Below are 72,089 nucleotides of genomic sequence, written 5' to 3' on the forward strand. Positions count from 1 at the left end.
CGGCGAAGGCTTCTTTAGGAGTCTGTTTTGACCACTGGAAAATCGCTGAGGCAATAGCAGCACGCTTGTGCGGCCACGGAGAGTGTCTTTCATTGTTGGAAAAAGCCAAAAGTCACTAGGAGCCAGGTCAGGTGAGTAGGGAGCATGAGGAATCACTTCAAAGTTGTTATCACGAAGAAACTGTTGCGTAACGTTAGCTCGATGTGCGGGTGCGTTGTCTTGGTGAAACAGCACACGCGCAGCCCTTCCCAGACGTTTTTGTTCCAGTGCAGGAAGGAATTTGTTCTTCAAAACATTTTCGTAGTATGCACCTGTTACTGTAGTGCCCTTTGGAACGCAATGGGTAAGGATTACGCCCTCGCTGTCCCAGAACATGGACACCATCATTTTTTCAGCACTGGCGGTTACCCGAAATTTTTTTGGTGGCGGTGAATCTGTGTGCTTCCATTGAGCTGACTGGCGCTTTGTTTCTGGATTGAAAAATGGCATCCACGTCTCATCCATTGTCACAATCGACGAAAAGAAAGTCCCATTCATGCTGTCGTTGAGCGTCAACATTGCTCGGCTACATACCACACGGGCAGCCATTTGGTCGTCCGTCAGCATTCGTGGCACTCACCTGGATGACACTTTTCGCATTTTCAGGTCGTGATGCAGGATTGTGTGCACAGAACCCACAGAAATGCCAACTCTGGAGGCAATCTGTTCAACAGTCATTCGGCGATCCCCCAAAACAATTCTCTCCACTTTCTCGATCATGTCGTCAGACCGGCTTGAGCGAGCCCGAGATTGTTTCGGTTTGTTGTCACACGATGTTCTGCCTTCATTAAACTGTCGCACCCACGAATGCACTTTTGACACATCCATAACTCCATCACCACATGTCTCCTTCAACTGTCGATGAATTTCAATTGGTTTCACACCACGCAAATTCAGAAAACGATTGATTGCACGCTGTTCAAGTAAGGAAAACGTCGCCATTTTAAGTATTTAAAACAGTTCTCATTCTCGCCGCTGGCGGTAAAATTCCATCTGCCGTATGGTGCTGCCATCTCTGGGACGTATTGACAATGAACGCGGCCTCATTTTAAAACAATGCGCATGTTTCTATCTCTTTCCAGTCCGGAGAAAAAGAAATCGGAGGCCTTAGAACTTGAATGCACCTCGTACGTGTGGGACGGACTGCTGGGCTTCTGCAGCCCATTGTGGGCGGGCTGTCCACTCGCTGGGCCACTGGCCCGCCTCAATCCCGCTGAACCCGCACCGGCCAGAGGTGTACAAATTCTCTTTGCAGCCTGCCTGCCCCTAGTCCCGCTGCAACCATTGAAGCAGTTCAACCTGCGGCAACACAGACAGAAGGGTGCATGTGTACTGAAGCACAGTGGTTAAAGCAGCCATCTTCGGCCTCCGAAAGCCTGGCAAGCTTCACGGGGTTCGTTATGCCTGCTGCACTCGACAACAGGTTGCGGTATCAGCCTCTCTAGGAATATGTCTGCGTAGGTAGTTAAAAAAAAAAAGTGTGTGAAATCTTATGGGACTTAACCGCTAAGGTCATCAGTTCCTAAGCTTACACACTACCTAACCTAAATTATCCTAAGGACAAACACACACACACCCATGCCCGAGGGAGGACTCGAACCTCCGGCGGGACCAGCCGCACAGCTGGCGACTGCAGCGCCTCTGACCTCTCGGTTAATCCCGCGCGGCGTAGCTAGTTTCACAGCAGCTTATTTATCATAACGATGAGAGCATCAAAATTAACCGACCAAACTTAAAGAAGACTGAGGAGAAATTAAGATTCGGGGACTATATACCAGTCCCGAAACGAAGCCCAAGCCCAGCAGGAGAAAAGTTTTAGTGTGTTTATGAGGCAGCTTCAAATAAATCGGAAGGTGTCTCGCAATAAAAACAGTGTAAAAATTTATTAATCAACCATTCGGAAATCTGGAGTATGTTACAACCTGTTTGTAGGTTTTACCAGCAGTTTCCTCATTCCATAAATACTTTGAAAGAGGGAAAAGTATGTGCACATGTGTACTAAGAGCTTGAGGCCATTTAGCAGTACATATATTTTCCAAATTTAGGGCAAATATTGACGGAAATAGGAAAGAAACATGGATTAGTTGGTATTAAAAACAGCGTCCTGGTGGTACACAACGTAGTGCGAAGAAAGCTCAGTATGAAACTAAAGCTTCTTCTTTCAGACAAATACTTTCTAGAATAATTAATACGAAAAATGAACTTTATGTTCGTTAAAACGCTTTCGGGTGATGAATAATGAACTATGTTGCCCACTTAGAACGAATTCAGCGAACCCGCAATACACGTCCTGGAAAAAGTAGTTGAAATTGGTATAAGTGGTGTTATATTTGGCTGAAACACGCTAAGGTCACAGAAACTAGACTTCCAAACCCTTATTTCGATTGGCTTTGCAGTGTAATAGACTTCTTCAGGTACTTAGGCGTAAGTACGAAGGGTCTCGACTTTCATATATGTTTCTACTTACCATAGAAGACATACATCAGAGGTAACTTGATGATGGTTCGGATTCAAATGGCCAGTTCTAGGCGAAAGAGGATGAAGTTGCAGAGACACCGTTCATTTCATCCATCCATATACATATTTTTTGAGCCTAGTTTTGTGATACTCAGGTAAAAAAAATACTTGCCATCAACTTCAGAAACCTAGTCAAAACACTAAAACGAAAGTGTACAGAATAAACTGCTACGTAGCGCATCACAGCCGGAAGACGCTTCCTTTAGCCTGCTCGAGTAGGACGTAGCGTGGCTTGGATGGGAATAAAGCAGCCTGCCCATTGTGCGGATAGCACGCGGCAGCTTGCCCGCCTGACCAGCAGGCAAGCACGGGCAGGTTAAAAGCGGGACGTGTGCACCTCCGGTGCCGGCACCCTGGCTGTGGCTGGCTCGTTCGCCCCGGCCAGCACGCCCACCTTCTGCTCGCCAGCCGCGGCCTCGCCCGAGCCGCAACACACACTCCGCACGCTGTCTGCAGCGCTCACCTCATCCACGTGTTCAAGAGCTATTCTGCCAAAGCACAAACCGTCACAAGTACTTTTACATTCCCATACAAGGGATTTAATGAAATATACTTAAAAATATATCGACTCCACATTTAATCACCACAACGCATGGTACCTGCATAATATTCTCAAGAAGCAAGAAGTAGGAATCAGGAAGCTCAGTGTTTATGGTTCGGTACCTCAGTCGGTAAAATCGGAACGATTATACACTGAAGCGCCAAAGAAAGTGGTACAGGCATGCGTATTCAAGTACAGAGGAACGTAAACAGGCAGAATACTGCGCCGCGGTCGGCAACGCCTAGACAGGCTGGTCCATTCATCGTGACCGGGCCAAATATCTCACGAAATAAGCGTCAAACGAAAAAACTATAAAGAACGAAACTTGTCTAGCTTGAAGGGGGAAACCACATGGCGCTATGGTTCGCCCGCTAGATGGCGCTGCCATAGGTCAAACGGATATCAACTGCGTTTTCTCAAATGGGAACCCCCATTTTTATTACATATTCGTGTAGCACGTAAAGAAATATGAATGTTTTAGTTGGACCACTTTTTTCGCTTTGTGATAGATGGCGCTGTAATAGTCACACACATATGACTCACAATTTTAGACGAACAGCTGGTAACCGGTAGGTTTTTTTAAATTAAAATACAGAACGTAGGTACGTTTGAATATTTTATTTCGGCTGTTCCAATGTGATATATGTACCTTTGTGAACTTATCATTTCTGAGAACGCATGCTGTTACAGCGTGATTACCGGTAAATACCACATTAATCCAATAAATGCTCAAAATGATGTCCGTCAACCTCAATGCATTTGGCAATACGTGTAACGACAGTCCTCTCAACAGCGGGTAGTTCGCCTTCCGTGATGTTCGCACATGCATTGACAATGCGCTGACGCACGTTGTCAGGCGTTGTCGGTGGATCGCGATAGCAAATATCCTTCAACTTTCCCCACAAAAAGAAATCCGGAGACGTCAGATCCGGTGAACGTGCGGGCCATGGTATCATGCTTCGACGACCAATCCACCTGTCATGAAATATGTTATTCGATACCGCTTAAAACGCACGCGAGCTATGTGCCGGACATCCATCGTGTTGGAAGTACATCGCCGTTCTGTCATGCAGTGAAGCATTTTGTAGTAACATCGGTAGAACATTACGTAAGAAATCAGCATACATTGCACCATTTAGATTGCTATCGATAAAATGAGGGCCAATTGTCCTTCCTCCGATAATGCCACACCATACATTAACCCGCCAAGGTCGCTGATGTTCCACTTGTCACAGCCATCGTGAATTTTCCGTTGCCCAATAGTGCATATTATGCCGGTTTACGTTACAGCTGTTGGTGAATGACGCTTCGTCGCTAAATAGAACTCGTGCAAAAAGTTTGTCAACGACCGTAATTTCTCTTGTGCCCAGTGGCAGAACTGTACACGACGTTCAAAATCTCCGCCATGCAATTCCTGGTGCATAGAAATATGTTACTGGCGCAGTCGATGTTGATGTAGCATTCTCAACACCGACGTTTTTGTGATTCCCGATTCTCGCGCAATTTGTCTGCTACTGATGTGCGGATTAGCCGCGACAGCAGCTAAAATACCTAGTTGGGCATCATCATTTGTTGCAGGTCGTGGTTGTCGTTTCACATGTGGTTGAACACTTCCTATTTCCTTAAATAACGTAACTATCTGGCGAACGGTCCGGACACTTGGATGATATCATCCAAGATACCGAGCAGCATACATAGCACACGCCCGTTGGGCATTTTGATCACAATAGCCATACATCAATACGTTATCGACCTTTTCCGCAATTGGTAAACGGTCCATTTCAACAGGGGTAATGTAGCACGAAGCAAATACCATCCGCAATGGCGGAATGTTACGTGATACCACGTACTTATACGTTTGATTATTACTGCGCCATCTATCACAAAGCGAAAAAAGTGGTCCAACTAAAACATTCATATTTCTTTACGTACTACACGAATACGTAATAAAAATGGGGGTTCCGATTTTAAAAACGCAGTTGATATCCGTTTGACCTATGGTAGCGCCATCTAGCGGGCGAACCATAGCGCCATCTGGTTTCCCCCGTCAAGCTAGACAAGTTTCGTTCTTTATAGTTTTTTCGTTTGACGCCTATTTCGTGAGATATTTGGCCCGGTCACGATGAATGGACCACCCTGTCTAGGCGTTGCCGACCGCAGCGCAGTATGCTGCCTGTTTACATACCTCTGTACTTGAATACGCATGCCTGTACCACTTTCTTTGGCGCTTCTGTGTATAATCGTTCCGATTTTACCGACTGAGGTACCGAACCATAAACACTGAACTTCCTGATTCCTACTTCTTGCTTCTTGAGAATATTATGCAGGTACCATGCGTTGTGGTGATTAAATGTGGAGTCGATATATTTTTAAGTATATTTCATTAAATCCCTTGTATGGGAATGTAAAAGTACTTGTGACGGTTTGTGCTTTGGCAGAATAGCTCTTGAACACGTGGATGAGGTGAGCGCTGCAGACAGCGTGCGGAGTGTGTGTTGCGGCACGGGCGAGGCCGCGGCTGGCGAGCAGAAGGTGGGCGTGCTGGCCGGGGCGAACGAGCCAGCCACAGCCAGGGTGCCGGCACCGGAGGTGCACACGTCCCGCTTTTAACCTGCCCGTGCTTGCCTGCTAGCCAGGCGGGCAAGCTGCCGCGTGCTATCCGCACAATGGGCAGGCTGCTTTATTCCCATCCAAGCCAAGCTACGTCCTACTCGAGTAGGCTGAAGGAAGCGTCTTCCGGCTGTGATGCGCTACGTAGCAGTTTATTCTGTAGACTTTCGTTTTAGTGTTTTGACTAGGTTTCTGAAGTTGATGGCAAGTCTTTTTTTTTACCTGAGTATCACAAAAGTAGGCTCAAAAAATTAGAATATGGATGGATGAAATGAACGGTGTCTCTGCAACTTCATCCTCTTTCACCTAGAACTGGCTATTTGAATCCGAACTATCATCAAGTTACCTCTGATGTATGTCTTCCATGGTAAGTAGAAACATATATGAAAATCGAGACCCTTCGTACTTACGCCTAAGTACCTGAAGAAGTCTATTACACTGCAAAGCCAACCGAAATAAAGGTTTGGAAGTCTAGTTTCTGTGACGTTAGCGTGTTTCAGTTAAATATAACACCACTTATACCAATTTCAACTAATTTTTCCAGGACGTGTATTGCGGGTTCGCTGAATTCGTTCTAAGTGGGCAACATAGTTCATTATTCATCACCCGAAAGCGTTTTAACGAACATAAAGTTCATTTTTCGTATTAATTATTCTAGAAAGTATTTGTCTGAAAGAAGAAGCTTTAGTTTCATACTGAGCTTTCTTCGCACTACGTTGTGTACCACCAGCACGTTGTTTTTAATACCAACTAATCCATGTTTCTTTCCCATTTCCGTGAATATTTGCCCTAAATTTGGAAAATATATGTACTGCTAAATGCTTATTTCGTGAGATATTTGGCCCAGTCACTATCAATGGACCACCCTGTATAAGTCAAGTGTCTGGCGCAGTTGTTGGATCGGTTACTGCTCCTACAGTGGCATTTTATCAATATTTAAGTGAGTCTGAACGTGGCGTTATAGTTGGCGCACGAGCGAGGGGACACGGCATCTCCGAGGTAGCGATGAAGTGGGGATTTTCCCCTTACCATCACTTCACAAGAGTACCGTAAATAACAAGAACCCGGTAAAACATCATATCTCTCATACCACTGCAGCGAGAAAAAGAGCCTGCAAGAATGGGACCCACGACGACTGAAGAAAATCGTTCACCGTGACAGAAATGCAGCCCTTTTGGAAATTGCTGCAGATTTCAGTGCGGTGCCATCAACAAGTTTTAGCTTGCTATCTGTTCAACGAAACATCATCGATATGGGCTTTCGGAGCCAAAGCCCCACTCCCGTAACCTTGATGACTGCACGACACAAAAGCTTTACGCCTCGCCTGGGCCCGTCAAGACCGACATTGAACTGTTAATGACTGGAAACATCTTACCTGGTCGGACGAACCACGTTTCAAACTGTATTGGACGTGTACAAGTATGGAGACAACCTCATGAATCCATCGACCCTGCACGTCAGCAGTGACTGTTCAAGGTGGTGGAGGCTCTGTAATGGTGTGAGGTGTGTGCAGTTAGAGCAATATGGGACCGCTGATACATCTAGATACGACTCTGACAGGTGACACGTACGTAAGCATCCTGTCTGATCACCTACATCCTTTCATATCCACTGTACATTTGGACAGACTTGGGCAATTTCTGCAGAACAGTGCAACACCCCACACTTCCAGAATTGCTATAGAGTGGCTCCAGGAGCACTCTTCTGAGTTTAAACACTTCCGCTGGCCATCAAACTCCCCAGACATAAAAACTATTGAGCGTCCCTGGGATGCCTCGCAACGTGCTGTTCAAATGAGATCTCCACCACCTTGTATTCTTACGAATTTATGGACAGCACTGTAGAATTCATGGTGTCAGTTCCGTCAGACATTAACTGAGTGCATGCTACGTCATGTTTCGGCACTTCCGAGTGCTCGCGGTGGCCCTACTCGATATTAGGTGTACCAGTTTCTTTGGCTCTTAAGTATATGATTACCTTCCTGTGCAACTGTCTGTCTGCTGTCCGACTGTTAAGAACTATTTTTCCCAGGAATGGATAGACATATCAAGTTGTAATTTACGTCAGTACTAAGATCTGTGGTCCCTGGGCGATGTAACAAATTGTAGCTTCTACCTCAGTGCTACCCAAAAACACTGCGACTTATGTCATATATTTTGTTATCTTGCCAAAATCGACATCAATAACAGGCAAAAATCCTCGAAATGCCCGATTCCCGGGATGTATGACTATCTATACAGGATGAGTCACCTAACGTTACCGCTGGATATATTTCGTAAACCACATCAAATACCGACGAACCGATTCCACAGATCTAACGTGAGGAGAGGGGCTAGTGTAATTGTTTAATACAAACCATACAAAAGTGCACGGAAGTATGTTTTTTAACACAAACCTACGTTTTTTTAAATGGAACCACGTTAGTTTTGTTAGCACATCTGAACATATAAAGAAATACGTAATCAGTGCCGTTTGTTGCATTGTAAAATGTTAATTACATCCGGAGATATTGTAACCTAAAGTTGACGCTTGAGTACCACTCCTCCGCTGATCGATCGTGTGTATCGGAGAGCACCGAATTACGTAGGGATCCAAAGGGAACGGTGATGGACCTTAGGTACAGAAGAGACTGGAACACGTACGACACGTCCACGGTGGTGTTGGGCAGAATTATAGTGAACTCTGGTGCCAATGTGACATCATTAACCCACTTTATGAACTTCTGAGCTCTTGCTTTTCTCTCTCGCATGTGTAGACAGACTCCTTACTCTTTGAAACATCGTCGAGCGCAAGGGTGATGTCAAAGGGACCGCGCTTTTGCACCATTACCGAGGAATGTTTTTGACACCTTTGAGCCAAATTTCAAGTTTATACATCGTAATGGGAGACAATTACGGAGTTTCGAACAAGCGATCCTTTAATTCTGTTGCGCAGTGTACTTCAGGCCGAACCACATCAAAAATAGTATTACCTTCGTCGTTTGTTGCTAACACTACCCCGTTTGCCTAACTGTCCAGATCTAGCGGTACCAACCCTGTGAAATCACATCCATTACGAACTTCCAGGGTAAATAAACAGTTGAAGTCTACATCTACAGATGCCTTCTTTGCCTCTGATTCCTGCTGCCACTATTTTCGTGCTGTCTACAGCCTCCTCACAATTCTTCGTTACCCTATACAGTCTCTATAGCAAATATACTCGTGCATTTTTTTTCCTCTATTGCAGTTACCACTACCCCTTCTTCTCATTTCATCTCTGTCCTATTTCTTGCATATTTCGTTCTGTTCCATTCTTGACCTCAGTTGGGAGAAAATTAGGTTCCATCTGTTGCCTCGGTTGACTACTATTTTGGTGCTCATTGCCGTTCTGTGTGCCATTCATCATGTTTCTATAACTCAGCTGATTCCCGCGATTGCTGGACTGTAAGTAATTATTGATACCTCGCTCGGAACGCTCTCTGTCTGAGTTTTGCACCTCCTGCCAGTTTCACTCTCACTGAGTATTTCTGTTACCCGTTTTATGCCTGGCGCTCTGGCCGAGTGGTTCTAGGCGCTTCAGTCCGGAACCGCGCTGCCGTTACGGTCGCAGGTTCGAATCCTGCCTCGAGCATGGATGTGTGTGTTGTCCTTAGGTTAGTTAGGTTTAAGTAGTCCTAAGTCTAGGGGACTGATGACCTCAGATGTTAAGTCCCATAGTGCTTAGAACCATTTGAACTCGTGTTATACACGTTTCCTTTGTTTCGCTTGCACGTAGCATTGTCCATGCGCTCCACAAAATCAAGAAGACCGTCTGTCGTCTCAGTGGGGCTATGGACTAGGTCCTGTTGGCAGGTAATCCATTAGGCGCCTCTTTTAGAGTGGGTACATCCGTCAGACTGACTAACGATTTACCCAGATGCACCACTTCCTGCAGTTCAAGTCGGCAGATTCCGCGCATTTTCCTATGATTATTACTGAGGCATGGCCCAGTCAAAAAACATTCTGCAACTGCAGCTGCTTTTCTACACACCAGTATTTGTACAACAAGAGCGCTTCAAACGTGACGTAATCACTTTTTTCTCTTTATTGTTATTTTCATACCTTTACAATAAATGTAGGCCGGCAGCGGCCTATCTACGCCGCTCTTCGGCCACAGTGAACACATACAGGAAACAGAAAGACAAAGAAACAAACAAACATGGTGGACAAAAATGGGAGACAGACATAGTAAAATAAATGAACCCGTTCTCGGGCTCACTGTTTGGATAAAACAACGTTCATCACTGTGCACAACGGAGAAGAACGAGTTTACACACGTGAACGGAGGAGCACAAACGGAGAAACACTGAAGCACTGACGCGAAGACACACACGAGCACTGGCGAAGATCTCTGGCGCACGAGGATGCATCGTTCACACACAAAGCTGGGAACCTGCCAAGGGGGGAGGTGTGGATAGGAGGGAGAGGGGGAGGGGGTTGATGCCAGTGGGAGAGGAGAAGGGAGGGGGAGGGTAAAGGGTAGAGGGGGTGTGTGGAAGCACAGGGAGAGGGGGGAGGGGAGAGAGGGAGGAAGAGAGGAGGGTGAGAAGGGAAAGAAAATGGTTCAAATGGCTCTGAGCACTATGGGACTTAACATCTGTGGTCATCAGTCCCCTAGAACTTAGAACTACTTAAACCTAACTAACCTAAGGACATCACACACATCCATGCCCGAGGCAGGATTCGAACCTGCGACCGTAGCAGTCGCGCGGTTCCGGACTGAGCGCCTAGAACCGCTAGACCACCGCGGCCGGCAGAAGGGAAAGACAGTGCCCTGGAGGAAGAACACAGGGGCAGGAAGGGGAGGATTAAAGTTGGTAGGAGGGGTAGATGGAGGGGATGAGGGCATCATCAGGGAGGGGGAGTTGGCGGAAGCCACCTCGGGTAAGGGTATGGAGTTTGGAGAGATGGAGAGTGGGTGGGATGCGGGAGTACAGGTGCGGCAGCAGACAGGGGTGGAAAGGATGGGGGAGGCAAGCGGGTGAGGGTGATCAAGTTTGCAGGAGGTGTAAAGGATCTGTATCCATTCGAGGAAAAGGAGGAAGTGTGGGAACGGAATTAAGTCATAGAGGGTCCGCGTGGGGGAGGGAAGGTGGATGCGATAGGCGAGGTGGAGCGCATGTCGTTCCAGGATTTGAGGGGATTTGTAGGAGGTAGGAGGGGCGGCGAACCATGCGGGATGGGCATAGCAGAGGATAGGGCGGATGAGGGATTTATAGGTGTGGAGGATGGTGGAGGGGTCCAGACCGCATGTGCGGCCAGAAAGGAGCTTGAGGAGACGGAGTCGGGAGCGTGCCTTGGCTTGCATCGTCTGGAGATGGGGGGTCCAGGAGAGGCGACGGTCAAGGGTGACGTCAAGGTACTTGAGGGTGGGGGTGAGGTTGATAGGACGGCCCTAGATAGTGAGATAGAAGTCGAGGTGACGGAAGGAAGGGGTGGTTTTGCCTACGAAGATCGCCTGGGTCTTGGAAGAATTGACGTAGAGCAGCCACTGGTTACACCAAGTGGTGAACTGGTCAAGATGGTATTGGAGAAGGTGGCGTAATCACTTAACGACACCGCGTTTTGGTTTGCTGAGGTTTGTGCACTACCATCAGGCTGGCGTTTGATAAACTTAATTTTTGAGTCGCCTGTTGTACTTTTGACGAAGCAGTCTTTGTACGACGCCAGTAAGTCCACCGCATGTAACCAGTTCTCGCCACTGAATATAATAAAGCAACACGCCTTTTTCCATGCTGGTCTCGGTTGAAAAAATGCAGAATTTGTTGTAGGACGTCGAGGAATATTCCTGCTTCAACCCCTAAATGTTTCATGAAGTTCCGATAGATGGTGGCGCTATACGTAGCATTCAAAATAGCGTCTGTAACGGAGGTGCGTTCGAAGCAGAGAGTTTCTTTTGACGGAAAACGAGAGCATCACAGATATTCACAGGCGTTTGCAGAATGTCTGCGGAGACCTGGCAGTGAACAAAAGCACGGCGGGTCGTTGGGCGAGGCGTCTGTCATCATCGCAAGAAGTTCGCGCAAACCTGTCCGATCTTCCGGGTGACGGCCGGCGGTATACAGCTGTGACTGCTGCAATGCGAGAAACTGAAGAAATGACGAGGCATGTTCGTCACCACAAAAATGCTAACAAACTTCTCCTGCTCCACGAGAACAGAAGGCCTCACACAAGATCTGCGCATCCACGAGGAGCTCATAAAACATCATTGGACTGTTCTTCCTCATCCTACCCTACAGGCCCGATCTCGCTCTTTTCCTGCTTCCATCTTTTGGCCCAATGAAGGATGCACTCAGAGGGAAGCAGTACGTGGATGATGGGGAAGTTATTAATGCAGCAAGACGTTGGCTCCGACGTCGCCGGCCGGAGTGGCCGAGCGGTTCTAGGCGCTACAGTCTGGAACCGCACGACCGCTGCGGTCGCAGGTTCGAATCCTGCCTCGGGCATGGATGTGTGTGATGTCCTTAGGTTTGTTAGGTTTAATTAGTTCTAAGTTCTAGGGGACTTATGACCACAGCAGTTGAGTCCCATAGTGCTCAGAGCCATTTGAACCATTTTGCTCCGACGTCGATCAGTAGTGTGGTACTATGACGGCATACAGGCCGTCCCAGCAAGATGGCGTAAGGCCGTCATATTGGTCGGGGATCATCTCGAAGAATAGGATTTTGTAGCGGAAAAAGTGGGCAATAATATCGTGTATTAGGATCCTGAATAAAACCGACGTGAGTGCAGAAAAAAATGTGTAGCCTTACTTATTGAATTCCCCACATATTTTAATTTTGGGCCCGCCATAAGTTTCATAGCTACTGCCTCCCTTTGTTTCATTAATACATTACTCCATGTGGTCTTTACGGATATAATCTATCTGATGGACCCGTAGCGTATATTAGGTCGAAGAACGACGTGTTATACACATTCTTTCAGGTTTTTGCTACAATTTACACCTTATTAACTCGCCATACTTACATCACGACAAGCTCCTTGCGGTGTAAAGAATTCATAAAGCGTCAATTACACGAAAAACTTGGAAGGATGTATCGATATAATTTGAATAAATAAATAAATGTAACAGTAGCTTTGAGAAGGTTTATTGATCTCCTGTTGGTTCACTGCTAGTTTCTTCACTATAAAGTCACGTTCTCAGGTGTCAAAAAACTACGAGGGTTGGAACTTAAATAGTGGCAACTATTTATTAACAACCGATACAAAAGAGTTACATGTTTGCGCCTGTTACTGTCCTTCAAAGTAGTCACCAGCGTTATGTAGAACCAGTTGCCAGCGATGTGGAAGGCGTAGTATACCGTTAGCAGAGCCTGTTCTATTGATGGTGCGAATGGAGCGGTCTAAAGTTATGGTGATTCTCGTGTACAACTGTGATGGTGTTGTCCTAACGCATTACGTTCCTCCACGGCAGACCGTCAATGCACAATATTACTTTTCGATTTTGGAGCATCACCTGCGACCAGCTTTTCGAAAGAAGCGGCAACACTTTCTGCGCAACCCACCCATCATTTTGCACGACAATGCGCCAGCGCATATAGCGCAAGCTGTGGCTGCTCTGTTCGGTCGATGGTACTGGGAAGTACTGTACCATCCACCATACTCCTCGGACTTAAGTCCTTGTGACTGATTTAATTCCGAAGATGAAGGAACCACTTCGTGGCATTCGCTTCAGAACTGTTCCAGAGATTCGACAGGCAGTAGACCGCTGCATTCGCGCCATCAACATAACAGGCTCTGCTAACGATATACTACGCCTTCCACATAGCTGGCAACGGGTTCTACATAACGCTGGTGACTACTTTGAAGGACAGTAACAGGTGCAAAGATGTAACTCTTTTGTATCGGTTGTGAATAAATAGTTGCCACTATTTAAGTTCCAACACTCGTACATGTTAAATCTCACATGTGGTCTATTGTCACATTTTTGATGTTTGCGTTTTTATGTTTTTACACTATGTTCAGCATGAGGGTAGGGGACATCTACGTTTTATTTAGAGGCGGCTTCCATGTCTAAAAAGGTCAGATGTTTGGCACCTGAGGATATGACTTTATAGTCACGAAACTAGTTGTAAAACAATGTTCTTACGGCAGCTGTTGCGATTATTTACTTATTCAAATGGATTTCTATACCTGAGGCTTCCCCACTCACCTAGTGATTTTTGTATAAGGATCTCAGCCTCGCACAGTACGGCAGTGTGCAGTCTGCCCGTTTCTGATTTTGCAGTGTCCATGTTTGCTGACACCTCTACGTCGCATTGTACTACATGACCTAACCTTTCGGACTCTGCTTTAACTGCAGATTCGGTTTCTATCGCTTTGTTCTCACACTCCGTCTTCATACCGTCTATCTTCTCCCATAAATCCTGCTTCACTGCACTTACGCGGTCTGCCAATTTCCATTCCACTTAATTAACTTGTGAGCAAATCCCCTCGAACACTAATTGGGGTTTCACAGTCTTATCATTGAATTGTCACCTAAGTTCCACGATTTGACTTCTCTAATCGCCCAGTTGTTTCTTTATCCCTTCATTACCTAGTGTGGAACACGGTGTTCCTCGATTTCAACTGGTGGCGGTACATCTACGTCTATATAGATACTCCGCAAGCTACCGTGTGGTGCGTGGCGGAGGGTGCCCTGTACCATTACTAGTCATACCCTTTCCTCTTCCACTAACAAACAGAGCGAGGCAAAAACGATTGTCTATATGCCTCCATATGAGCCCTGATTTCTCGTATCTTGTCTTCGTGGTCCTGACGCGCAATGTATATTGGCGGCAGTACAATCGTGTGGCAGTCAGCTTCAAATGCCGGTTCTCTGAATTTAATCAATAGTGTTTCTCGAAAATAACGTCACCTTCCCTGCAGAGATTCCCATTTAAGTTCCCGATGAATCTCCGTAACACTTAAGTGTTGTTAGAACCTGCCGGTAACAAATCGAGCGGTCCGCCTGGGAATTGCTGCGACGTCTTCCCTCACTCCAATCTGGTACGGATCCCAAACACTCGAACAGTACTCAAGAATAGGTCGCACCAGTGTCCTATATGCGGTCTCCTTTACAGGTGAACCATTCTCTTCTAAAATTCTCCCAATAAACCGAAGTCGATCTTTCGCCTTCCAAACCACAGTTCTCGCGTGCTCGTTGCACTTCATATCGCTTTGCAACGTTACGCTCAGATATTTAAACGACTTGACTGTAAGGACACCAGTAATACTATATCCGAACATTATAGGTTTCTTCTTCCTGCTCATCCGCATTAACTTACATTACCCCACATTTAGAGCTAGCTGACATTCATTTTGTCTAAATAGTCGTGTATCCTCCCACACTCGCTCCACTTCGACTCCTTACCGTACACCAGAGCATTATCAGCAAACGACTGCAGATTGCTGCCCAACCTGTTCGCCAAAACATTCACGAATAAAGAGAACAACAGCGGTCCTCTCACACTTCCCTCACGATACCCTTGCCTCTGATGAACAGTCGCCGTCGAGGACAACATCCTCGGTCGCACCGTCGTTAACAGCCTGCAGTGAGGCACCGTGTCAAACGCTTTCCGGAAATCTAGGAATATGGAATCTGCTTGTTGACCTTCGTCCATAGTTCCCAGTATATCACGTGAGAAATGGTCAAGCTGAGTTTCGCACGAGCGATGCTTTCTAAGACCATGCTAACTCGTGGACACAAGCTTCTCAGTCTCAAGAAAGTTTAATCTATTCGAACTGAGGATATTGTCAAGGATTCTACAGCAAACCAAAGTTAGGGGTGTTGGTCTGCAATTTTGCGGGTCCGTTCTTTTACCGTTCTTATACAATGGAGTCACCTGCACTTTCTTCCGGTCACTGGGGACTTTGCGCTGGACGAGAGATTCACGATAAATGCAGGCTAGGTAAGGGACCACTGTTGTAGGGTACTCTTTGTAAAACCAAACTGGGTTTCCATCCGGACCTGGTAATTTATTTGCTTTCAAATCTTTCAGTTGTTTCTCTACGCCACGGACGTCTTGCGCCAGTCTCACGACAATCGGAAACCGATATCATTTTGCTGTTTATGCGGTTTTTGGCTTCAGATCAATAAAAAACGGATGTATTTTGCTTTTCATGCGGTTTTTGTCCTCAGGGCAATTACATGCCAGTTTTTCCCATCCGATGGGGTACGACCTTGCCGTGCTGGATGGGCTTACCTAACTAACAGAGCCACAACTGTTGACTGCCAAACTTGCGCAGTCTCGCACATTGAACAGTAATGTGCAACTAAAACCGTAGCCGTCGTACTGTGATCCATCTGTCGTCTGTAGCAGACCCCATTTACATTAAAACGCTTGGAAAAGTTTTCGTACAACTTTTTTTTATCCCTTGAAGTTTCCACCTGCATCAATAATATTGAGCCGTGGCGAGCTGGCGCCAGTGTAATTTTGTTCATGTATTGTTGAGATCGATTGTGGCTGAGCTAAGCTATCTTTGCTTTTCGCGTGTCTCATCTTCTGGGTTGGTGGGCGAAGGGATTGGGTTGTTAGTCTTCGACGGGTAGCCCTCGCTGGGAGGCGAGTGTCAACGGCTCCCGTGGTGGCCGTTATACGTTGTGGTGTGAAATTGGTCGGGCGTTTTGGCGACATGGCCAGCTTGGAGATACAAGTTCTGTAACTTCGCTGGGAACAACTGAATAAGATTCTTTCGTAGAAAATTTAATGTAGTTTAATAGTGTGCTGAGATACTTTCGCTAGAGCCCGTAGTTTTCGAGTTATTCGAGAAAAAGATAAAAAAGTGGTCTTGAAACGCACCTCTACGCCCACACTCACCCTTCCCCCCCCCCTCTCCCCGCCCCCTCCGTTCAGGATTTTTAGTATGTTGTTAGTGGCACTCTTTCCTACCGCTGCACAAAAATTTGTGTCTACACGAGTTGTTTCCCCTATTTTTCCTTCGTTGACTGCAATAAAAGAGTGAGTTGCTGTAAACAGTTCAGCCATAGGATTACTCTCGTCAGAATCGAAAGCAAACCAACGACAAGAAAAATAGTTCAGATATACATACCGACACCACAAGCAGAAGATTAAGAGATAGAGAGACTATATAGGAGGACATTGAATAGGAAATTCAGAAAGGGGAGGGTGATGGTAATCTTACAACTGTGTTTTTCATTTATAATTAAAAATTTAATAATCACATATGATTAGAACACTGTAGTAGGGGAAAGAATAGACTATAGAGTTTGGGAGAATATGGGCTCAGTACAAATTTCAGCTGGTAACAGCACAGACACTGTTCAAGAATCGCAAGAGGAGGAAATATACTTGGAAACTGCCCAGAGAAATGGGAAGACAACATCTGGATTACGTCATGCTCAGAGATTTTGAAAACAGATGCTGTATTTTAATGCATACTCAGGAGCAGACATGGACTCAGATCACAATTCAGTAGAGTTGTAAAACTACCAGAAGCTACCGTAAACTATCACGAGTAAGCGTAGACTACTCTAGTTCTTCCTAGTAACTTGGTCAGTTAAGATAGTAACTGCGTTACCTGTATATGAGGTGTGTTGCACACCTGTCGATCGCTTTGTTTTCATATGCGATCAGTGTCGTCCTATATTCCCCCAGAAACCGCAAACAGTGAACCATCTAGAAACTGACTGAAAATATATAAAGTGCAGCACAACCCAAAGAACATTTTTGTTCTGCATAGTTATCCTCCTGTCTGTTACTTAAAAGTAAAGTATGTATAGAAAAATTGAAATTATCAGTATTTAGTTCAGGTCTCATTCGAAAACCGTTGATACTTAATGTGAAACTGAAGGATGTTGTAGTAAAAATACAAAAACAATGTAGATTTGTCATACAGCGCTAGAAAACGCAATTTCCTACATCGTTTCAATACTTTGTCGAGTTATAAAAATTAGTCATAAACAACTTATACACTCATCAATAATAATAGGAAACTCTTGCCTTTGATTATGATGATGAACGTTCTATTGAGTACAAAAAACAACAGTATTAATACAGATTTTTTTGTGTTTGGCATGTAAACTGTAATTGCATGAAAAGTAATCGCTTTGGTTACACAAAATCACAGACTTTACTCGATCAACTGATTTTATTACTTATAGAATGCAGTTTATATTTTGTAATGATACAGAATACACAATGGATTAGCACTGAACGATGTATGGTTTCGTTTATGTGCAAAACAAACAGAAAACAAGAAGTCGTCGCCTCCCATTATCTCTCTCACATATTCATTTACGTTTCTTTGCATACCAGTGAAACCAATACTACGTGTAATTCTACCATTTACTAAGTCATTTTTGTATTGTACCAAAACGACCGAACCGTAGTTTTGGTAGAGCGCAGCTCTATACTTTAGTAATCATGATGATTAGAGTGCAGTTTAACGGGATCGTCAGGAAAAATAAACGTGGAACGATGTGGAATACTCAATCACTGGGAGAGGAAAGGAAGGTTACTGTTTAACGTCCACTCCACATCATGGTCATTAGAGACGGAGCTGAAACTCAGATTAGGGAAGGATGAGGAAGGAAATTAGCCATGCCCTTTCAAAGGAATCATCCCGGCATTTGCTCGGAGTGATTTAGGGAAATCACGGAAACCTAAATTTGGATCATCGGACGTGGATTTGAACCGTCTCCCTCCTGAGTTTGAATCCAGTATGCCAACCAATGTGCCACCTCGCTTGTTGAATTACTGTACAATGAAGTTAAACATTAGAAATTCATGGAGGCTGAAGATATTGTGTGGGTAGTACAATAGGTAGTAAAACTGAATAAGAATGCACATTTTAGGAAGAGAAATTACAGGAGTTGGCAACAGAACAAATACTTCAACTGGCAGACGAAAGAGGGGTTTACACAAATGTCCAGGAAAATAAAGAAGTACAGCAACACACGTCGGTTAGGAATGAAATAAGTAAGGAATGTAGGAAGCTGAAGTGAAATGATTGCAGCAAAACGTGAAATAAATAGGAAAGGAAATGATCATTGGAAAGACAGAAGCAGAATTGAGAGCGGATAGGTGGAGAGAATGTGTTGATGACCTTTGCAAGAGTGAGGATCTATCTACTGACATGATAGAGGAAAGAATTTTTGGCAATTTGGAAGACATAGGGAACGCAAAACTACGGTCAAAGTTAGACAGAGCTTTGAAAAAATTACCATCAAACAAATCAGAAGGAATAGATAGCATTCCTTTGGAATTTCTAAAATCATTGGGGGCAGTAGCAACCAACGATTGTTCAAGTTCATGTATAGTATATATGAGACTAGAGATAATCCATCGGACTTTCGGAAGAATATCACCCACATAACCCTGAAGACAGCGAGGCCTGATAAATGTGAGAACTACCGCACAGTCAGTTTAACGGTTCACACAACCAAATTGCTCACAAGAATAGTATGTAGAGGAAAGAAAAAGGAAACTTCGTGCTTGTTAGGTGACGATCAATTTCGTTTTAGGCAAGGTAAGGCCACCAGAGAGGCAGTTGCGACGTTGCGTTTGATAACAAGCACGGCTTTTACATAGCTCAAAAAACTTTTATAGGATTTATAATCTTTCAACAACATATAACAGTGCGAGATGTTTTAAATTCTCTGAAAATAGGTATTAAGAATAGGGGAAGTCGAGTAATATGTATCAGGTGAGAGAACAAAGACAATGGATGACAAAGACTTTAGTGTATACACTCCTGGAAATGGAAAAAAGAACACATTGACACCGGTGTGTCAGACCCACCATACTTGCTCCGGACACTGCGAGAGGGCTGTACAAGCAATGATCACACGCACGGCACAGCGGACACACCAGGAACCGCGGTGTTGGCCGTCGAATGGCGCAAGCTGCGCAGCATTTGTGCACCGCCGCCGTCACTGTCAGCCAGTTTGCCGTGGCATACGGAGCTCCATCGCAGTCTTTAACACTGGTAGCATGCCGCGACAGCGTGGACGTGAACCGTATGTGCAGTTGACGGACTTTGAGCGAGGGCGTATAGTGGGCATGCGGGAGGCCGGGTGGACGTACCGCCGAATTGCTCAACACGTGGGGCGTGAGGTCTCCACAGTACATCGATGTTGTCGCCAGTGGTCGGCGGAAGGTGCACGTGCCCGTCGACCTGGGACCGGACCGCAGCGACGCACGGATGCACGCCAAGACCGTAGGATCCTACGCAGTGCCGTAGGGGACCGCACCGCCACTTCCCAGCAAATTAGGGACACTGTTGCTCCTGGGGTATCGGCGAGGACCATTCGCAACCGTCTCCATGAAGCTGGGCTACGGTCCCGCACACCGTTAGGCCGTCTTCCGCTCACGCCCCAACATCGTGCAGCCCGCCTCCAGTGGTGTCGCGACAGGCGTGAATGGAGGGACGAATGGAGACGTGACGTCTTCAGCGATGAGAGTCGCTTCTGCCTTGGTGCCAATGATGGTCGTATACGTGTTTGGCGCCGTGCAGGTGAGCGCCACAATCAGGACTGCATACGACCGAGGCACACAGGGCCAACACCCGGCATCATGGTGTGGGGAGCGATCTCCTACACTGGCCGTACACCACTGGTGATCGTCGAGGGGACACTGAATAGTGCACGGTACATCCAAACCGTCATCGAACCCATCGTTCTACCATTCCTAGACCGGCAAGGGAACTTGCTGTTCCAACAGGACAATGCACGTCCGCATGTATCCCGTGCCACCCAACGTGCTCTAGAAGGTGTAAGTCAACTACCCTGGCCAGCAAGATCTCCGGATCTGTCCCCCATTGAGCATGTTTGGGACTGGATGAAGCGTCGTCTCACGCGGTCTGCACGTCCAGCACGAACGCTGGTCCAACTGAGGCGCCAGGTGGAAATAGCATGGCAAGCCGTTCCACAGGACTACATCCAGCATCTCTACGACCGTCTCCATGGGAGAATAGCAGCCTGCATTGCTGCTAAAGGTGGATATACACTGTACTAGTGCCGACATTGTGCATGCTCTGTTGCCTGTGTCTATGTGCCTGTGGTTCTGTCAGTGTGATCATGTGATGTATCTGACCCCAGGAATGTGTCAATAAAGTTTCCCCTTCCTGGGACAATGAATTCACGGTGTTCTTATTTCAATTTCGAGGAGTGTATATTAAAAAAAAGGGGGTGTTGTGCGATAGGAATGGCGTTTATCTCCTCTATTCTCCAGTCTATACGTCGAAGAAGCACAATGTACGAATTAAAACAAAAGATCCAGAACTAGGTAAGGATGAACGGATAATAAAAACATGATGAGATTCGCCGATTGCGTTGCTACCTCCAATGAAAGTGAGGAAGAACTGCAGGGCCTAATGAATGGAATAAACAGTCTTCTGAGAACAGAATAAGAGTTGACAGTAAACGAAAGACGACGAAATTATTGAGGAGTAACAGAAACGAGACTACCGATGAACTTGACGTCAAATTTGGGGACCACACACTAGGCGAACTTAAGGAATTCTGCTACCTTCGTAGCAAAATAACCGATGACGGACGATGCAAGGCGGATACAAGAAGCATAGAAGCACAGGAAACATATCTACTAGTATCAAACGTAAGCCTTAATTTGAGGGAGAAATTTCCGAGAATGTGCAGAAGACTCACCGCGAAGGAATTAGCCCAATGGGGCGGAATTTGGTAGATGCGATATATACATACAGACAAATAAATAATTATAATTTCAAAAAAATTGGATGATTTAGTCAAGAGAAAGAGCCTGTAAACTGAGCAAGTTAGTAACGCGTCGGTCCACTTCTGGCCCTTGTCCAAGCAGTGATTCGACTTGGCACTGATTGACAGAGTTGTTAGATGTCCTCGTCGGTGATGTTGTGACAAATGTTGTTCGGTTGGCGCGTTAGATCGTCAGAATCCCGAGCTGGCTGTAGGGCCCCGTGCATAATGCGCCAAACGTTCGCAAATGAGGAGAGATCTGCCGACCTTGCTAACCAAGGTAGGGTTTGACACGAAAGAAGACTAGCAGTAGAAACTGTCGTCGTGTATAGGCGGACACTATCTTGCTGAAACCGAGGTTGGCTTACTATGAGGCGCAGCAAAACGGGACGTAGAATATCGTCGACGTACCGCTGTGCTGTAAGGGTTTAAAGAAGAGATGGGGCCCCTCCACGCCCGCACCAACGTGGTGACCAAACCAAAAGATCTACTTTCACCTCCGTAAACATGTTAGTTATCTAGTAAGTGGATCACAGGATGCTGGGCTGTGATGTTGTCCGTGCGTCTGGGTAAGGCTACACATTAACACGGTCCATCAGGTGATAGATAGTGGACGAAACGCGAGTGAGGGTAGCGATTTGAAGAGCAGAGGGAAAAAAGTGCCATGGCTCGTGCCGTGGGAAAAAAACCTCTGCAACAGTGGGATGGGTAGTAAGAGCAGTAGTGGCTTACTAGCTGCGATAGCTCATGCAAGGTTAGATTTGTTAGTATAGGTATCATGCATCATTACCGTTACAAGCAATGGCGATGTGTCCCAGTTGCTGCAGCTGCTACATTCCTGGAACAATCAAGATCGTTATACAGTAGATCATCTCACTGTGTGGGGGATGTGTGGAGCTTGTTTGCATCCAGTGTACGGTACGGCTTCCCTGTGTGGTGCCAGTTATTCGACAGTGTATTTCAGCTGGATATCCAGTAATGGCGTCTGATTAACAGGGGCTCGCCTGTGCCGTTATGTTTGCGTATGCTTGACCATAGATGTTATGTCCTTACAAGTATGTCTTTTGGTCTTTTATGTTTCCATATATGGTTGTGGTCGTAGTTCCCCAGATTCAGAATAAACGGGTTCTGCGAATGTCTGGAGTTTCTGTATAGTCTTGTGGTGAGTTTGTGGATTACCTCCGTGGGAGTCTCAAGTCGGTATTCCCGGTGAAGGTCCGCGATGCGTGTGTATCGTGGAGCATTGCTTATGATTTTGAGTACTTTGTTTTGTATGAGCTGGAGACGGCGATGGCGTGTAGGCGCAGCGTATCCCCAGACAGGAGCTGCGTACGTCATCAGGGGTCGGATAAGTGTCATGTACATGGACCTCGACACCCTTCTGTTCAGTGTGCTACGCCTGTTGAGCATAGGATAGAGCTGTTTGAGCCTCGCGCTAGCTCGGTTGGCCATGTGTTGTATGTGGTCCCCCCAGAGTAATTTCCGGTCCAGCCAGACACCGAGGTATTTGACTTTCTCGCGGAAACGTATTGGACGTGCATGTAGAGTTATTGGTCTGCAGTAGCGGAAAAGAAATGGAACCCCAGACCATCACTCTTGGTTGTCGCGCCGTATGGCGGCCGACAGTCAGGTTGGTATCTTACTACTGTCTGGGGCATTTCCAGATACATCTTCGGTCTGCAATCTCATTGACTGTAGTAGAATTGCCCTCAGTGACGCATCCGACTTCGAACTGAGCCCAAATGTGTCTGGAGGTGCCCCGGACAGAAGTGAGATACCAACCTAACTGCCGTCCACCATTCGGTGCGACAATAGGGAGTCGAGGGTTTTGATGCCATTTCATTTCTTAGCGGGACCCATTGGTTGTCATCCGCAGCACTCGCGTGGAACATTCTATTCCCCGTGTTGTTGCTTTTCATGGCAAGCCATCGTGAGCTTACGTTTCGGCAACTTAATGCTCGCCCTTATGCGGGGAGAGTTTCTACTGTTTGTCTTCGTGGTTGTCAAACCCTACCTTGGCAATCAAGGCCGCCGGATCTCTCCCCAGTTGAGAACGCCCCCCCCCCCTTTTTCCCGTCATCTGCCCAGTTTCTCCCCACCTGCTCTCGGGTGTGGTATGTCATATTTGTGCCAATTTTTTAGTGCAGTGTTTAAGTGAGTGTTCAGTGTTGTGCGTCTTTCCACAGTGTTGCGAACAGAAATCATGCTGTCGCTGGGTGTGCATTTTATATCTCTTGCGAACAGAAACCAGACTGTCGCCGTGTTTTTTAATTGTCTGTCTCTTATTTTTTCTGCTTCCTGTGTATTTTATTAGCATCATCCACCCTGTGTTTTTATGTTTTAAGCTCCAGTATTTTCTGCCATTTTACCTTTAAGTCACCGATTTTATCGCCAACTGTTATTATTTTTATTATCTTCCTCTTTTTAAAACAAATTCTGTAGGCTGAAGAGCGGCGTAATAAGCTGCTGCCAGCCCGCCCCCTGTAGGGGGAATCGAAACTCAATAAAGGAAAAAAAAAAAATTGAGAACGTCTGGAGCATTACGGGAAGAGCCCTGGAACCAGCTGGGGATTTTGACGATCTAACGCCCCAAGTGGACAGTATTTGGCACAATGTCACCCAAGAGGACATCTAACAACTCTGAGAATGGATACCAAGCTGAATAACTGCTTGCATAAGGGCCAGAGATGGACGAATGCGTTATTGGCTTGCTCAGTTTTCAAGCGCTTTCTTTAGAAAAAATCACCCAATTCTTCTTCTGAAATTGGGTCAAAGTGAAATGTGTGTGTTTGGATTCCTAAGGGACCAAACTACTGAGGTCATCGGTCCCTAGACTTAAACACTACTTAAGCTAACTTAAGCTAAGAACAACACAAACACCAATGCCTGAGGGAGGACTCGAACCTCCGGCGGAAGGGGCCGCGCAATCCGTGACATGGCGCCTCAAACTACAGCAGGGCACTAGACGGTGCAGTAGTAGACAAGATGACGAGGAAGAATATATCCAACAAATAAACAAGGACGTTGTGTACATAGCCTCATTGGTGTTGGTGGGCAGTTGATGTTTATGGTCCGATGCTGCAACATTGCCGGCCATTGTGGCCGGGCGGTTCTAAGCGCTTCAGTCTGGAACCGAGTGACCGCTACGATCGCAGGTTCGAATCCTGCCTCGGGCATGGATGTGTGTGATGTCCTTAGGTTAGTTAGGTTTAAGTAGTTGTAAGTTCTAGGTGACTGATGACCACAGATGTTAAGTCCCATAGTGCTCAGAGCCATTTGCTGCGACATTGTCGCGACAAGTAGTCTGCTGTTCTGGGGAAGCCGCCAAAAGCGCTACTTCCTCCGCGGCGATAGAAAATAATTTTAAAGTCTCTCCTACAAAGGTGATGTACAATATGGTTACACAGAATATTATAATGGTTACAGAACAGACAAATCACAAGTTTGGACCATCGCTGGCCGCTGTAGGTCCGATGCACCAGCTACGTAATCGCTTTGCGCCGTTTTTTCATTTCCTTTTCGACGCTGCCGTAGCTCTCGCAATCGCTCGGCGCTGGACTTCTTAAGCTTTTTGGGTTCCTTTCGACTCGAGCTGACTTGCGTTTTCTGCAACTACGAACATATACACGAGTCACATGAGACGGCATCTTTCATTATTTCGTGATTTTCAATTATCACTTTCATTCCGGAGAATATTTTTACTGTCGCACTTTGGGTCCTAGTAGTGGTCCTCAGTCTCTTCGCAGTGACGAAAATCAGTGTCCTACCTAAACGTGTTTCCACGTTACTCCATTTACAGTTTTACACAAAGCTAATTCGTAACAGTCACGCACATGCTCTGACAGTGATGCGATGCCGTGGAAACAGTTTTATGGTATTAAAAAAATATTACACTTGCTAAAACACGTATTTTTTTATGATTAGTAAAATACGTTACTTGGCGACCTTTCTTTGCAAAGTCTCATATGGCATTGCATTTTCAATGTGTAAGCTTCGGAAAACGGCATTTTTTCCAAATTTTGTCAATATTTAACTCGTAGCGAGTATGAAGTTAAAAGTCTCTGTCTTCTGCGAAAATCATGTAAATATTATGAAATTAACATACGGTATCTGTGTAGCGTCTCTAAGAATTAGAGGATTCCATTCTCTATTTTCATTAGGTTCGGAGCTCCTTTTATTCTTGAAATATGTGACATTCTTGCATCAGGGAAAGTTTCGTACTTGAGAAATGGCAGGCACAAAAATTTGCGCAGCGGAAGACACAACACAGCGGGAGCCGACAATGCCAGTTGTTCGCTTTTGCGCTCAATGTCAACTGGCATCTAATTTAAATGAGACTCTAACGAAGCCTACTAACGCAAGTGCCACTCTGACATTTCCCCATATCGTTCCATTTAAATTTCGAGATGCTTCCTTTGAAAAATTTCCGCGATTTTCCAAAATCGCTCCATCCAAATGCCGGAATAGTTTCTTTGAAAAGGGAACGACCGATTTCCTTCCCCATCCTTTCGTTATCCGAGCCTGCGCTCCGCCCGTAATGACCGTTCTTCGATGTGACGTTGGGCTCCTCATTTTTTTTTTTCTTGCATTGAGATTAAGTGGTTGGCACAGGAGACGAAGTTGTGGCAGGTGGCATCAAACCATTGAGACGCCCTGACGAGAAAAAAGCTACGTATCAATCTCGGCTACGAATTCCGCGAAGTCCCCAAGTCAGCAGGCGATATTGCGCCGAATTTATCTGTCGTATCGAAGAGCAAATCTCTGGTGTGTCAACATGGGCGGCCGTGTCAACGGAGCGCGCGATAACGCAGAGAGCTGCCTTGTTGGGTTTGGCACAGGTTCGCAGTACGTCAACCAGCGGCGGATTTGACGACAGGTGAAGGAGGATCTTAATCCTCGTTTGCTCTGGAGCTTAGTCTAATGTAAGCAGTTTGCTCCTCACTCCTTATGCGGCACATCTTCCGGTAAGCCGTGCAAACTCGTCCACAATAAAAGGCGGTAGCCTTTGTCACATCCCCTTTGTGAAGCTCGCACGGCCTATATAAGCTGTTCCCTCCAGCTGTCCTACACATCAGTCAGCGAGGCCATCTCCAGGATCAAGGTAAGCCTGCTCACCCTCTGCTTGTTCATTCTGAAGCTGTTCTCTTGTTTCTGTTGTCCATGGCACTCGGGTACGGTTGCCTTCGACTGCAAAGTGCAATTACCTCACCGAAAGTCACGAGCAACTCGTTGTCGTAAACATTACTTTTTATTTTTTGGATACATTATGCACATCATCTTAATCTTAATGATGCACCTTTCATCGTTGGTTACAATGTTCGTCAAAGGAAAAATGGTCACCTTTATTTCGAAATTTATGAGGAAGGTTTTAGGTGACGGTTCTTCTCTGAACTTTGTAGTCTTCAGAGACCAAGCGGAAACAAACTTTTGGTTAACCAAAGACTTCTTGCATTTCCTGCACTCCATTGTGTTCTACTTCAAGTTTTGTTGTATTTCTTCTCCAATGAATTCATCCGCTCTTTCCTTGTCACGTGCCGTAATATAGTCCGAGCGCATGTACCCACCTCTTAAGTGTTTCCCATCTTTCCTAATACTGCTCGCGCCCATTCACACATCTCTTAAGCTAGCTTGAGTTTGAGACAAATTTCAGCAGCAAGCTTTTCCTCTTTAACAGGACATTCAGTGACAGCATGCTGCCATACGACCTTAATATGTACACACATTAGTGAGTTGGCTGTTTCTTCTCTACGTCGAACAGTCTTCTTGTGAACACGTCACTAAATTTACTATCTGATGTTTTCTGCATGGCCGTAACTGCATCACTAAGTGGACTACCACTGTCAGTAAAGACTAAGCATTTTGCGTACGCACATCTGCACTTCAGCACTTGACCTGCTGCACAGGGGAAATAAGCTTGCTCTTTCCACATACAATTGGAGGTGCTATCCAACCTAAAAACATACGACTTGTAATAGCTATAATTATTAGTCTGTAAATGACGTAAATACTGATGTACGGTTGTTAGGTACACCGTCCTCAGTCACCAATAGAAATATCTGCGCTTATACCTGTTACACCCTATATAACACAGGGTCAAGTCGTGGAAGTAAATGACATCACAATGAAATAAGATATGTGGAGTCAATAGATTACAGCAACGGTCGTTTTTACCATTGTGTCGGAATGGCACAAAGGGTTGGCGACGGCTTTCAGTATTACCTTATTAGTTTGCATTGATTGGTTGGTTGATTTTCTTTCTTTTTTTAAAAAAAAAATCTTTATTCAAAGTTAAGTATAATGATACATGTCAACCCACTACCTAACTACGTTAGTGGGTCCTAAATTTACAATCATATTACAATTACTGCAGCTTAATTAGCTAATACTACAGGTGTGTTTAGACTTCTATTATTTCACCAATACAGGCATTTCTGATTAACGATTTACTATTTCTCTATGCTACGTCTATCTTGGTTGCTAGTTGATTGTGACTAGTTCTCTACGGCTGTTGTTTATATTATGTATATTCAACTTTATCTGTATCTAAACTGTTCTACACTGCCTGCAGCATGTACGATCGCCCTTGATAGAAATAGGAGTAATATCTGTTGGTATTCGAGGGCAGTAGGCTACTTGCTGACAACTCTCCACACATCCAGTATCCTATTCATTCGTAATAACGTAACCACAATGTCACTCTTCAAGAACACTTACAGCTGAATTCCATCAATAGTGTTCACACAACACACGCAGACTGATGCACGCGCTGTAAGCGTCCCTTTAGAACGGTATGGGACGTCCTTCAGAGCCTTTCACTTCATGGACTCATAGTTATACACACGTATTTATCAGGCCATTGTTCAGTGCGAAGCAGAAGGTACTTGGTTCCTAGTAATTTGTCACAGATAGACACGACTGAAACTACAGTTCTGTATAACTCGCGCCACACTAGCTAATGCTCACATTGATGTGCACCTAGTGTACACTATGATATACAAAAGACATGAAACAGTGTTTTGATTCTGTTTTTAGGAGAGCTATTGTAACGACTCCGCAGCTATCAGCAACCAAACGTCTTTCAGCCTCCCACGTAACAAGCGTCCGGATCTCAGGAAGCAAGCGTTTTCGCTCCTGTGACTAGTCGACTTGCTTTTCTTAAATATAAGGCAGCCTTTTTAACAGCCAGAATATATAGAGTGTAAAGTACGACAGTGATAGACTTACAAAGGTTTTAGAGAGTGTTTTGAGGAATAAATTGAGAATAGGAACTCATCTCCGCAAATGTCATCCAACGATGATACAGAGCTTCGAAGTTGTAGAGGTTAATGCCTGCCGTTACTCTGACAGACCGCAGGCGTAATTCCCCCCACTAGACCCTCCGGCATATGGCGTTGTACGCATCAGCCGCTGTCACAATATGATAGCATCAGTGTACGAACCTAGATTTTTTCCCGAAACTGCAAATCAACAAGTGTTGACACCATTGAATTTAACCTGCTGTAGCCTCGTTGAATGACGTTTCCGAACATGTGTTTCCGTCCTCAGTTTGTTCCTCAATAGAGTGCTCCCACTATAATTTCGTGTGTCAGTGTAGTGTTGCTATATTCTGTACACAGGACGTTTCGAAGTCTTCGCATGAATAAGTCTAGTGTTGGCAGATCGCGTAATAGGGAACAGTTTTTGTCACAGAGTGTTGGCTGTCGTTTCGCGGCGGCGCTTGGCGTCTTTCGTTATGATTTATGTCCCAGGGCATAGACACTTTGCAGCATACGTATGCAATGCGCGTTGCCATCATCCAGTCATCTGATCCACGAGAAAAGAGGTAGTCCGATTAATTTAAAGTTCCTGATTTGCTTCTAACATATCCTTCTCCGCTTACAGACAATCATCCTTAAGGTTTCCTTGTTGAAAATCACTCTATCGTTTTACTAGGAGAGGTCGTATGCGGATGCTGCACACCTGGTTTGTAGACCCTGCTAGTTCGGTCAAATCTCGTTGCCTCAGGGCCGGCAAACAAAGCGCTAGCACCGCCGGGAAGCGTCAGCGAACACTGTGCCTCTAGCAAAAGTTGTTCTCCGTTAGGTGACCTGTTACCCCTGGACGTTTGATACAAAGACTTCGAAATATTGTGTATAGGGGCAACCAAGTCGTTCGACCAGTGCTTCTGTGAACATGCGCCGGTGGATCTGAGGCAGCTCCGGTGAGAAAAGTTTCTGCATTGTGGAGTAAACGTCACAAAGTCGAAGATGCATCCGTAACTCAACGCAAATGAGGATAATTCGCCTGGAGAAGCGGTGAAATGAAACGTGCTCCCAGGAAGCTTCAAAATAGTGCACTCTCCGCTACAGACAAAGATATCTAGTCTGTAAAGTGGCGAACTACCTCTCCGTAGCTCCTCAGTACCACCATTTGTCCTGTGGCACGCAGGTGTGGGGCAGTGTGGGCTGTTGGCAGAAGCCACACACCACGTTTACATTTTTCTGAACTATTCCAGTACCGTGATAATTTTCCTCGTTTGTCTTGTGTCACGCAGGCAAGAATTACAAAGCATTTACAAGTGTATTTTGTAGTGTTTTATGTTTAGTGTTTGTATGGAAATATCAACACAATGACTCAAAGGCACGGTTAACAAAAGCCTTCGACTCCACCTACCAGAATCGCTTTTTAGTCAGACGTACATTCAGAAAAGGCCATGCTTCTATGGCATACCGTCTACCCGAGGGAAGCAGCGGGCGCTAAACTAGTGCTATCCAAACTTCTCGGTTCGAAATTTGAAATAGTTACGTGTTTCATTGTTTTTGGAATTTCACCCCTTAAGGGGGTGATATAGGGGATGACAATCATCATGAAAACATTTCGTTACCTCGCTTAGAAATAAAGAAATACGTGTGAGGGGATGAAAATTTCTATGGAAATATCACCACAATGACTCAAAGGCACGATTAAAAAAAACCTTTGACTCCACCTGTACTTACGAACTTTCTTCTTCGATCATTGTTTCGTTTGTTTTGTTTGTGCTTACCACAGCTATGAAATGACGCTCGCACAGTTGTTGATGTTTCATTCAATGAAAAGTTTAAGGAGCGATATCACGAACATCCTTTACTCGCTTTCACCAGTTTATCTCTACACATAAAAGGAAATTTTCTGACTACCTGGCTGACTCTTTATCGCCTAGCCCAAACCGCTAAGGATAGAAACTTGATGTTCGTAGAGGGTGTTGACCTTATACCGTAGGCATCGTTTAAGAAGATATTTTTCGAAATCCAACCTCTAAGACGGTGAAATAGGGAACGAAAGGTGTTCCGAAAATACGTCGATATTAATGGAAATTTGAAGCTAGAACTACGAAAATTCAGCATTTTTGGATATTCAACCACTAATGGGGCGAAATAGTGAGTGCAAGTTCTTTTCTGAGAATAAATCGTTATTTATCATTAATATATTATTATATCATCATATTTATCATAATTTAAATCATTTAAACAACATTTTTAAAGCTGCATCTATGGTACTTAATATCTAACACCTCGGTTCGAAATTAAAAAAAATTACGTGTTTCATTGTTTTTGGAAATTCAACCCCTAAAGGGGTAATATAGGGGATGACAATCATTATGCAAACATTTCGTTACCTCGCTTAGAAATAAAGAAATACGTGTTAGGGGATGAAAATTTCTATGGAAATATCACCACCATGACTCAAAGGCACGATTAACAGAAACCTCCGACTCCAGCTACCAGAATCACTTTTTGGTCAGACGTACATTCAGAAAAGACCATGCTTCTATGGCCTTAATTAAACGATACCGTGCCGGCCGGGGTGGCCGAGCGGTTCTAGGCGCTACAGTCTGGAACCGCGCGACCGCTACGGTCGCAGGTTCGAATCCTGCCGCGGGCATGGATGGGTGTGATGTCCTTAGGTTAGTTAGATTTAAGTAGTTCTAAGTTCTAGGGGACTGATGACCTTAGAAGTTAAGTCCTATAATGCTCAGAGCCATTTGAACCAAGCCATACCGTCTACCCGAGAGAAGCAGCGGGCGCTAAACTAGTGCTATCCAGATTTCTCAAAAGGACTTCAATGCTTTTCTTGTATGTGTGTTCAAATGATCAGTCAACACGAAATAAAATTTTTTTGTGTTCACAGAAGTCTCACTTCTTGCTTACAGATGTCTCACTTCTTGCTTACAGATGTCTCACTTCTTGCTTGGACTTGCCGTGATCCTCGGCGTTTCTCTCAGCATCTGTGGTGCCGAAGACAGTAAGTTTAGCCCAAACTCCTATAGGCCTATCCCTGTCTGTCCTCGTGGTAACGCAATGTGAATGTAGAGGCATAGAAGTCAATATATTATTTGCTTTTGTGTTACCCTCTGAAAGGTTACTTCAGGTTCTGGGGTCTCAAACATACTGTAGTTATGTACTTTCTTCTTCCAGCATTGTTTCGTTAGTTTTGTTTGTGCTTACCACAGCTATGAAATGACGCTCGCACTGTTTTCCAGAAAAGGTCGTGTGCTACCACGGCAGCTGGTCCGCCTACAGGAACGGAAACGGCAGGTTTGAGATAGAGTACATTCAGCCGGAGCTGTGCACGCACCTCATCTATACTTTCGTTGGCATAACGTCTGCTGGAGAGGTCAGGATTCTGGACGAGTGGCTGGACCTTCCAAGTGGAAAAAGTAAGTCAGCTAACGGAGGACTCGAACCAACTATAATAATCACAGCTACGTGCTGAATTTTGTAACGTTTCACGTCTGATTCTTTCGCGTCAGAGAATTAGAGGTTTATTGAACTTAAAATGGTGCCCTGTAAAGTGAAGAAATAACGTAGTATTTCCACATATTGCAGTAAAATGTACTAGATGTAACACTCACTTTTTCCTTTCACGCTAGACGCATACAACCGTTTCAACGCACTGAAATCGTCCAACACGAAAACTCTGGTCGCCATTGGAGGATGGAATGAAGGTTCTGCTACGTATTCGGCTGTAAGTAGAATGCAAAGGCAGTGAAAATTTGTTGTCATTTTAGTTGTTTATCTAATGACGTCACGCTGCCTGCTTCTGTGTTACAAAGGTAATGAACGATGCCTCGCTGCGAGCAAAATTCGTGCAAAACGTCGTGAATTTCGTGAAAACGTACGGCTTTGATGGCTTCGACCTGGACTGGGAATATCCGGCTAACCGTGGCGGTTCTCCAGGAGATCTGGTGAGTTGCCCCCTGCATCAAGACGTGCGCTCTTTTGTGTAGTAATCATTCTGAGGTCTGATCCGACCAAGTATGTGTATTGCTGCTCTCATTAAGGCATAAGGTACAATTTCAAATAGTTATTTAGTTTTGCAAAATTTCAGAACGACCCAAAGCACCTGCAGCTGTAGTCTCAGGCGACGCCGGCACAGCAATAAATAAATAAATAAATAAATAAATAAATAAATAAATAAATAAATAAATAAAAAAATAAAAATAAAAAAACAAAAAGAAATAGAATTGATCAGATTACATAGCAAATCATACACATATTATTTATCGGTTGTTGCGCACCAATGATCTGGGCTCTCAGGCCTCCATTCTGTGTACAGACAAATAAGAAACTAAATAACTAGAATTTGGAACTCAGACCTAAAGCTCCATCATTATAGGAAACCAACCACTCGGGAAAAAACACGGCTTAAACATCTTGTCTATCTTATAACTTTGGAAAGAGAGACATTTCCAACGTTCGAGAATGAGTTAATGCTGCGTAGCTGAGATGGCATCAGGCCACTGGAGTGGAGTTGGTACTTGACAAGAAGTATTTCAGTGTTGCCATCTGACTATCCTCCTAAAGGACGACCGCCCTGTTTCAGGGACTCTTCGTGCTGAACATTTAGCCTCGGTAAACTTGAACAGTGCATTAAAAGGTCTAGTTTTTGGCAGTGGCTGCTGAAAGACGTGATCAGCTATCTTTCGTCAGGTTCGAAAAAGAAATGCCGCAGCCAGAGCAGTAAAAAGCCCTGCAAGTACAATCTTGTTCGTTATTCAGACACCACCCATCCTGTTTTGCGAATAATACTGGCTAGGTAGCTGAACGATTGTTTTTTTTATTGTATTACTTCGTACCACGTTTCGCCTACTGTCAGTGTGCAATTAAACATCAGACGAAGCGGGCATTCAGTAGCCAACTCAGCTGGAGAGTTCCACATTAAGTTGAACTTCGTTTCAGGGATTTTTCGGATGAGATTTTACGGATGTTGACGTCTAATTTTTAATACACAGATTTTGCTGGGTATTACAGAATCTGATGATGGCAGTATCTTAAACACGTTAAAAATAACGTAATAGATGAAAATAAAAGTAGGCAGTACTGTTTGCTGAAGACCATAATGGTAGTAGAGTCATTCTGGCAATTTTATTTCCTTTATTAACACGAGGCACATTCGGAAAGTGAGGTCCATTAGGCGCGAAATGGAAACTACTGTGAAGACCTGATGGAACTTTTCCACAGATGTGTTGGGTCTGTCGATCGCTTCACGTCGCTGTTTTCAGTTCAGAGCGCAAAGTGAACACAGAGATGCCTAAAACAACAGTGTCTCCCACCAAGTTTATGGATCTGGTGAGAGATTTCGCCTGAAGCTATGCAGCCCACATAGCATAAATGTCATGCGTTTCTTTCTCCAAGACAATTTTCAGCCGCATACTTCAGAGGCAATGAAGACACTCCTGTAGCGTTTCCGATGGGAAGTGTTTGATCACCCATAATACAGCCCTTAATTGGCTCCGTCCGTTGTTCATCTCGCTGTCTACGAAGACAACGTTTTGGCACAAACAACGAATGACAGACCAGCGTAGAGAAATGGCGGAAAGCACAGGCGGCTGCTTCCTGTGACGAGGGTACTGAAAAGTCTGCACAACGCCACGACAGATGTCTAAGTCGGAGCGGCGACTATTTAGAGAGGTATTTGGAAGGTGTGGCTAACTGTTGCGAATAAAAAAATTGTTGATTTTCACTGTGGTTTTCATTTACTTTCCGAACAGCTCTCGTAAATGGTACTGTCATTTCTTCACAATTAGTATTGTGCATAAACCTTTTACTCCTTGGATGCAAGGCATGGCCTCACACACGCAACATTTCACTTGATGTTTGCAAACTTTTGACGACACACTGTATTTCTCACATACTGGACTGTTTGTATTTTTTAACTCAAAATTTTACCAGTTACAATGATACATGGTTAGTGAATTAGTTTTCAGTTTTTGTAAATCCGTACCATGATGTCTCTAAGCTGGTAATGCAAAAAAGAAAAGATCAAGAAGCGTTGGTTGTTAGGAGATGCAGCCTGAAAACTTTTCTCCACCGCCTGCCTCTATTACAGTTATTACGTTGTGTTATTAGCGTCAACATGAGTCACAGTGTCCTTCGCTACGTTATGGATACATGGAGACCTGACGCTAGAAAAATTCTGTTTCAGACGGCGTTCGTTGAGCTGATTAAGGAGCTGAGGACAGAATTCGACAAATACGGGTATCTTCTGACGGCCGCAGTGGGTGTTGGTCGCTACCTGATCGGAACAGCGTACGACGTACCACAAATATCCAAGTAAGTCGAAAACGAGCAACATGTACCTTATCCTCTCCCAAGAGTATCGAGATCACAATAAAACACCTTGTAGCGAGCGATTAACTGGTATCTCCATACTGGGTGCAGTTTTATGCGCTGTACAATTTTGCTTACTTTGGGAAGGTAAGTAATGTGTTGATCAATTTGTTATCACTGCTACTGAATTTAACTAAGTGCTGATGGATTTATTAGGTGGCAGTTGAGAAGTTCACATACATTAATTACATATGTTAATTATAAACAACTGCACTTGAGTGTGGCGTTTGCAGTCAATAACAAAAGTTTTGGAGCACCATCTATACAAATATAACTGACCTATATTACAGTTCTTTTCATTTAAACAAAAGGTGTCTGTTTTGGACCTTGGCTAGTTTGATCAAAGTTACTCTTTACAAAACGTAATCTCAAACAAATAACACCTTGATTAAATCTCCACCGGACATCAAATGAGTGGAAATGTTGCCTTGAAGCGGCGTTTCAAAGCGTTTATTACTCGACATCGTCACCAGATGCTTCAAAATGATGTTTCTATTCATCTCTGATACCTCGAATAATGAATGAAATTCTCAGAGAAAGCCTAAATTCGAAATTAAGATCTTTCCACCACATAGTAAGTTTAGAAATATAACAATAACATCCAGATAATCTCTCCAGTAACTTCCTGCAAGGTTCTGTTTGTTACAACATGTCAATGGATATCTCAGATCCTTCATTGCGCCCTTCGAATTATTTGTTAGCAACTTTCGTTGGTGTTGCATAATGCCTTCTTTTCCCGTGCTAATGAAATGTGCGTGCCAAGACCCTTCTTCCTAAATGCAGCCCATTTTTCAGCAGTGCCAATAACTGCAAGGTCATAAAGCTTGTAATACCCTACACTGACACCTCGATTGTGCAAATATCTCCGATTCTGCAGACCAACAACACACTTTTTCTTACAGATATACTGTGACATTATCTAGTGACTTTGTCTTTCTTTTTGTGTTCCCAGACTGCTTTTAGAACCCTCTCTTACAGAGACATCACAACCTGCAACATTTAATCTTCTACAGGTACCTGGACTTCATCAACCTGATGACATATGACCTCCACGGATCGTGGGACGGCAAGACCGGACAGAACGCCCCACTGTACGCCAGCTCTGCTGACAAGACGGAGGCTGAGAGGCAGCTGAACGTGGTGAGTATCTGTCCCCCATTCGACTACTCTGCACCACTGGAAAAGCACGCTCCAGGCTAGGTGGGACAAGTGGCAGATGACACATCACTTCTGTACGATTCCCAGGATTCGAGTGTGCGCTACTGGATTGAGAATGGAGCCGACCCCTCAAAACTTGTTCTGGGTATGGGCACCTACGGAAGGACGTTCACCCTGTCCAGCACTGCCAACACCGGCGTCGGTGCCCCTGCAAGTGCACCCGGCACCAACGGGCCCTACACCATGGAGTCCGGCATGATGGGCTACAACGAGGTACTGCCACACTTAAATTTACTACACTAGTTATCCCAATACTTGCCGGCCGCGGTGGCCGAGCGGTTCTAGGCGCTTCAGTCAGGAACCGCGTGAATGCCACGGTCGCAGGTTCGAATCCTGCCTCGGGCAGGGAGGTGCGTGATGTCCTTAGGTTAGTCAGGTTGAAGTAGTTCTAAGTTCTAGGGGACTGATGACCTCAGATGTTAAGTCCCATAGTGCTCAGAGCCATTTGAACCAACCCCAGTACTTTATGCTCAACATTATGCAGATGATGGAGGATCCTTTGAGACAAGGATCTAATGGTTGGAAATGAATATTTAATTTCTTACTGATACAAACAACTTACATCTTACACCAAAACTGAGGTTTATAAAAAGTGTCCAAAGTAGCATCCGCCAAGAACAGTGCCTCAGTTTCAACATAATACAACGACTGAGCTGAACTTTGGATTCTTAGTCAGTGGGCCTCATACCTTTCGCAAACTGTTTATGATCCTCCAGCACTCTGCACAATGTCCTCTTTTAAGGCTGCATTTCGTAATCACATAAGCAAGCGCTTGTTGATGAATCATTCCCAGGGAGATCCAACAACATCAACTCAAATTTTCCTGTCTGAACAATTCTTTGTTAAGAACCTTGGCCAGCTCTCTAGGCCTTGAACAATCCAGTTTCTCTTAATTTTCTACCGATGTCAACCGCTTTTTTTCAGTTAAGATAACACCTATACCGAAACTTTTGTCTGTGCTCTTGTTCAGAAATCATTCAGTTGGACAACACATTAAATACGTTTCTGCAACTTCCTTTACTGTAGCGGTTAATACTCCGTCTTAAACAACGAGCCATGACGGGTAGGACTTGGATGTTTTAGCACATGGCTTTACCAGGTGCCGATCAGATTGTAGATGGTTCATCTCTGGCGTGATGTTCCATGTTGGAAGGCGAACAAAAGCAGTCTCTGATGTGCGCGTACAGCAAGCAGATCAGGTGCCTCCTGGCAGCGACTCTTACTGATTATCGTCGTTTACGCCTATGACTATAGTCTTGTTTGAGATTCCCTCAGGTGTTTATGTGGCTTCTACAGCGTAGTATCGATGTCTTACTAGGCTGACACAAGTTCTGCAACTCAAAAAAATTCGATGAAGGGGCCACTGTGCCCGCTACTCCAGTTCCTCAGCTTGCCGTCCAGGTAGAAGTGCCATTTTTCACCCATGTCATCTAAGGCCCAGTCCGCAGCTCGTGGTCTTGCGGTAGCGTTCTCGCTTCCTGTGCGCGGGGTCCCGGGTTCGATTCCCGGCGGGGTCAGGGACTTTCCCTGCCTCGAGATGACTGGGTGTTGTTGTGTTGTCTTCACCATCATCATTCATTCCCATTACGGTCGGAGGAAGGCAAAGGCAAACCACCTCCGCTACGACCCTGCCTAGTCGGCGGTGCGGGTCTCCCGCATCGTTCCCTACGCTCCTCGGAGTATGGGTCGTCATCATCGTCTAAGGCCCAGGTAGATCGTAGCTGGCAATAGAGACAGTTATAATGGGGTTGAATCTAGTGCCGAGTAAGTAAGTCGTTGGAAAGCGCTGTGACGGTAAACAGCATTAAAGTAATGTATAGTGACAGGGCCTGCCTTACAAAAACTTTAAATTCACACACTATGTAAGGGGCGATCGAAAGGTTTCGAAGGACATGCTGTCCAGAATCGGCCTGCCAATCAGGCAAAATCACCGTGACCGCTGAAGCAATCATCCCACAGAACGCGTTCGGTAAAACACGGTGTCCTGTTGCATGAAGAAATCCGCACATCCTGCTGCACATCCTCGATCCTTTACGGTCTTTTTTACGGAACCGAAAGCCTGATAACGCTTGGGGAGAGAGATCAGGACTATAGGACGAATGCTCGAACGCCTGCATCTCGTGGTCGTGCGGTAGCGTTCTCGCTTCCCACGCCCGGGTTCCCGGGTTCGATTCCCGGCGGGGTCAGGGATTTTCTCTGCCTCGTGATGGCTGGGTGTTGTGTGCTGTCCTTAGGTTAGTTAGGTTTAAGTAGTTCTAAGTTCTAGGGGACTGATGACCATAGATGTTAAGTCCCATAGTGCTCAGAGCCATTTGAGCCATTTGAATGCTCGAATCTCTCCCACTTGTCCGTACTGGACGAGGCTGGTCTACCAGAATAACCGGCGTCTTGTGTCGAATCGTGAACATTCCATGACGGTGGTCTTCGACAGACATGCTGCCCCACACACACATTCTTCATTCTCCGATGGATGTCTACTGATGTTTGCCCTGTGGCAGCCAAGAAAAGAATAACAGCATGTAGGTCCTGTTTTAGTAATAACGTCGCCATAGTTCACGTTCCCGCATTTACCACACGCACGTCGGAAACACGCGAATACCACACTAATTCTTTGTCTACATGTCGGTGCTCATACACACGCATCGGAGACGCGCTACGGCGCATATAAGCTGCGCCAACGCCCTCAAATGGAAACTTTTTAACAGTGCCTTACAAAAAAGCGAAATCCACTGATGAACAGTGTTGGAGATGCTCGAAGAAGAACTGTAATGTCTGTTTTTTTACAATGGGAAGTGATCATATTTTGTCTAAGGTCGTTGGAAATCACACTCATAATACATCTTCAGTTCAAGAAACACGCAAGAAATCGACAACAAATGCAATAAAAAAGGAAGGAAACCGAGTGTGAAAAAGCAAAGAGGCCTCATTACTCGTTCTCTCTAGATTATCTGAAACCTGAAAAACTAGGCGATGTGTTTCGTGGCTTATTATGCATCATGCCAGAATATCCGCAACTCGCTCGTTTTGCTGTCTACCTCAGAGAATTATATTGCTCAGCAAGATGCATCCTTTCGTGTTATATCTGGGCAGACGAGTCCTCTGCACGTTATAGAACGGCATTATTGTTTTAACTCTTTTTTAATTGGCTCACTCTAAAATATAAATTTATGTGAGTAATTTGAGAAAAGTGCAGACTCTTACACTCGGCTAAATAATAATAAAAGTAGAGAAGAAAACAAAAAGAAAACCAAATATTCATCTAGAATAAAATTGTTCACTGGCAAGATAGTGAAACGAACAAACTGCACTTTTTGAAGTGTGTTATCTAAAATTTATCAAACAATGGAAACGCCAGATAGGAATATGAGGGATATAGGAAAAGATACATTGCTACGTTCCGTAAAGAAGATACGTTCACATGCAGACAGGTACAATTAAAATTTTGTGCAAGCGTCTTTAATTTGTGCCTGTCTGCAACTTAATGTGTCTTCTTTACAGTATGTATCAATTTATCTTTTCCTAGATTGTTAACTTAAATTTATCTTTTACATAACGGTGCTTTCAATTAAGCTCTTTGTTACATAATTTTTTTTCTTTGAACACTTTTTCGTCGTCTTTCTGACAGTTAGGGTGTTTAATATAATGATTTAGCTTCTGCAATAAAAATGTTATGATACTTTTTAGCTTAACATAGTTGCACTCCTTAAAATATGTTTCACTGAAGTGTTGCGGAGGATGATCAAAAGAAAATCATCATAGATCTGCTTCTAGTTATGGAGTTTGGATAGAGGCGTTAATGGCAGTTTTTGGCAAGTTGATGTGCTGAACAGGTAAAAGTTGCGGATATAGTGCCTTTGAGCGGGTAAAAGTTGAGGATATTATGTGCTGAGCAGCTACAAGCTGCGTAGTTGGTATGAGCAGGCCTGAGCTTCCCTCCCTCCGCCATTTACTCTGGGCGTGTCTTCACGGCCACCTCTGACTCTTATTATAGTATGCTCCAGCCGTATTAATTGTCATCAATTTACATTTCTATTGGTTAATATCTGATTCTTATTCTAAGGTAAGCACACTATCACTACTTAAGTTCGTCTGAAAACATTTCTTTCTTAAGTAATACTTAGTTTACGATGTTTTTGCCAATCTGCAACCTTCGTGTCCAGTTGGGCAGCAGATACAGATACACCCTTCAGAGACATTCTTCAAAAAGTGCTTATTACAGCCGGCCGCGGGGGTCGAGCGGTTCTAGGCGCTTCAGTCTGGAATCACGCGGCTGCTACGGTCGCAGGTTCGAATCCTGCCTCGGGCATGGATGTGTGCGATGTCCTTAGGTTAGTTAGGTTTTAGTAGTTCTAAGTCTAGGGGACTGATGACCTCAGATGTTAAGTCCCATAGTGCTTAGAGCCATTTGAACCATTTTTTTTTTTTTGCTTATTACATTCCGTTCATTGGTTCATAAATTTATTTAGATAATATTTACCACTTGTAATGACGAAATTCTGGAGGTCACAGTTGCTTTTGTAGTGCTATTATCTAAGTGGCTGTACATCAAGTTATTCACTGATCTCGTCGCGATCTATTTCAGTAACGTAGTATTTTTTAGAATAAATACAACTGGTTGTGTAATGCTTTTCATATTTGCAGATCTGTGAAAAGATTAACGCTGGTGGGTGGACAGTCGTTTGGGACGAAGAGCAGAAGGTGCCATATGCCGTGAACGGAAATCAGTGGATTGGCTACGACAACGAAGAATCCATCAGACTCAAGGTAACAGCCGACACTATAATTCTCTAAACTCTTCCACATTCAACCTGGTGGATTCTTCCCTCACAGCCTGGGAGAAACTCTTGGTATTTATCAGTTTAAAATACAGACTGTGGATATTCTAAGGCATTTATGTAATTCACTTTAAAGTGTTTATATTAGAAGGCCTTCGTGAGACAGTAACAGTTGCCTGAAGACGGCGTTGTTAACACGAGGTAGCAATATAAATAGTTAGGGAATGCTAAGCTCAGTGGTGGAGCTTCTCTTGAATTACCTCTGTAGGCATACCGTCGCAGTATGGGTTGCATTCAGCGAATCATCTCAATGACAGATTCATACAGGAGTGCCGCAGGGATTCGTTATAGGACCTGTTTTGTGCAGTGCCTACGGTACTTGCCTCCTAACTTTGCCATTCGTCACCAAGTGCTTTTACTCAGATAAGCAAAAGCCGTTCGCCAGGTGCATTTAACCCTGACTACAGGACGCCTGCAGAGATATCAAACATTTGGTAACGGACCGGCGAGTTGGACTCAAAGGAGCGAAAGTCGGACATTGCCAATCGTCAAGAGATGACCTCGAGAAACTGGAGACCCCTCACACTCCATTTCAATGGACAGTGATAGACAGATACCTAGAAGTGGCAGTTAATCGACGGCTTACATGGAGACAGCTAGCAAACCAGGTGTGGAAGAAGATATCTCAAATCCCTTGCGCATTTAACCCACTAATTAATGCAAGGTCGTCATTATACATTGAATGCAGCGACAGTCTATCGTGCGATGAAACTTGTCTACCCCGTCTGGGACCAAAAGCAAATTCTCACACCGAGGAACTACAACGGCTTCGAAGTGAGGCGTTGCGTCGCATGCTCCACTTTCTGAATTACTTCCCGCCCTGTTATCTGCCGAGGAGGAACCAGCCACTAGGCAATACCAGGAACACACCCGGAAACTTCGTAGTGAAGTCAGGATGTTCCTCAGTTCCTTCATAAGTCACCTCAGACAATGACACGAAGAAACAGATCGCTACAAGCGACTGGTTGCTCAATTGGGTAATCACTACGATCACGACATGACGGCTGCCATATCTTTAAAAATTCAATGCTTGCGAAAAACAAAAATTGAAAAACAAGATGTCCATAGTAACAGCCATATAATAACAACAAGAAATTTGTAAATGGCAATAAACGGCATCGGAGCACTAAAAATAGGATTCATTCTCTTAAGAGAAGACAGATTCGGGTCTAGCGAAATAAACACTGTTGAAGTTCTGCAGTCTGAGTTCCCACTGATAAAAATTTCCCTTACTTCCTCTTCGTATTCCCTACTGTGAACTTAGAATAATGCTCTGATGTCAACCACTGCATGGTATGTACCAATATACATCGGCAACAACTATGTCTTTTGGTGTTTGTTTTCAGTCCCAATACGTTCTCGACATGGGCCTGGCTGGTGGAATGATCTGGAGCCTGGAGACAGACGACTTCAAAGGCCTCTGCGGCTCGAAGACCTACCCTCTTCTCAGCACCATCAACGAGGTTCTTCGTGGAATCACCTCCACCAACAGCGGTTCCTCAGTAAGTGTGGTCACTGTAGTTAAGAGCAGCTTATGATTATACACATCATACTGCCTACGTTCCCTTCTTCTGGTTGTTTGTTTGTTTGTTTGTTTTCCTCTGAATGATATCCCACGTATAGGGACAACTTAATATCCATTTATAACAACCAGTTTGTCATAAATTTCCAATGTGTTTTTCACAAAGTTAAAATTTTATTTTCTTCTGTGAGACGTTAGAACGTGTCTTTGATGCTTCACCTGTTAAATGCAGAGCATCCTGGACATCTTCTTTGCTATGATACCAATCTCACTCTTAGAAAACACGTAACTCGAAGATGTAAGGAAGCAATGAGTGGTTCCAGCTGAGAGATAGAGGGTCCTACACGCTTCCAAGACCTATGTGCCCGCAGCCCCTGCCTGCCGAAACTCTACCCCTGTTTGAAGCGATGTTGCACATTTACTTTCTTACCTCATTTTTTATGCACAACTTGTGTTTATGAACCCGCCCTCATAGCCGTGCGAGTTAAAGCACCGATTCAGGGACGGCGAGGTGCGATGGCCCCAGATAGAATCCGTCCGGAGGATTAACGACGAAGATCGATGTGCAGGCCAGCCTGAATGTGGTTTTTAGGCGGTTTTCCACATCCTACCAGGTGAATAGCAGGCTGGTACCCTAGTCGCGTCACAGTTAACACGATTCTCAAACGTTCAGAAAACTGTCTCTCACTTTCACATACGTAATCCGATACGCAAAAGTTGGGGTACATATTTTCCACCCCAGGAGGGTAACACGGTGGCGACAGGAAGGCCATCCGGCCACCACTTAAATTAAGCATGCCAAATCCGTTAATAGCAATGCCGACCCTGCGCCGATGCTGATCAAAGGCATTAGCAAAAGAAAAACAAGAAAATCTACAGATTTAGACTGCGGTGACGGGAGTCACGGGACACCACCTAGTGTCGTGTCGGAGCTGCTGTTGCCCGGTGTAGTGCAGAAGCTCAACGTGGCAGGGACTCAACAAGTCGTTGGAAGTCGCCTGCAGAAATATTGAGCCATACTGCCTCTACATCCGTCCATAACTGAGAAAGTGTTGACGGTGCAGGGTTTTGTGCACGAACTGACCTCTCGATTACGTCCCATAAATGTTCGATCGGATTCATGTCTGGCGATCTGGGTGGCCAAATCGTTCGCTCGAACTGTCCAGAATATTCTTCAGACCAATCGTGAACAATTGTGGTCTGCTAACACGGGACATTGACATCCATGAAAATTCCGTCATTGTCTGAGCTTATGTCCATGAATGGCTGCAAATAGTCACTCCAAGTAGCAGAACATAAGGATTTACAGTTAATGATCAGTCCATTCCATGTAAAATCAGCCCACATTGTTATGAGGCTACCACCAGTTTGTACAGTGCCTTGTTGACAACCTGGGTCCATTGCTTCATGGGATCTGCCCCACACTCGAGCCCTGCCATCAGCTCTTACCAACTGAAATCGGAACTCGTCTGGGCACGTCAGGTTTATCAGTTGTCTAGTGTCCAACTAATATGGTCACGAGTCCAGAAGAGGCACTGTAGGCGATTTCGTCCTGTTAGCAAAGGCACTCATGTCAGTCATCTGCCGTCATAGCCCCTTAACGCCAAATTTCGCCGCACTGTCCTAAAGGATACATTCGTCGTACGCCCCAACATTGATTTCTGCGGTTATTTCACGCAGTGTTGTTTCTACGTTAGCACTGACAACTCTACACAAACACCGCTGCTCTCAGTCGTTAAGTGGAGGCCGTCGGCCATTGCGTTGTCCGTGCTGGGAGGCAATGTCTGAAATTTGGTGTTCTCGGCACACTCTTGACTCTTTGGATCTCGGAAAACTCAGTTCCCTCACGATTTCCGAAATGGAATGTCCCATAAGTCTAACTCAAACTACCATTCCGCCTTCATAGTATATTGATTCCCGTCGTGCGGCCATCATCATGCTGGAAAACTTTTCACGTGAATCACCTGAGTATAAACGATAGCTTCGCCCATGTACTGCTCTTTATACCTTGTATGCGCGATGTTACCGCCGTCTGTATATGCGCATATTACTATCCCCTGACTTTTATCACCCAATTACATGAATGTAATGTAGTGCAGGTTAATCTAAAAGTAATGAATACGTCTTGATTAATTAAAGTATGTGCCAGACTGCGTCTCGACGCAAAACTGCCTTCTCTCCGCGGGCAGCCGCCTAATGCTCAAGCTATCTGAGTGCGCCTCAGTGCCTCACTGAAGATTTCACTGTCACTAACTGTTCTTTCTATTACTTCCTATTACTGATGAACAAATATAATTGCATGTGAAGATGAATACCAGAAGTAGGAACAGGAAGGAGGGCCATCACGACTGTTCACTAGACTGAAGTTCAGAATTTTTAAATGTTGCATCGCTTTTATCTTTAGGTGCCATTGCCTATTCATTGATTTCATCTATATTAACTGAATTTCGCGTCAGTGCAATTAATTCAACTGATTAATCTATAGCCTCCTAAGTTTCGGGTAAGTTGCTCTCTAGATGTTGGTCGTTAACGCCGCAACAAAAACACATGATTTTTATGAGACCTGATAGAATGTCGGTATAACGATTAAGAAGCTAGATAGCGCTATCTTACCGTGATGCAGACTAAAATTACCAAATAAGAACGAACACGCTCCCAAACGGACGCGAAACTCTCCAGCTAGAGTATTTCAAGCGTATACTCTAACTGCTCCAGTAATTCGGTAATGATGTTATAACGTCTTTAATGAATATTTTGTCGTATATGTGATAACAGTGCTGCCAGTTTGACATTCACGTACGTCAGTTTTCTACCAAAAATATCACACAGCGACATACTGTCATATACATTTCTGTCCTGATAATATGCAAGAAAACGCTCTGGAGTGCGCTAATTTATCTCGCCCTGTACGTGTAGCGAACACTATAAGCCCCCTCCGACTTATTGTGAAATTTATTATACTTACTGAGGTGCAAAAGCCATGGGGTAGCGGCGCTTGGCGTAGCCGTGCGGTCTAGGGCATCTTGTCTCGGTTCGCGCGGCTCCCCCCGTCGGAGGTTCGAAACCTCCCTCGGGCATGGGTGTCTGTGTCTTGTCCTTAGCGTAAGTTACTAAGGACGTTCAAAAAGTTTTGCACAGTCGTCTCTAATTTTTTAATTTTTTGCAGGAGGAGAATGAAATTTTTTGTGAACATACTTGTAACATGTAGTTATACATTGAGCCTACTCAGTGTAGCCTCCGCCAACTGTGACGCACCTGGCCCAACGTTCTTTCCATGATGTAAATGAGCTTCGGTAAAATTATGGGGATTGATTTTTACTCCATCGCGTGACACAGGAAATAAGGTCTTTCTCACTATCAAATGTTTTACCGCACAGGTGGGCCTTCAGACGACCAAAGAGGTAAAAATCAGACGGAGCCAAGTCTGAACTGTAGGGAGGATGAGGAACCATTTCCCAACCCATTTTCCTGATTTTCTCCTGCGTCGTAAGGGCTGTATGGGGTTTGTCATTGACATGGTGTAGTCTGATTTGCTGACCCTAAGCAGTGGTCTTTGGGTCTTGGCACGTCGCGGCTTGTCCAAGGACAAACAGTAACGATCCAGGTTAATTGTGGAGCCAGGTTCCAAAAAGTCAGTGAATATGGTACCACACTGATCCCAAAGAAGGAGGCCATCACCTTTCGATCTGCTGTTCGTGAAAGTCTTGGTTTCTTCTTCCGATAGGAACACGGATGACGCCACTCCAATGGATTGGTTTTTGCTCTCAGGTTCGGACAAAAGCAGCCATGTTTTATCCTGGATAATGAAGCCGTCAAAACATTGTTTCCACTCTTCAGTAAACGTCTTCATTAGACCCTCGGACATACTCTTCCTCATCGCTTTCATTTCTCTTGTCGATAATCTAGGCACCCAACGCGCACAGATTTTTCTGTATCCTGGTGGCTGTACCAGTGATTCCACACTACTCAATGACAAACGAGTCATTTCAGCAAGCTGTCGTGACGTCACACATGTCATTTTCGATGATTTGATCAATGGTCTCCTTATTCACATCACTCACTGCCATCGATGGTCTACCGCATCGTGGATTGTCCTCTGCTGGGATCCACTGTGTCCTCCCCACAAACAGGGAGCAACTTCCCGTGAATCGATGTGGCAGAGTCATCGCCAGTCTTGAAGAGGAACTCCATCACCGGCCGTTGTCGCAACCTGACATCTACTTCACGGTCCATTATGGCTCACCTGTAAATAAAATACTTTTATATACCAACTTATAGTTAATTGTTCCAAGGATGTTCTCAAAAAATTTCATTCTTCTCCTGTAAAAATAAAAAAAATTAGAGACGACTGTGCAAAATTTTTGGACGCCCTTCGTAGTTTACGTTAAATTAAGTAGTGCGTAAGGTTAGGGACCGATGATCTTAGCAGTTTGGTCCCATAGTCCTTATTTCAAATTTCATGGGGTAGCGATATACACATGTACACTACTGGCCATTAGAATTGCTACACCACGAAGATGACGTGCTACAGGTGCGAAATTTAACCGACAGGACGAAGATACTGTGATATGCAAATGATTAGCTTTCCAGAGCATTCACACAAGGTTGGCGCCGGTGGCGACACCTACAACGTGCTGACATGAGGAAAGTTTCCAACCGATTTCTCATACACCAACAGCAGTTGACCGGCGTTGTCTGGTGAAACGTTGTTGTGATGCCTCGTGTAAGGAGGAGAAATGCGTACCATCAAGTTTACGACTTTGATAAAGGTCGGATTGTAGCCTATCGCGATTGCGGTTTATCGTAACGCGACATTGCTGTTCGCGTTGGTCGAGATCCAATGACAGTCAGCAGAATATAGAATCGGTGGGTTCAGGAGGGTAATACGGAGCGCCGTGTTGGATCCCAACGGCCTCGTATCACTAGCAGTCGAGATGACAGGCATCTTATACGCATGGCTGTAACGGATCGTGCAGCCACGTCTCGATCCCTGGGTCAACAGATGGGGACGTTTGCAAGACAACAACCATCTGCACGAACAGTTCGATGACGTTTGCAGCAGCATGGACTATCAGCTCGGAGACCGTGGCTGCGGTTACCTTTGACGCTGCATCACAGACAGGAGCGCCTGCGATGATGTACTCAACGACGAAGCTGGGTGCACGAATGGCAAAATGTCATTTTCGGATGAATCTAGGTTCTGTTTACAGCATCATGATGGTCGCATCTGTGTTTGGCGACATCGCGGTGAACGCACATTGGAAGCGAGTATTCGTCATCGCCATACTGGCGTATCACCCGGCGTGATGGTGTAGGTTGCCATTGATTACACGTCTCGGTCACCTCTTGTTCGCATTGACGGCACTTTGAACAGTGGACGTTACATTTCAGATGTGTTACGACCCGTGGCTCTACCCTTCATTCGATCCTTGCGAAACCCTACATCTCAGCAGGATAATGCACGACCGCATGTTGCAGGTCCCGTACGGGCCTTTCTGGATACAGAAAATGTTTGACTGCTGTCCTGGCTAGCACATTCTCCAGATCCCTCACCAATTGAAAACGTCTGGTCAATGGTGGCCGAGCAACTGGCTCGTTACAATACGCCAGTCACTACTCTTGATGAACTGTGGTATCGTGTTGAAGCTGCATGGGCAGCTGTACCTGTACACGCCATCCAAGTTCTGTTTGACTCAATGCCCAGGCGTATCAAGGCCGTTATTACGACCACAGGTGATTGTTCTGGGTACTGATTTCTCAGGATCTATGCACCCAAATTGGGTGAAAATGTAATCACATGTCAGTTGTAGTATAATATATTTGTCCAATGAATACCCCTTTATCATCTGCATTTCTTCTTGGTGTAGCAATTTTAATGGCCAGTAGTGTACAAATGGCGGTAGTATCGCGGACACAAGGTATAAAAGGGCAGTACATTGGCGGAGCTGTCATTTGTTCTCAGGTGTGAAAAGGTTTTCGACGTGATTATGGCCGCACGAAGGGAATCGGCGCGGAATGGTAGTTGCATCTATATGCATGTGGCATTCCATTTCGGAAATCTTTAGGGAATTCAGTACCCGGAAATACACAGTGACAAGAGTGTCGAGAATGCCAAATTTCAGGCATTATATTTCACCAAGGACAGCACAGTGATCGACGGCCTTCGCTTAACGACCGGGAGCGGCGGCGTTGGAGTTGAGTTGTCAGTCCTAACAGAGAAGCAACAGTGCCTAAAATAACCACAGAAATCAATGTGGGACACACGACGAACGTTTCCGTTAGGACAGTGTGCTATGGCAACAGACGACAGAATCGAGTACCTTTGCTAACATCACGACATCGCCTGCAGCACATCACCATATGAGCTGGACCCTAGACGACCAGAAAACAGTGATGTGGTAAGGTGAGTCCCGATTTCAGTTGGTAAGAGCCGACGGTTGGCTTCGAGTGTGGGGCAGACCCCACGAAGCCGTAGCCCCAAGTTGTCAACAAGTCACTCGCAAGCTGGTAGTAGCTCCATAATGGTGTGGGCTGTGCTTACGTGGAATGGACTTGTTCAAGTGAATCGGTCACTCACTGGAAATGGTTATGTTCGATTACTAGGAGACTACACGGAGCCATTCATGGACTTCATGCTCCCAAACATGATGGACTTTTAGGGATGACTATCTTGTCACAAGCATAACATTTCCACAAAAAATAAAAAATAAAAAAGACAGTTACTGGAATAATCCCTATTGGGACTGTCAAAAACTGAATAAATTACTTTATAAAGTTCAAACAAAAAGACGTAATTCACCTTTCCTTCTCTCTAGGAACAAAGTTTTCAATCACAACAAAACTTACAATCTTGTGCTGCGTATGTTACAAAATAAAACGCAAGTCTTTTTCACATTTCTCAAATGTCCCAAAATTCTCGGAATATCGTAAGGCTTAGGGTGTATGGTAAAAAGAACTTCGATGAAACAAGCTTTATTACACAAGTAATCAAATACATCAGTGTATGCAAAATATAGCACTGTTGAAAACATACGTAAAATATGTTCTCCAGTCTTCAATCATACTTGCCTACACCCTGAGCACACGGAGCACTGTTGAAAACATACGTAAAATATGTTCTCCAGTCTTCAATCATACTTGCCTACACCCTGAGCACACGGTCGGCACGATTCCGAAGAAATTCAACAATAGTGTAGCTTATGAAGCCACCCATCTGCTCTATAGCTTTCAGGACAGCTGCATAATGACCACATGAAACATGGCGCCTAATAGCACGGCGTGGAACTGCAGGGAGCGCTGAACGACTTCCCACAGCCTCTCTGATGTACTATTAGATTGAACCACCTGTCTTTATTGAAGCCTGTGACGTACTTTACAGAGTTCCAGCTCGTCCAGCTCCGGCAGCAGTTCCAGCTCGAGCTCCAGCAGTAGTTCCAGTTCCTCCAGCAGCAGCAACACGGCAGCCAGTGCCAGCAGCTCCTCCGGCGTCTGCAGCTCTGCGGGCTACGTTCGGGACCCCAGCGACTGCGGCGTCTTCTACCTGTGTACCGCCTCCGGCAGTGGCTACATCGCCAGCAAGTTCACCTGCCCAGGGGACCTCGTCTTCGACGAGTCTTCCTCGGCCTGCAACTACAAGAGCCTCGTCGCCTGCTGAACACTCTCCCGTAGTCTGCCGATACCTCGGCTTTGCACTCAAGTACCTGCTTCTTCAAATTGTACTTCCGCTAGTCGCCATTGCGTGCTTGACTAAATAAAGCTTTATTGTGCACTGCAAAAGCATCTTATTTGTAGACCAAGCATTCCTGTGCCACGTCAGATGCTGACATTTGAAGGAACTGAGTATGCTCCTTACACATATACTTTTGAACTCTGCGAATCACTGTGATGTACATGGCAGAGGGTACTTTTCGACATTCGCCTATTATAGCTTCTCCCAGTTCCAACCACAGAAGATAGGTGCGAAGAAAGACTGCTTGTATACCTCTGTGTGAGATGTTTTGTGTCTAATGTTTTGTGCGCGATCTCTACGTGACAGAGACGTAGCCGGCTGAAAAATCTTCGTAGTTTTTACTCTGAAAGTTTTATAAGCAGGCTCACGAGAGATACGCGCCAGCTTTTTTCAACTGTTTTCCAGTTAATGTACAGGGTTCCCGTATCAGACCCTTCTCCCCAGTAGTGGAAATCAGTATGAAGGTACAATAATAGTACAATGTCTGTAGCATACTATATCGAATTTGTTACGGAAGTGGTAGATACTTATAAGACATACACACATCAAAAAAAGTTTTGCATCACCCCAGTTCCCAGAACTCCTGAACATAGACGTTGACTGTGAATATTGTATCACAGATACAGTCCCTTTGACTGTTCAGAGATGTCACTAAACCTCCCAAAAGATGTAAACAACCATGCAGGAGCAGCGCCTATTAGGGGGAGGGGGGTCCGACAGCCGATCAGTTCCAATCATTCCTCCAGGAAGGAAGTACGTGGCTCGTGTTGTCTGTAGTTCAACCATGCCTAGACGGTCAATACCGCGGTTCGATCGCGTCAGCATTGTTACTTTGCGCCAGGAAGGGCTCTCAACAAGGGAAGTGACCAGACGTCTCGGAGTGAACCAAAGCGATGTTGTTCGGACATGGAGGAGATACTTAGAGACAGTGGACTACTGCAGTGGATGACCGCTACCTACGGATTATGGCTCTGAGAAACCCTGTCATGGGCCGGCCGAAGTGGCCGTGCGGTTAAAGGCGCTGCAGTCTGGAACCGCAAGACCGCTACGGTCACAGGTTCGAATCCTGCCTCGGGCATGGATGTTTGTGATGTCCTTAGGTTAGTTAGGTTTAACTAGTTCTAAGTTCTAGGGGACTAATGACCTCAGCAGTTGAGTCCCGTAGTGCTCAGAGCCATTTGAACCATTTTTTGAAACCCTGTCATGCAGCCAGAGGACGTCGTGTTACGTCACAAACTATGCACAATAGGCTGCTTGATGGGCAAATTCACTCCCGACGTCCATGGAGAGGTCCATCGTTGCAACCACGACACCATGCAGCGCGGTACAGATGGGCCCAACAAGACGCCGAATGGGCCGCTTAGGATTGGCATCACGTTCTCTTCACCATCGAATGTCGCATATATGCCTTCAACCAGACAATCGTCGGAGACGTGTTTGGAGGCAAAACGATCCTGGTGAACGCCTTAGTCACACTGTCGAGCGAGTGCAACAAGGTAGAGGTTCCCTGCTGTTTTGGGGTGGCATTACGTGGGGCGGACGTACGCCGCTGGTGGTCATGGAAGACGCCGTAACGGCTGTACGATGCGTGCATACCATCCTCCGGCCGATAGTGCAACGATGTTGTTGTTGTTGTGGTCTTCAGTCCTGAGACTGGTTTGATGCAGCTCTCCATGCTACTCTATCCTGTGCAAGCTTCTTCATCTCCCAGTACCTACTGCAACCTACATCCTTCTGAATCTGCTTAGTGTATTGATCTCTTGGTCTCCCTCTACGATTTTTACCCTCCACGCTGCCCTCCAATGCTAAATTTGTGATCCCTCGATGCCTCAAAACATGTCCTACCAACCGATCCCTTCTTCTAGTCAAGTTGTGCCACAAACTTCTCTTCTCCCCAATCCTATTCAATACCTCCTCATTAGTTACGTGATCTACCCACCTTATCTTCAGCATTCTTCTGTAGCACCACATTTCGAAAGCTTCTATTCTCTTCTTGTCGAAACTAGTTATCGTCCATGTCTCACTTCCATACATGGCTACACTCCATACAAATACTTTCAGAAACGACTTCCTGACACCTAAATCTATATTCGATGTTAACAAATTTCTCTTCTTGAGAAACGCTTTCCTTGCCATTGCCAGTCTACATTTCATATCCTCTCTACTTCGACCATCATCGGTTATTTTACTCCCTAAATAGCAAAACTCCCTTACTACTTTAAGTGTCTCATTTCCTAATCTAATTCCCTCAGCATCACCCGACTTAATTTGACTACATTCCATTATCCTCGTTTTGCTTTTGTTGATGTTCATCTTATATCCTCCTTTCAAGACCCTGTCCATTCCATTCAACTGCTCTTCCAAGTCCTTTGCTGTCTCTGACAGAATTACAATGTCATCGGCGAACCTCAAAGTTTTTACTTCTTCTCCATGAATTTTAATACCTACTCCGAATTTTTCTTTTGTTTCCTTTACTGCTTGCTCAATATACAGATTGAATAACATCGGGGAGAGGCTACAACCCTGTCTCACTCCTTTCCCAACCACTGCTTCCCTTTCATGCCCCGCGACTCTTATAACTGCAATCTGGTTTCTGTACAAACTGTAAATAGCCTTTCGCTCCCTGTATTTTACCCCTGCCACCTTCAGAATTTGAAAGAGAGTATTCCAGTCAACATTGTCAAAAGCTTTCTCTAAGTCTACAAATGCTAGAAACGTAGGTTTGCCTTTTCTTAATCTTTCTTCCAAGATAAGTCGTAAGGTCAGTATTGCCTCACGTGTTCCAACATTTCTACGGAATCCAAACTGATCTTCCCCGAGGTCGGCTTCTACCAGTTTTTCCATTCGTCTGTAAAGAATTCGCGTTAGTATTTTGCAGCTGTGACTTATTAAACTGATAGTTCGGTAACTTTCACATCTGTCAACACCTGCTTTCTTTGGGATTGGAATTATTATATTCTTCTTGAAGTCTGAGGGTATTTCGCCTGTCTCATACATCGTGCTCACCAGATGGTAGAGTTTTGTCATGACTGGCTCTCCTGAGGCCATCAGTAGTTCTAATGGAATGTTGTCTACTCCCGGGGCCTTGTTTTGACTCAGGTCTTTCAGTGCTCTGTCAAACTCTTCACGCAGTATCTTATCTCCCATTTCATCTTCATCTACATCCTCTTCCATTTCCATAATATTGTCCTCAAGTACATCGCCCTTGTATAAACCCTCTATATACTCCTTCCACCTTTCTGCTTTACCTTCTTTGCTTAGAACTGGGTTGCCGTCTGAGCTCTTAATATTCATACAAGTGGTTCTCTTCTCTCCAAAGGTCTCTTTAATTTTCCTGTAGGCAGTATCTATCTTACCCCTAGTGAGACAAGCCTCTACATCCTTACATTTGTCCTCTAGCCATCCCTGCTTAGCCATTTTGCACTTCCTGTCGATTTCATTTTTGAGACGTTTATATTCCTTTTTGCCTGCTTCATTTACGGCAGCATATTGGTGATGCATTCGTCTACATGGACGACAGTTCACGCCCCCATCGCGCACATCTTGTGAATGACTTCCTTCAGGATAACGACATCGCTCTACTAGAGTGGTCAGGATGTTCTCCAGACATTAACCCTATCGAACATGCTTGGGATAGATTGAAAAGGGCTGTTTATGGACGACGTGACACACCAACCACTCTGAGGAATCTACGCCGAATCGCCGTTGAGGAGTGGGACCGTTGTGGAGTGGGACAATCTGGACCAACAATGCCTTGATGAACTTGTGGATAATATGTCACGACGAATACAGGCATGTTTCAATGCAAAAGGACGTGCTACTGGGTATTAGAGGTACAGGTGTGTACAGCAATCTGGTCCACCATCTCTGAAGGTCTCGCTGTATCGTGCTACAACATGCAATGTGTGGTTTTCATGAGCAATAAAAAGGGCGGAAATGATGTTTATATTGATCTCTATTGCAGTTTTTTGTACAGGTTCCGGAACTCTCGGAACCGAGGTGTTGCAAAACTTTTTTTATGTGTGTACCGGGTGATCAAAAAGTCAGAATAAATTTGAAAACTTAATAAACCACGGAATAATGTAGATAGAGAGGTAAAAATTGACACACATGCTCGGAATGACATGGGGTTTTATTAGAACCAGGTGCTCCAACCCATATTGCTAGACGCGTGAAAGATCTCTTGCGCGCGTCGTTTGGTGATGATCGTGTGCTCAGCCGCCACTTTCGTCATGCTTGGCCTCCCAGGTCCCCAGACCTCAGTCCGTGCGATTATTGGCTTTGGGGTTACCTGAAGTCGCAAGTGTATCGTGATCGACCGACATCTCTAGGGATGCTGAAAGACAACATCCTACGCCAATGCCTCACCAGAACTCCGGACATGCTTTACAGTGCTGTTCACAACATTATTCCTCGACTACAGCTATTGTTGAGGAATGAAGGTGGACATATTGAGCATTTCCTGTAAAGAACATCATCTTTGCTTTGTCTTACTTTGTTATGCTAATTACTGCTATTCTGATCAGAGGAAGCGCCATCTGTCGGACATTTTTGAACTTTGGTATTTTTTTGGTTCTAATAAAACCTCATGTCATTCCAAGCATGTGTGTCAATTTGTAGCTCTCTATCTACATTATTCCGTGATTTATTCAGTTTTCAAATTTATACTAACTTTTTGATCACCCGGTATATAATCATGATGGATTTACGTAGTTTCTTGCATAGTACGAGTAACGAAATAAGGCTTTTGCATTTCCTGGGAGGAAATTAGTATAAAGGCACTCACTCTCCTGTTATACTATTGCATATTAGTAGTCTGATTAACCCCCATTGTTCCAAATTAGGTGAAAAATTCTCTTCGGCATTGATTTTGTCATGGTTTATAGTTCTTTCAGTGAAATTGTAGCCTATTCTTCTGGTCTGCACTACTCAGCTCACATACGGCCTCAAATTGCCTTCCATTGAGATAAACACGTCTTGCAACTATTCCCCCAAGGGATCGCATCCGGCCTACGTGTAGACCAGTGCAAAACTTCGATATCTTTATCTTCAAACCACTTTTTGGTTGTAGGAGAAACAGCACAGATGCATTATCTTGTTGAAACATTAGACTTTCGTTCTCTTGATCCTCATACATTCTAATCAATGCTCTCTAACATCTCAGTGTATATGTTACAGTTCATTGTAGTGTAAATATGAACAATGCGCGATTTACCTTTAGTGCAGAAGGTTGCTCAAACCATGAGACTTCCACCACCAAAATTTCTTCTCATTCTTAGCTGCTGCTCTGTTCTCAGTTCATGCCAATCATATCAAAACCCGTCTGGTCCATCTAAATTAAACTTCTTCTCATCACTGAAGATCATTTCATCCCATTCTGAAATCGATAACATACGTTTTTCAGCAAACTCCATCTATACTGTTTACGTTACAACAGATTCCTGCATTCGTTTCTTGAATGCAAGATGTTTGTCATTTGGTAAAATTTGTCGTACACGCCTGGCAGTTACTGGAAACTGTAAATTTTCTACTTAGCCCATATTTTCCGACCTGTCCATATCGTGCGCCCAATCACTGTACTTCAACGGTTCAGCTTCCTGGCGATTTGACGACTAGACAGTCCCATTTCCTTGTACTCCCCGATTTTTACTTTTTTATCTCATGATAATTGTTTATGCGTGGCATTGCCACAATCGTGGTTTATGTACCCGTATATAACACGTACTGTCGCTAATGGTGTCAGTTTCCAATCTGTGGTAGAACATACGCACACACTAACGCCACGAAGAGACGACTGCCTTTATACTGAGTTCCACCCTCTACCACCTGAATCGTTGCTGTCTTGTAATATACACTACTACTGACTTCAAATCCAATACCAACTGACTGAACCATTTGACTGCATTTGTCAATATACAGGATCTCAACACTGCGCACAACTATTCCAACCGACAACGTTGATTTTCCTACAAATATCCATGTCTTTATACTGATTTCCGCTACTGTATGGGACGAACGCAGTATTCGTCTCTCGGCGTACGGGTCTCTTTAATATTAATCTGACTATAAGCCTCCCTAATATTTGCAAGAAGTAACTTTTTACTGTGGTCTAGCTTCCATAGGACAAGAGCGAAATTATATTTGTAAAAGTTAATTATAGTCTGAATATTGTCTTTGAAAAGTTACTTAAAATGACCACCATTTAAGGGGCCGAACGAAATTTATATTTTTTAAATTTTTATGACAAGCTGTAAAGACTGAGAAAATCGGAAAAATATCTTGATGCTCTGATAGACACCCTTAAGTGAAATAATTTCAAATAGTTTCCTGCTGTCATTGAAAAAGCATTATTTGAGTAAATTTTAATTTGCTGCGTAATGGCGACGCATTGTTGTCCACCAGTGACGCTCTGTTAACTGACGGCGAGATGTTAGCAAATGCTAGAAAAGCTGAAACAATTAAAATCATGACATGGGGCTGCAAGGTTTCTATAAACGATAAGTTAATTGATATCTGATACGTATATTAATCTTTAAGCCTACAATTTCACACCTTAATCTCACTTCGTCGGATACAGCGACTGCATTCGACATGAAACAAACAAAACGTAACAGAGACAGATGAGAGCATATTGATCCCACTTCTTCATAGGAAAAAGAAAAAGATATATTTGGTAATACTCTTTCCAGGGATAATACTTCGTACACATAGCTATAATGTTCAGTGCACATATCTTTTAGCCGCATTGGACTACTATTCGGTTTTGTATTCAGATTTCACTTTTCCATGAAACGTTTCTCAAAAATGTGTGTGAAATCTTATGGGTCTGAACTGCTAAGGTCATCAGTCCTCTAAGCTTACACACTACTTAACCTAAATTATCCTACGGACAAACATACACACTCATGCCCGAGGGAGGACTCGAACCTCCTCCGGGACCAGCCGCACAGTCCATGACTGCAGCGCCTTAGACTGCTCAATTAATCCCGCGCGGCGAAACGTTTCTCAAAAGAAAAAAAATGATGAAAAATTTTAAATAATTTATACCGCTGGGACTCATAGTCACATATACTGTCCTTCCGTTTGGAGACGCTGTAACAGCCTGTCACAAAACAGTTAAGCACCCAGAAAACAGGGTCGGATCTCAATGGAACTTTGGTAACACTGTATACGTACACACCATCATTAGTGCGTATCTAAACGATTAGAGTTGCTATTCCCTTTGACAGGCAGAACAGCCACCAGTTATTGTCATTCGTGTTTAGTGTTGTTACCAGGCTGGTAGGATATACAAGGGGCATTAACGGCGTCAGATGTTGAATGATCGCACGAAGATGACGCTAAGTCAAGTGAGACAGCGTTATCAGCACCTGACAGAGTGTGTAAGAGGCCTTGTTGTGGAACTCCACGTAAACGAATGGTCGGTTCAAATGGCTCTGAGCCCTATGGGACTTAACATCTGAGGTCATCAGACCCCTAGACTTAGAGCTACTTAAACTAACCTAAGGACATCACACACGTCCATGCCCGAGGCAGGATTCGAACCTGCGACCGTAGCGGTCACGCGGTTCCAGACTGAAGCGCCTAGAACCGCTCGGCCACCGCGGCCGGCCCGGCTGGTCGAATCGTGCAACATCCACGATTGTGGGGCATTCGGACGTTACAGTGGCCCAATGTGGGATTGCATGGGAACAGGGATTCTCGTCAGCAGGCTTCTGCTCGAACACGTCTGACCACCTCGATGGAGGACCGTCATATGTGAACCTGGCATATCATAACATCTTCTCATCTGTTCCTGTCATCTGAGAACAAGTAACGGACTCCCAGTAACGTTCTGCGTTGCCCCACGCTGTTGGTCACAGATTAGCAGCGGCGGGTTGTGGAATTACTGTCCCGTGCGGGGGCTGCCCTTAAACAGCTGCCTTTGGTATGTTGTCATGACCAGGAAGCATGGACTGCCCACGAACTGTGTCACATTCTGTTCAGCGATGAATCGCGGTTCTGCACTGACCCAGAGTATGGCGGTGACCTGAAGAGAACTTCCAACTTTTCTAATGGTTTGGAGAGGAAGCGGTGTTACCCCTGGCGTCTTGATGTGGGGAGCCATGAGGTATGACTCGAGGTCACGGCTGCTAGTGATTCAGGGAACTTTGACGACACAATGGTACAGGGAAATTTTGTGTCATCATCCGTTGCCATTCATGTGACAGTATTGTGGAACCATTTTTCAACACGACACTCCTCATTCAAACATAGCACATACCTGTATGAACTGACTACATGGTCCCTCTAAGACTCCCCCCTCCCCTCCCCCACACTCACACCAATTTGGTAACACCCTCAGTGCCATCGATCCAAGTTTGTTGAGCGCTTTAAAATGTATCTGTACAATAACTGCTTGCATAAGGGGCAGATGTGGACCAACGCATTACTGACTTGCTCAATTTGTAAAGTTCTTTCTCTTGAATAAAACACCTAATTCCTATCATTTGTTCGTCTGGCCATTTACATCACATTTACTACTTTTTCCGTCCATTCGGATAATTCCTTCGTGGTGCGCCGCTGTTTTTATGATAGAGTGTATGTATACTAACGACTAAGCTTCTGTATTTCTGTACTTATCTGTTATGTGTCGTCTTAGTATACACAGACGGAAACTGAAAGAGTTTCGCCATGAAAACCTCGACCGAATGCTACTATAATTAATACTGCAATATTACCAAGCCTTTGGGCTAAAATGATTGAAATATCATCCTTATGCGAACTTATTTTCAGTACAGAAAAAAATATATTTCTGCAGGACCTCTTTCAAAACACCAGGAACTTTCGGTGATATGGTCTGACATCAGAAGAGAATTGAAGACCCTCGCTATATAAGAAAAAATTAAAGAATACATCCAAAAATGGCTCACTCATGCCTCCGAACAATCGATGAGTGCCTAAGAAAAGCTACTGGCTCCCGGCGGACAGGTGAAAGATGTTTCGGAGAGACCAGGGAAATCGAGGACTCACAAGAGAACCTCCCCATCGCACCCCCCTGAGATTTAATTATAAGTCGGCACAGTGGATAGGCCTTGAGAAACTGAACACAGATCAATCGAGAAAACAGGAAGAAGTTGTGTGGAACTATGAAAAAAATAAGCAAAATATACAAACTAAGTAGTCCATGCGCAAAATAGGCAACATCAAGGAGCATGTGATCTCAGGAGCGCCGTGGTCCCGTTGTTAGCGTGAGGAGCTGCGGAACGAGAGATCCTGCGTTCAAGTCTTCCCTCGAGTGGAAAGTTTGCTTTCTTTATTTTCGCAAAGTTATGATCTGTCTGTTCGTTCACTGACGTCTCTGTTCACTGAAATAAGTTTAGTGTCTGTGTTTTGCGACCGCACCCGCAAAACCGTGCGATTAGTATACGAAAGGACCTGCCTCTCCAATGGGAACCGAAAACATTTGATCGCAAGGTCATAAGTCAACCGATTCCTCCACAGGAAAACACGTCTGATATATTCTATACGACACTGGTGACGGCATGTGCGTCACATGACAGGAATATATTGTCGACCCACCTAACTTGTACACTTGGCGAATGGGTAAAAAGATTCTTCTACCTTGCCCGATTTAGGTTTTCTTGTGGATATGATAATCACTCCCAAAAAGGTGATGAAAACATAAGAGTTTGTCACATAAACTGCAACAAATGAATGCAACAGTTTCACAGTCTGTGAGTTTTCCCTGTGCTCTGTCAAAACATATGTTTTTAATGTTTTCAAATTTTTCCGTGTGTAGAGCGTCAAATCCTGCATATGTCCAAGCAAATCTGAACATGTCCTGGAATTTTGGAGAGCGAAGTTGATTATGTGTGAGTGCCTGAACTTTGATAATTATCTGAAAATAAAAAATTAAAATTTTCACTCGAGTGAAGAGTTGAACCAATGACCTCCCATTCCGCAGCTGCTCGCGCTAACCACGGAACCACGGCGCTCCTGAGTTCACACTTTCCTTGATGCTGCTTATCTTTCACATGAAATACTCAGTTTGTATATTTTGCTTATTTTTTTCATAGTTCCACACAACTTCTTCCTGTTTTCTCAATTGATCTGTGTTCAGTTTTTCAAGGCCTATCCACTGTGCCAACTTATAACTAAATCTGAGGGGGCTGCGATGGGGAGGTTTCCTTGTCAGGACAGGAAGAGACCCGCAGGCCTAACGCGCGAAATGGCTGATGTTACAAAGCTGCCAGGGATACGAAACATCAGTGTGCAGAAACTTGTGGCGAGGCAGGAACCAAAACAGAAAGTAGCAACAAAAAAATTTGGATAATACTGAATTATCCCTTCAAATGTTCCTTCTCACAGGAAAATAAGGAAAGCTCCCGTCATTTTATAACAGTACCACTGCCGAGTCACTTAGTAATCGAAACCAGTGTTGTTGAAAAACAGGCTGAATCGCCAAAAACCAATAAGGTGTCTCCGTCAAGTTCCGTACAGAATTTGCGGATGAATTAGCTCTGCTCTTCGCATAATTTGCTGGAGATACTTTGGGCACAGAAATGTTCCTCCTGACTGGGAAAGAGTACACTTCACACATTTTTAAAAATGAGGAACTCCAACTAATTACCGGAAGCAACGTCACACGTAACTCACATTCATTTGCAGCAGAATTCATCGTCGTTTTCGGAGTTCAAACATTATGCCACGCCTGAAACGAGAATAACCTTGGCCTTGAACTCAGCACGGGCGCCGAAGACGAGGATCACGCGAAACTCGACTCGCCCTCTACACAAGCGATGTCCTTAGCGCCACGGACAGAGGAAAAAACTGATTCGGTTTTTGTAGATGTTAGAAAAACTTCCGATTCAGTACAACATCGTCGTCTTCGAAATCAAATACTCCTGTATGGGTTTTCATAGCAGAGTTGTGAATGGATCGAAAACTTGCTGACTTCATGTTATTATCGATGGTGGGTACGGTGTCATCAACAGAATTACACGACGAAGAAAATCGCAGCACCAAGAACAACTAGTGTGACATAAACCAAAGTTAGTAGGCGTGTTTCTACATCTGGAAAAGATGTCTATTAAAATTTCGCACCAGTCGCACAAGAGTGGCGCCACTATGAGGATGCAAATCAGGTTTGCTATAAAGACACGCTGTAGCGGTCATGTGCGTTAATTACCTTTGAGATCGAACGTGGTGAGTTGATGTTAGTCAAGAATGCCTTTAAGGCGACAAAGGCACCATTATCAAAGCCTCCCTGAGTTTGAACAAATTCGTGTAATAGGGCTACGAGAAACTGGATGTTCCTTCTGCGATACAGCAAAAGACTTGGCAGGAATGTAGTCACCGTACACGATTGCTAGGGGGAAAGGGGTCAAGAGACTGAACGGTTGCAAAATGAGATGGACAGGGGAGACCATCGTGTTCGGCCTATGGCACTGGCGCATCGTACTACGAGGTGCATTCAATTTCTAAGGCCTCCGATTTTTTTTCTAATTAACTACTCACCCGAAATCGATGAAGCTGGCGTTACTTCTCGACGTAATCGCCCTGCAGACGTACACATTTTTCACAACGCTGACGCCATGATTCCATGGCAGCGGCGAAGGCTTCTTTAGGAGTCTGTTTTGACCACTGGAAAATCGCTGAGGCAATAGCAGCACGCTTGTGCGGCCACGGAGAGTGTCTTTCATTGTTGGAAAAAGCCAAAAGTCACTAGGAGCCAGGTCAGGTGAGTAGGGAGCATGAGGAACACTTCAAAGTTGTTATCACGAAGAAACTGTTGCGTAACGTTAGCTCGATGTGCGGGTGCGTTGTCTTGGTGAAACAGCACACGCGCAGCCCTTCCCGGACGTTTTTGTTGCGGTGCAGGAAGGAATTTGTTCTTCAAAACATTTTCGTAGGATGCACCTGTTACCGTAGTGCCCTTTCGAACGCAATGGGTAAGGATTACGCCCTCGCTGTCCCAGAACATGGACACCATCATTTTTTCACCACTGGCGGTTACCCGAAATTTTTTTGGTGGCGGTGAATCTGTGTGCTTACATTGAGCTGACTGGCGCTTTGTTTCTGAATTGAAAAATGGCATCCACGTCTCATCCATTGTCACAACCAACGAAAAGAAAGTCCCATTCATGCTGTCGTTGCACGTCAACATTGCTTGGCAACATGCCACACGGGCAGCCATGTGGTCGTCCGTCAGCATTTGTGGCACCCACCTGGATGACACTTTTTGCATTTTCAGGTCGTCATGCAGGATTGTGTGCACAGAACCCACAGAAATGCCAGCTCTGGAGGCGATCTGTTCAACAGTCATTCGGCGATCCCCAAAAACAACTCTTTCCGCTTTCTCGATCATGTCGTCAGACCGGCTTGTGCGAGCCCGAGGTTGTTTCGGTTTGTTGTCACACAATGTTCTGCCTTCATTAAACTGTCACACCCACGAGCGCACTTTCGACACATCCATAACTCCATCACCACATGTCTCCTTCAACTGTCGATGAATTTCAATTGGTTTCACACCACGCAAATTCAGAAAACGAATGATTGCACACTGTTCAAGTAAGGAAAACGTCGCCATTTTAAGTATTTAAAACAGTTCTCATTCTCGCCTCTGGCGGTAAAATTCCATCTGCCGTACGGTGCTGCCATCTCTGGGACGTATTGACAATGAACGCGGCCCCATTTTAAAACAATGCGCATGTTTCTACCTCTTTCCAGTCCGGAGAAAAAAAATCGGAGGCCTTAGAACTTGAATGCACGTCGTACATCTGCAGCAGCAATTTGAGCAGCAGATGGCACCCCAGTGACACAACTGTTTACAAATCGGTTCCTCCAAGGGCAGCTCCAAGCCAGACACTCTGTAGCGTGCATTCCTTTTATCCGAAACCAACGACATTTGCGACTTCAGTCGTGTCAAGCGAGACCTCATTGGAGGGCACGGTGGAGGTCTGTTGTGTTTTCTAATGAAAGCTGGTTCTGCCTCGGTGCCAGAAATGGCCGTGTGTTAGTTAGAAGAGGCCAGCTAAGGGTCTGCGACCGACCTGTCTGCGTACTAGACACACTGGACCTAAGCTTGCAATTAAGAGCTGAGGTGCGATTTAGTATAAAAAGAGCACTCTCGTGGTTATCCCACGCACGCTGACTGCAAATCTGTACGGCAGTCTGGTGATCCGACCTGTTGTGCTGCCATTCATGAATATCTTTCCAGGAGGTGTTTCATAACGGGATGATGGTCGCCCAAATGCCGCTGTTGTAACCCAACATGCTCTAGAGATTGTCGACATGTTGCCGTGGCCTGCTCCATCACCAGATCTGACTCCAGTCGAGGGCATATGGGACATCATCGGACGACAACTCCAGCGTAATCCAGACAGAGCAGTAACCGCCCCTGTATTGACCGACCAAGTTCAACGGGCAACTCCAACCCACAAACTGACATCCGGCACCTGTAAGACACAATGTATGCACGTTTGTGTTCTTCCAGCCAACGTTCCGGCGGTTTCACTGGTTATTAATCTACCAGCATTTCAAATTTGCAATGGCTAATCTCGCGCTTACATTAACCTGTGATCTTGCAATGTTCATCATTTACCGAGGTAAATGAATTTCAGAAATTTCATTATTCTACATTAACTAAATTTTGGTGTTGTGATTTTGTTTTCCGTCAGTGTATTTGCATGGGAGTTCTATACAACACTGAGAGTTCAAACATTATGCCACTCCTGAAACTAAAATAATCTTACCCCTGATTCAGGTCGGGCTCCGAAAACACGCGAAGCTCAACTCGCTCTCTACATACGCGATATCCTTAGTGCCAAGGACCGAGGACAAAAACTGATTGGATTTTTCTAGACCTGAGAAGAACTTTCTATCCAGTACAACATAGACGCTTTCGAAATCAAATAGTTTTGTATGGGTTTTCACAGCGGAGTTGCAGCTGGGTCGAAAATTTCCTAACAGCACGTTATCCTGTGTGGCGTTATCTACAGAGTTGGCTGCAAAGGATGCAGTTATTTATGAGAAAATTCTGTGCACGTCAATGAAGGAAGGAAGTAAGAATAAGGCGTAACGTTCCGTTGGCATCGAGGTCATTAAAGGCGGAGCACAAACTCGGAATGTTTCAAGGAAGGGGGTAGGAAATCGGCCCGACCCTTTGAAACGAACCATCCCGGCATTTGTCTGGAGCGATTTAGGGAAATCACGTAAAACCTAAATCTGGATTGTTTTAATCAATGCGCCAGCTTGCTCGGTCTATGTTGTTCAGAAGCCAGTGACATCCACTGAGAGTTCGACAACAGCCTAGCGCAGACAGTGGCTGTTAGATCTTAATGTAGAGAACTGCTAAGCTGTACACCTTATGAATTGTAAAACTATGGTATCCTCCGACTACAGGATCAATAAGTCACAGATGAAGTCAATAATCTCATACGAATCGTTGGAAGTGGTGATCTGTAGAGGTATGAAGTCGAACGACTAAAACAGTTTAGTTGTGGGTCAAGCAAATGAGGCTCAACGATTCAGTGGTAGGATAATGAGAACCTGTGCTTTGACTGCGAAAGAGATTGCGTACAAAACACTTTACTTACCACTGTACTTAACTGTTTCTCAAGTTGCGTGGAATTCTTATTAGGACATACTAAGCTTAAAGTAACGCACGGTCTACAAGCAACGTTTTGTCGTCAGTCTTCCATGATCACGCCAGATATGTCAAATAAAACGATACGTGTGGACGTAAGTTTGACTGATTTGCATAAATTGTACTAAGTTCGACAAAGTCGCAGAACACTGACGGACTGGAACCTCGTGTATATGCAAGACTGCTTTTGTGTGGTGAGCATTGTTGCTTGATGTTTATTTTCTCATCTGCAGGTGACAACTGTGCAACGTATGCTAGTGATATGAAGTTATTATAAAAGCGGTGAAAGGCCCACGCGACAGTTGGTGAGTTGTGTGTGACACAGACGCACATCCGTCTTACCGCCAGGAGTCTACTCTCGGAGGTTCTAGAGGTTACAGCTGTTGTTTTAGTGTGTAGTGGCGAGAGAAAATGGCAGACTTACGACACTGGACTGACCAATTTGTCACTGATTTCATAGAGATGTAACAAAGTTTTCATTGCCTCTGGCAAGTAAAATCTGAGGATCACAACAACCGAGAGAATAAAAAACAGTCATACGTCGCCTTCTTTAGTAAGTACATGGAAGTAGACCGTGAAGCGACAGTAGAGTTTGTCACCAAAAAGATCAACTCATTTCGAACAGTTCACCGCAAAGAGAGGTCGAAAATAAAAGTGTCCATGAGATCTGGAGCTGGAACAGAGGGAATTTATAAATCTTCTTTGTGGTTCTTTGATTTACTTTCCTTCCTGAATGTCGATGACCAACATCCTAGAAGATCAGGGTCAGACACAGAAGATTCTGGAAAGGAGGTAAGTAGGAAAAATGAATTTTAGCTTTCGTGGCCAACAAGCAGTATTTATTGTGTCACTCATACGAAATTAGGCAATCTGTTTTTTTATAAGTACCATTATAAGTATTATGTGTAGTACAAGTTTTGTGCCTTACAGTGAGATTCTGCTGTATTTTTAACAAAAGAAAATAGTTTGCAACACAATGGAACCAGAACTAATCTCTGCACTGACTTTTTCCTAATTAGTGTCAAGCTTTTCTAAAGCACAATACGTATACTTTTACGATGCTACCTGTAAATGCCCGCTCGAATTGCACAGTTTTATTTGCGTCTAAGTTACGCAATGGCTTTGTATTGTCATGGTGTTTATCCTTCATTGTAGTATATTTTAAAGCTGCCCCTCACTATTTTTGTGCTTTCTAGAATCACACCACGTCTTCCAAGTTGAAAATTATGCCTAATTTCGGGGTTACATTTTGTTCCTAATACCACAGACCCATCCTCTATTTTTTCTGTAATGATTATATCAGGTGAAAAACAGTTATGAGAACATATTCTTCTAAAAAAATTGTGCAATACATAGGAAGGCGTGACTAATTCAACAATTTTTACATCCAAATTAACGGCAGTTAGCAAAATTCGGAGACGAGATGCAATTATTCCAAATGTATTTTCAAAGACACGTCAAGCTCTTAACAGTCGGTAGTTAAAAATTCGGCTGCCTCGGCTTATGCTGCTTCTAGGATATTATTTGAGAAAATGAGATCGCGGTCCAGAAGCTCCGTCACCGACAAACGAATAAGAAGATGCTTCATTATTATTTGACACTTTATCTGCTTTAGGAGTCTTGAGGCTATCTTGTATCAATTTAACGCAGAACTTCGTGTTTGCAACGATTTCTCCATCCGAAATCCTGTTATTTTTTCCAATATCACAGCAGATAAATTTACAAGTAGCGTTGGCAGTTACCATGAGTACAATTCTGTGGGTGTTTTTAAAACTGAAATCCACTGTGCCCTACTGATGCGATTCTCATATGTTTCCCATCAACTGCGTCAAGGCAATGATGAAACTGCCATTTAGTGCTGAATTATTCTGTCTATTCTGTTTTCGGTCTTTGGAAACTGAAAAGAACAAAGGCTGGATCAGTCAAACAACCGTGAAAGTTGAGAAAATGTTTAATTTGGTTTTGGTTTTGTGTCATAGATAAAAATAAACAGGTTTATTTATTTTATTTACTAGGAAGATGAACAAGAATTGGTAAATGAAGAGGAATCTCAAACAGAGGTTGTTTTATCACCTTCTCTAAAATCACGAGAGTGTGCTTTAAAAAGTTTATCAAGCAACGACCAGTCTTCGATAACAAGGAAGAACAACCAGTTTAAAAGCAACGATATGCCACATAAGTACTTACACTAGCTAAGAAAAATTGAAACCCATTCGTTCTGACGATGAATTTGATGCTTACGGGAAATATATAGCGCATAAATTACATGATCTTAAAAAAGTCACCCAAACAGTTCAATGGGTTATCCACAACTCAGTCATCCTGTTCAGCTTATTACTATTTCAAATATCAATATAATAAATTAGAGAATTCCACAAGCTTATCAGGAATTGTCTAAAATTATGCAGCCCCTAATATAACTATAAAATATTGTCACTTAAAATCGTAAGGTGGTAATATGATAATATTTTTGCCTAATGTCCATTTATTTGGACACTTTTCTTTTAAAACACCAAACATTCGTACGTTTTATTTGCATACCTGCATATATTCGTTTTTCAAAACGTTGTATATAGCTTCACAGATTCCTGGTGTGACGTGGCTCAAAGCTTGTTTCGAAGTAACAGTAGCGAATTCAAGGTCCTTGTAGCTCCAGCCAGTCGCTAAAAACATTAACGCTGCTGTGAGTCACTCGTGTGAGCTGAAAGCTGCCATCATGACACCATCTTCTTTTTCAGTTTCTGTGGTTACAAGCGTTAATTGTTTGCAGTACGTTTCTATGTCTACATCTACATTTATACTCCGCAAGCCACCTGTTGCTTTAACACCCCTGAGAGAGCTGTAATTATCTAACGTTGTCTCTGCAATCCCTGCGCGAGCGATATGTAGGCGGTTGTAGTACATTTGCTGATACCTCAAAGATGCTTCTGGAAACGTAGTAAATATTCAGTCGCAAGAAAATTTGAGTCTGCTTCAAACGTCAGTCTGTTCAGTTTTTTAAACATCTTCCTGACGCTCGACAACGGCTGAAACAATTCGTGCTGCTGTTCTTGTCACAACGACCAATCGCCGGTTTTCTTTGTCTAATGCATATTTTTCTGTTGCATTATACACGGACATTATACAGTGATAAAACTTATGGGATACTTCGTAATATCGTGCAGTAGTGCAGCAACTCGACGTGACAAGGACTCAACAAATCTTTGTAAGTCTCCTGCAGAAATATTGAGCCATGCTTCCTCTATAGTCGTACATATTTGCGAAAGTATTGCCGGTGTGTGGCGGAGGGCACTTTACGTGCCACTGTCATTACCTCCCTTTCCTGTTCCAGTCCATACGTCAGCAACTGCGATAGTCTTCTGGTTCCTGCTATAGTTTTTTCAGAATATTCAGACGGGTGAATATCCCTCTCTTCAATAACCAATTCTGGGACCATCGTGAACGACGAGCAGGCTTTGCTTTAAGAGCACATAGTGAAATCGTCGTCACTAAGGACATTTCTTCCCCCATGATGATTTCGGAACGACTAAGAGAAAAGACTGAACAAAATAGTGAGCGGAAGTTTGAATAGTGTAGCTGCGTGATTTGTGGCAGTCTTGTAGTCAGTCTTGCATGTCGCTACGTGTAGACTAGGCTTAAGAATATCGATAGAGTGCACATTCGGATACGCAGAATGGAGTTTTGTCGGCAATATTCATTGTCCCAGGGTAATATGACTATGCTATGGCGAAGAGGTTTTCATGTAAGCGGCCTGCAATGTTGACTACCGTTACATCGCTAGTAGAGACAGGTCCCGCACAAAAGTTCCGTGAATTTTGTACAAGCGTCTCGGAGGTGTCTTAATGATTTGTATACAATACCTGCAATACACTTATTTACAAATTTGTAGATGTACATTCAAGGGCGTGGAGCTTGTTTGCGACAATTGTCACAACTCAGAAGTCGTTATTTTTGTTGTTAGAGGAAAAGAAGGTTTGGCTACTGGCTACCGGTATTTGTTAGGTTATATACTTCCCCTAATCGTATAGTCGAGTCTCTGTTTCAATAACGGGGACGGTGACGGCATTGCGAAATATCTGCCTAACATGTCAAAGTGAAAGTCTCCGATAAAACTTGGAGCTATCACACACATAGAATTCGCGATTTATCATATTTTGAATTATTTTTAGTGAGGAAATTCTTCCGTTTTCACGTTCTTGTACCATCTGTCTATTATTCGTTCATCCTTAGGGATACAGAAATATTCGTGGCACATGTTCATTTTCCACGTCATAGGCACCTGTAGTACAGTAACCTGTAGAGAACACTTTAAAATAAGCATAATGGTTTGTATCTCTTTACAACACGGAGGAAGTAATTGTCAAATATAAATCATCTTTGCAGGTGAACATTGTTTGAACTGCGTGTGGTGTCAGACTTTCCCCGGGTTCCGTATTAGGTTCTATACTCTTTTCATTGTATGTAAATGATTTGTCATCAGTTTTCTTCTTCTGCAAATATCAAATGGTCGCTGATGACCCCACTTGTATACAAGTGCAAAACCAAGAAACCTAAAGACATCTAACCCGACCTGTGCGCACTATCAAAATGGGTGCAGGATGTAGTATTAAAGCTGAAACTATCCAAAACCCAAGCGGTACTAGTTGGTCATTTTAGACTAGTTAGCTTGAAATATCGGTTATCCTTACCATCTTTAATCCTAAATGGGACAAATATCAACTTCTCTTCTTCAGTAAAAAGCCAAGGAGAAGTAACAGATGAAAATCTAAATTAAGCTGAGAACGTAAATGCAATGTTCAAGAGGGCATCAGCATCTCTCCATGCCCTACAAAAATATAAAAAGCTATTCACTCTTGACTGAAAAATAAACTTGTACAAACACTTCTACTTCGGTTAGCGCTTACAGCGAAGTTATTTCAGAAAAGCTCACGGAGCCTAGAACTGGTTATGAATGGCTCTGTTTGTTATCTGTGTGATGTTCCACTCTTTGATCATATTTCACCCTCATATACGTAGCTCGGCTGCGTGCAGATGATTGCAGTTTCCCATACCCTCTGTCTTCTATACTGTCTTATCAGCGAACACCGTGCCTCATATCTCTCCTCGACTTTAACGCTCTTATCTGAACAGTGTGGCAGAAACACTCCTTCCCATCAGAGAAAAATCATTTCTGTCCCACTCCATCATTCAACCACTTCCTCAAAATCCTTCTACGCTGTAGGAACCCGACTCTTGAATAACCTCCCGCGTTACAGAAGTGAATAACATTTCCAGCGTCAGAAGACAGTCAATGACATGTCTACTAAAGCAACAATAACGATTACCATTGTTCCTGTACGCACTTGTTACCCTTGTTCATCCTTCTTTCCAACTAGATCTTCCACTCTGCCCAGTACTGTTAGCTAGTGCAGTCTCCTTAAAATTCCTTTTCCCAGAACTCGCTACACCAGAAAACTTCTATCTTGTACAGCTATAAATTATTTTTATACCTGCTACTGTCATATTGCAATTATTGCCACTATTATTATTATTATTATTATTACTATTTCTAACGGATGTCCGGGAAGGATGGACGAATTTGAATTTTGCGTCATTTTGTCATATGACGGTTGACAGTCGTGTTTTTTTTTCGCGTTTGTTACCTGCGATCCTTCCCATTAATAGCCTAATAGCTTTTGTTTGGTGAATATTGTTGTTTGATGTTTATTTTCACCATGGAGCAGATGACACCTGAGCAGCGTATCCTAGTGATGTAATGTTGTTATAAAAACAGTGAAAGTCCCACGGCAACCGTCCGTGAACTGCGTGTGACACTCTGAAGTAATGCTGCCCAAACCGAATCATCGGTTCGGAAGTTGATCCGGAAGTAGGAGACCACGGGTTCTGTTTCAGATGTTAAGAAAACAGGACGACCGTGTTCTGTTCGAACACAAGAAAACATTGCTGTCGTGCATGAGAATGTGACCGTAAGCCGCAGAAAATCGGTGCGCCGACGAGATCAACAACTGTATTTATCGCCGCGTTCACTGTATGAAATCCTTTCGAAAGATGTAAGTCCGCAGCTCGTGGTCGTCCGGTAGCGTTCTCGCTTCCCACACGCGGGTTCCCGGGTTCGATTCCCGGCCGGGTCAGGGATTTTCTCTGCCTTGTGATGACTGGGTGTTGTGTGATGTCCTTAGGTTAGTTAGGTTTAAGTAGTTCTAAGTTCTAGGCGACTGATGACCATAGATGTTAAGTCCCATAGTGCTCAGAGGCATTTGAACCATTTTTGAAAGATCTGAAAATGCATGCGTACAAGATTCAACTTACTCAAGCCTGCAGATCATGGAGAGAGACATCGATTTAATCAATGGGTCTTGGCTCGACAAGCGGAGAACAAAAACTTCACAAAAAGGAATAATTTTCTCAGATTAGGCACACTTCCACCTGAACGGATACGGCAATAATCAGAACTCCAGAATTTTAGGTAACGAAAATCCGCGAGTGACTGTGCAAGATGAGATGCATCCACAACGCATGACCATTACCGAAACATGGTTTCTGGTTAATTTTTCCCTCTTATTGAAGAAAATGACGGTTTTTGGTTTCAACAAGATGGTGCGACATGTCATAATCCCGTTAAACGACTGCTCTGCTGAATGAAAAGTTTCCTTAAAAAATTATCTCTCTGCGTGGCAATCAGGAATGTCCTACAAGAGCATGCGATCTTATGTCTTGTGACTTTCTTTTGTGGGGATTTATGAAATCAAAAGTGTACGTGAACAAACCACAAACAATATACAAGTTGAAAAATGAAATGAGAAGGGTTATCAACGGCATCCCACTAGATGATTGTGAACGCATCATCGGGATCTTCAGTGAACGCATCAAATGGCTCTGAGCACTATGGGACTTAACAGCTGAGGTCATCAGTCCCCTAGAACTTAGAACTACTTAAGCCTAACTAACCTAAGGACATCACACACATCCATGCCCGAGGCAGGATTCGAACCTGCGACCGTAGCGGTCGCGCGGTTCCAGGCTGAAGCACCTAGAACCACTCGGCCAAACCGGCCGGCTCAGTGAACGCATCGCTCGTTGCCACGCGGCCTTGAGTGGTCATATGGAGGACATAATGTTTCATACAAAAAC

At 44.4% G+C, this 72,089-nt stretch overlaps 1 protein-coding gene across 1 annotated transcript; it reads left to right on the plus strand.

Moving 5' to 3' along the window:
- The first annotated feature begins 19,560 nt into the window (after positions 1-19,560).
- LOC126188461 (chitinase-3-like protein 1) lies at positions 19,561-50,254 on the plus strand. Its single transcript, XM_049930065.1, has 10 exons — positions 19,561-19,684; positions 31,896-32,072; positions 32,286-32,380; positions 32,469-32,600; positions 34,841-34,968; positions 36,039-36,165; positions 36,271-36,456; positions 40,885-41,007; positions 42,425-42,580; positions 49,979-50,254. The coding sequence occupies exons 1-10, from the start codon at positions 19,561-19,563 to the stop codon at positions 50,252-50,254; spliced, it is 1,524 nt and encodes a 507-aa protein (XP_049786022.1).
- Positions 50,255-72,089: the final 21,835 nt, after the last annotated feature.

Source organism: Schistocerca cancellata, chromosome 5 (genome assembly GCF_023864275.1).
Source record: "Schistocerca cancellata isolate TAMUIC-IGC-003103 chromosome 5, iqSchCanc2.1, whole genome shotgun sequence".
Classification (NCBI taxonomy): Eukaryota; Metazoa; Arthropoda; class Insecta; order Orthoptera; family Acrididae; genus Schistocerca; species Schistocerca cancellata.

What these genes read in the sequence shown, in the direction of transcription:
- LOC126188461 (XM_049930065.1), top strand. Translation starts at nt 19,561, where the DNA reads ATGGCGCAAGCTGCGCAGCATTTGTGCACCGCCGCCGTCACTGTCAGC. An exon ending in CGACAGCGTGGACGTGAACC is followed by an intron (nt 19,685 to 31,895) that starts GTATGTGCAGTT and finishes ACTGTTTTCCAG; the next exon opens with AAAAGGTCGTGTGCTACCAC. An exon ending in GTTCTGCTACGTATTCGGCT is followed by an intron (nt 32,381 to 32,468) that starts GTAAGTAGAATG and finishes TGTGTTACAAAG; the next exon opens with GTAATGAACGATGCCTCGCT.